The sequence below is a fragment of the Anastrepha ludens genome, chromosome X, assembly GCF_028408465.1.
Source record: "Anastrepha ludens isolate Willacy chromosome X, idAnaLude1.1, whole genome shotgun sequence".
Classification (NCBI taxonomy): domain Eukaryota; kingdom Metazoa; phylum Arthropoda; class Insecta; order Diptera; family Tephritidae; genus Anastrepha; species Anastrepha ludens.
The window spans coordinates 74067585-74139673 of NC_071503.1; the positions used below are offsets into that span (position 1 = coordinate 74067585).

The window sequence follows — 72089 nt, forward strand, 5'->3', positions numbered from 1 at the left end:
TCTCTCTCGCACAACAAATCCGACACCGAATTTGCGCTCCTTTACATGGCAGCTGTAGGAGGCGTCGCAAGGTCTTATGGTTTGCTTGCCTTGTCCCGTCCATCGCATCTCTTGAATGGTTAAACCATACTCCTTCACGACAACGCCATGGTCATGTTGCACAAGTCGTCAAAGCCGCACTCCAAGAGCTCGAAGCTCAAACCATATGAAGGGCGTTACTTTCGATAAAAAGGAGGTCTTTAAAAACATGCTCAACAACTTCTTTGACACCAGACCAGACGATTTTTGTCGGAACGGAATCAAGAAATTAGTCGAGAGGTGAGAAGAGGTTGTATACAACAACGGCGCACATATAATTGATTAACTTATTGATATAATCATTATTTTTGTTTAAATAAAAGTCTTCGGTAAAAACGCTATGAACTGATACCTCAACCTAGTACTTTATAAAAAATCCTACAAAAATAAAAAAATAGCCAAATCAAAATATTACAAAACCATCAAAAAGGCTAGATATATGAATTAATGTGTGAACATATGTACATACGTTTACCGTACGCTAGCTCTGTGGTTATATAAAGGCAAATCGACAACTAAATTGCTTCGTGTCGATTTCTTTTTGAGTATATGACAATTTGCTCTTCCTCTTCTTTTCTTCGGAGCGACCGCATCAATATGCCCGTTTGCCAAACATTGAGTGATTGTGACCCTATCTTACTAATTACCCATTTCTTCAACATTGAATTTTAGGCACATTGGGCTTTATCCGAGCGCTGAATGTATACACACGAACAAAATTATTCCCACAACCACACATTTTTCATTCGTTAAAAAATTACTGTAATTAAAAATGCTATTCTAGGGAAAATACAAAAATTTATTTTTTATTTGAACAACATATCATAAACTTAACAAAACTTTACTCCATGAATTAAAAATTAACAAAAATCACAGAATTCTTCATATTTTAAAGGGACAAAATTTTTTTCACTCAATTCAATTTCACAAATAAAATATTAAGTTCAAGGAAATTTTAATATTTAGTTGGCATTCCTTTTTGCCTGATGATTTTATTAAGTCTATTTGGCATAGAGTTGACTAATTTTTTAGTCACAATTGGACTCAAATTTCGCCATTCCTGTTGGAGTACCTCCTTTAGTTTGGTTTTGCTAGTTCTGTTAATTTTAGCGACACACCTACCGAGTTCTACCCACAAATGTTCGATGAGATTCATGTCTGGAGAATGTGGTGGTGTTGGAAGCATGTGAGGTACATGATGCATGATCCACATACGCACATTGGGGGCAATATGCTTGAGATCCTTATCTTGCTGAAAATAAAAGTGCAAATCATGCAGGCATTCTTGTAAAATATTTAGGTAAAGTTATTTATCCAAAATTCCGACAATAAATGCCTGCCGTTGACACGTTTCAAGGCCCTGCGAACTGTTTTCGGATAAACTTCTTTATTCATCTCTTCAAGAAGTTCTGCTACCACTTACGCCGAAGTAATATTTTGATTCTTTTTTATTATTCTTATTATATGGCGTTCATCACTGAGGGTGAATTTGCGAGGTGTTCCAGTATGAGGTCGGCTCTTAAGATTTGTTTCCCCTTTAAAACGTTTTATTATGTTATAAATAGTAAAACGACTTCGATTCACCGTTTTACCGATTTCTGCACATGATTTGTTCTCATTATGCATATCCAAAATTATTTTTCTTTCAGCTTCAGTTGTGTCTGCTTTTCTCCGACCCATGATGTATTAATATCGCGAAGGAAGACTTGAAATTACCAAATAAGTTGGGTTTCGAATGAACGTATTAATAACAGGACTTATTCGAAAGCATGGGTTTCTTTATTAGAAACATTAAAGCATTTAAAATTTAAAGTTCATACTTTGTGTGAATAAATTGGAGCCTTGAAAATATGAGGAATCGTATGATTTTCGTTAATATTTTACTTCTGGAGTAAAGTTTTCTTAAGTTTATATTAGATTTAAATAAGCAATAAGTCTGTCTATTTTTCTTACAATAACATTTTTAATGACATTAATTTTTTCTCAAGATACAGCTTTTTCAATGAAAGGTTAGGGGTTGTGTGAAAAACTTGTCCGTGTGTCCGAATTTTGAATTTTAGCATGTTACGTATATTCGGATTTCGATTTTTTTGTGGCGATATGTTGTTACTCATGTCTTTCACTCATGCCGACCAGTTCGGCCATTTTGAATGAATTGTTGACAGCTGCTTTGCTTGCACGTGTTTCGGCTCGTCTTCGATGTTTACCTATTCAAAAAGATGGATCAAAGAACCTGTATCTAATTTTGTGTGAAAAACGAAATTAAGTGCGTGTTGACTGTGTCATACGGAGAAGCTACTTTGGACCAAAGCAACGTTTATCGGTGGCACAAAATGTTCTCAGAAGGCCGAGAAGATGTGATTGACGAAAAGCGTACCGGACGCCCGAGCATTTCAACAACAGACGAAAAATTTGATGAAGTGAAGAAAATGGTATTGGCCAATCGTCGAATCACCGTTAGAGAAGTTGGTGAGGTACATAGGCATATCGATTGGCTCGTGCCATTCTATTTTTTTCAATGATTTGGGCATGAGACGGGTCGCCGCAAAATTCGTACCAAAACTGCTCATTTTCGACCAAAAGCAGCATCGCATGAACATGCTAATGAGATGTTGGACTCTGTCCGCGACGACCCAAATTTGCTCCAGATGGTCATAACTGGTGACGAATCGTGGGTTTATGGGTATGACGTGAAAACCAAAGCTCAATCATCTCAATGGAAGCTTCCGCACGAACCAAGACCGAAAAAAGCGCGCCAAATTCGGTCGAATGTAAAAGTTTTGCTTACCGTTTTTTCGATTGCAGGGCGTTGTGCATCATGAGTTCTTGCCACTGGGTAAAACGGTCAATAAGGAATAGTACCTGCAAGTTATGCGGAATTTGCGAAAATCACTCCGCCAGAAACGCCCGAATTTTAGGAAGAACAAAAACTGGCTCTTGCACCACGATAACGATCCTGCTCGCACACCGTTGCTTGTGAGCGACTGTTTGGCCAAAAACAACACACTAATGATGCCACAGCCACCGTATTTCCCAGATCTGGCCCCTGTGACTTTTTCTTATTCCCTCAACTGAAGAGGCCCATGAAAGGACGACGCTACGCTAGGATTGACGAGAGAAAGACGGCATCGAAGGAGGAGCTGAACAATGTAAAAAATAAAATTTTTTGAAGTGCTTCTAAGATTGGAAAAAACGTTGGCAAAAGTTCATAATATCTCATGAGGATTACTTTGAAGGGGACAAAACAGATATTAATGAATAAATATTTTTTGAAAAAACACAAAATTCGCGATCCTTTTTGAACACACTTCGTATATGCACGATAACATATGCAAATATTATAATTCGTTTGATCATAGAATTTTCAAATGCATTAAGATGTAAAATATGTAATATTTATTTTATAAATGTGGCATATAAACATTTAATAGGACTATGAATAAGTTCGTGCGGTTTTACAACAGATGGCGTAACTTGATTATTATTCCATCGATCCACATTTCCAAACATTCATTGGAGAGCTACTGTCGTAAGGCACAAACGTCAGTATAAGTTTTTTATTTGAAGCGTAAACAACAATATTTTTACCACACTTGAAAATGTCGAATTTCGTGCCAAATAATGTGTTTTTGCGGGGAATTCTTCTTCATTATTTTAATATGAAGAAAAAAGCAGCCGAAAGTCATCGTATCTTGGTGGAAGTTTATGGTGAGCATGCTCTATCTGAGCGAACGTGCCAGAAGTGGTTTGCACGCTTTAAAAGTGGTGATTTTGGCTTGGAAGACGAAGAACGCGAGGGTGCGCCGCCAAAGTTCATGGATACCGAATTGGAGGAATTGCTCGATCAAGATCCGGCTCAAACGCAAGAAGAGGTTGCAAAAACTTTGGGAGTTGATCAATCAACCATTTCCAAACGTTTAAAAGCCATGGGAATGATCCGAAAGGTAGGCCATTGGGTGCCGTATGAATTGAAGCCAAGAGACGTTGAACGCCGTTTTATGGCATGCGAACAACTGCTTCAACGGCACAAAAGAAAGGGTTTTTTGCATCGAATTGTGACTGGCGATGAAAAGTGGGTCCATTACGACAATCCAAAACGTCGGGCAACGTATGGATACCCTGGCCATGCTTCAACATCGACGTCGGCGCAGAATATTCATGGCCTGAAGGTTATGCTGTGTATCTGGTGGGACCAGCTGGGTGTTGTGTATTATGAGCTACTGAAACCGAATGAAACGATTACGGGGGATGTCTACCGACGACAATTGATGCGTTTGAGCCGAGCACTGCGAGAAAAACGGCCGCAATACGCCGATAGACACGACAAAGTTATTTTGCAACATGACAATGCTCGGCCACATGTTGCACAAGTGGTCAAAACATACTTAGAAACGCTCAAATGGGATGTCCTACCCCACCCGCCGTATAGTCCAGACCTTGCGCCATCCGATTACTATCTCTTCCGATCGATGCAACATGGCCTGGCTGACCAGCACTTCCGTAATTACGATGAAGTCAAAAAATGGATCGATTCGTGGATTGCGGCAAAACCGACCGAATTTTTCACAAAGGGAATCCGTGAATTGCCAGAAAGATGGGAAAAAGTAGTAGTAAGCGATGGACAATATTTTGAATATTAAATTTGTAACCATTTTACGTCAATAAAGTTTCAAATTTCGAAAAAAAACCGCACGATAAAAAATAAAATATAGCAGAGTAAAAAAAAAATCTGTAAAACACTTCATATAAAATAAAACTTAAATTAAAATAAATAAGAATAGCTGAATTAATAGTAACTCATTCTTTAAATTTAAAATATTGCCAAGGCATCAAAAATCTAAAAAACTAAGTTTATACTTATACATATGTTACATTTGTACATACATGTATACACACGTTCACATATATATGTATGTACGTACGTTTACCGGGGTCTTGCTCAGTGCTTAGGCAAAGACAAATCGACATCGCATTTGCATCGAGTCGATTTCTTTTTGTGTTTACGCGCAAAGACATCGTTTCTAGCCCTTGAACTTGTTGCAACGGTTCGCCCTTCCTCTTCTTTTCACCCCACCGACTGCATCAATATGCCCATTTGCCAAAAATTGAATGATTGTGACTATCTATTCCTTACTCAATGCTGCATCTACATTTTTTTTCTTCAATGGTTTTGATAAAGTCTCTCTAGCTTGCCTAGGCATTCACTTAATATTTTCCAGTGGCTTAAGTCGTATTTAAGTAATAGTGACGCCGTGTCATCTGAACCTTTCAGGGCAATGTCTGACATACTTCATGGCAGAATTATTGGTCTGCTCCTTTTCGATGTCATGTATTAAATCGAGGACAGACGATTTTGAATTTTCGGTGGACTTTTGGGCAATGCGTTCGATATGAGGCAATCACCCAGATCGGACTTTAAATACAAATGGCTGGAAAATCTCCCAACATATTGAACTAACTGACCTGAGTTTCTTCAAACATAAGAACATATACATACTTTTATGGGCTGCGCAAGGTAGTCAACGCTGCAAGAAACAATGCAAGGCTGGATAATTTCAGGGAAGTACGCCACAAATCATAGCTCCAGTGCACAAGTAAGTAGCACATTATGTGAACTCGAAGATAATGTCGCAAGCATTGTCGCTGCATTCTGAAACATTATTGGGTGAAATACCGTTAGAAGGCACCATCGTGTATACAAAATGAAGTGGCTAGTTTTCTTCGACTGCAGCAACTGCACCCTTAGCTCTCCATTTTCTAAATAGGACAAAGGTGGCAACTCCACTTTAGACTAAGTAGATAATTGTAGCATTGAATTGTAGTAACTAACCTTCTCTCTCAATTTACAAAAGCCACGCGTTATAAGTGCCTCATCGTACCAGCTCTTATAAATATATTGTAAGTATGCACATAATGGGTCGCCGTAGCCGAATGGGTTGGTGCGTGACTACCTTTTGGAATTCAGCTAGTACGTGGGATCGAATCTCGGTGAAATAGCAAAATGAAGTAAACATTTTTCTAATAGCGGTCGGCCCTCGGCAGGCAATGGCAAACCTCCTTCTGTATTTCTGCCATGAAAAAGCTCCTCATAAAAATATAAGGAGGAGGAACTCGGCCAAACACCTAAAAAGGGTGTACGCGCAAAGTATACAAGCCTTCAAACGATTAGGCCAGCCAATTACTGTAGTACGCAGAATTTCCATGGATATTGACGCTACTGCTCGAATCAAAGATTGTTTGAGACTTTCCAAATTACTATGAGATCTTCGAACATGTTTTCCATTTCTGGTCACAAAAAGTAGTCCAACGGACTTCCAGATGGCCAATATTCTGCGGCTATGAACAGAGAAATATTGTTTTTTAGCCACTGCTCGGTGGTTCTTGCTTTGTGGGCTGGAGTGGAATCTTGATCCAACGCTCCACATTGAAGTGAGTACTACTCAACTGCTTCACCGTGCCTTCTAAGACATCTTCCAAGACTTCTTCCTGTTACATTTTGCTGGTACATTTTGAAGAGATGTAACTACGTTACAAGACACTCCCCACCGAAACATTACGGAGATCGGATGGTGGCCACGCTAAACCCTTGGAACTACATATTTTGCGTTTTTAGAAGTTGTACCATAGTTTTTGCCACTGAAGAAGCTGCTTGCCTCTATCGAGTCTAATTTTTTTCAAGCGCGTTGTCAAAAGATGATCATGAACAATGTAAGGCTCATGTGCAGATTATCTCTAATTAGTCTTGACATGAATCTGGTCAATACTTTCATTTCCCTGGATTTGATTTTCTGCTTTCTAAGGGGATTTCCGCGAACTCTTTCTCGAACGGCTTTTATGGTTGCACTGGTCCAAAACACGCAAGAACGACAACTTCTTTTTCAGTCTGTAACTTCAGACATTTGGGAAAAACGATTGATCGTGCGGTAAACAAACATTCTCGAGATATTAAGTTTTTTCAGAAATCCGTAAGTCTCACTTGCACTTTTACCTTTTACTTTTATGAATGTAAAGCCATAACTGCAATGCGATTTTTCTAAGCTTCCCACTCTCTTGGTAACAAGCGAAATTTGCCGCAAAACTAGGTATAATTTATGGGTGGATGCATACTAACAAAAGCAAAACTAACAGTTATTTTTTCTGCGAATTTGTTCTTGCCGTATGCGTTGTAAAATTTGTCACAGAATTTCTGGCAATACTAAGTATAATTGGCGCTTACATCCTTTGTTTTGATGTTTGGTCGAGTTATTTGTGGTGTACGTCTTGGTGTTTTTCTACAAATGGAAAGACCTACAGTTTTATCCCGCCTCCGAACGCCAGATGGTTTTTCATGACGAGAGTTTTCAAGGCAGAAATACCCTCGGAGCTTTGCCACTGTCTGCGGAGACCCGACCAAGAACAAATTTTTGCGGCATATTGTATAACTTAAAGCTATGGATTATGACAACGAAACGGAGGCCTTGTTCTAGTCTTCGAGAGAAGATTTATGGACCCTTGTGCAAAGGATGTATACTGTGCGATATAGTACAGGAAATACAGGTCCAACAATTTTCTTGGCTAGGTGATGTACAAATGGCTAGGTCAAACGCTCCAGTTCTGAAAGTATTCGATGTGGTTACAGGTAGTGGTGCTAGAGGAAGATGTAGAGCAGTGGTCGCCAACCTTTTCAATGTGTTGAGCTACTTTCAAGATTTTGAAATAAACAGCGAGCTACTTGCACAAGCCAACATAAATTAAATAATACACAGTTATATTCGACATAAAACACATGTATTTATTTTACTAATTTACGTTCTATATAATAAACTTATGACTTATAGTGCTTATACTTATGCATAACTATATCCATGTTCACACCTATCAATCGTAACAAAACCTTTTGCAGTCATAATGGCAAATCACAAGCGACTTAAAAAAACAACAAAACAACAAACAACAGTAATAGTACATTATTATATAAATAAAATATGGGCAGATAAAAAGAGCATATTTAATGAGAAGGTTGACATTCTGACTCATCGATAATTTTTTTAATATTTGCAGTATAATTTGATACAGTCATTCGAATACAGTTATCCAAATGTGTATCTGTAAGCCGATTGCGGTATTTATTTTTAATAAATTTCATATTGGAAAAAGAAGATTCACACAAATAAGTTGAACTGAATAACGCTTTCACTTTCAACGCAACACGACATAAAACTGAATACTTATCTTTACTTACTAAAGTCCATATACATTTTGTATTTGAACCTAAAGATTTTAAAGTCAAGTCACTTTGAAAAGCAATCAGTTCCATTTCTGTCACAGCAATGTCTTCACCAAAGTTGTTCATAACACAAGTTGCAAACTGTTGTATATCAATGTCCATGAAGGGTGAAACAACAAATTGCGTCACTAAAGCAATCTTGCTGAAATCCTTGACGTCAGGAGACACCTCCTAGACTACGCTGACGAAATCCAGGACAAAACTGACCGTAACCTACTGGACCGGACAGTATTTAGACAGTCAATAAACGACATTCACCGGGAGACCGTTACCACCTTCTTGAACTCCCGTCCTGTGAATGCCGTAATCGGAGTCCAACCACCACCTATTGCAGACGAAGAGCTCCAGCTTCCCCGTGAGACTCGTGTAACACTGGCACAACTACGTTCTGGATACTGTAGCAGGTTAAACTCCTACATATCCAGAATCGACCTTGACATACCAAACACATGTCCGGCATGTGAAGGTACCCCGCACGACACTAACCACCTCTTCACATGCCCCCTTAAACCGACTCATCTAACCCCCCTCTCCCTCTGGACCCAACCTGTCGAAACAGCATGTTTCCTGGGCCTACCCCTAGATGAGCTAGACGAAAACGAAAGATGATATGCCTACACTGACAGGGCTACCTATGCTGTTAACAACAACAACAACAACAACAGGCCTTTAGCCGCCATTTTAATTAAAGTTACATATGAGAAACAAATATTTGCTAAGTGTTAGTGCAAGTGCTAGTATCTTAAATATATTTTAATAAGTCATTGTTTTTCAAGAAGTGACAATATACACATAATGTTTTCATCCGAGGGTGTTTTAAGCAGTTTTATGATATCAATGTGGTCATAGCTGACTGATGAATTGTGCAGGATCGGGCAGAGAAAAAGCAAATGATAGTGACGGTGTGGTCACAAAGAAGGCATTTGGAAGGACAATCATCTGACAGTTAGTGGACATGTATTATGATAGTGTGCCCAATTCTTAACTTGGTAAATGTCCTCATGGCACTTGTAGGTAGAGATGATGTGTAAGTAATTCGTTTTTTGTCTTCATTAATTTCTGTGTAATGGTGTTTGTATGTCTTCCAATCACTTGCATCTTCTTGGTGCCTTATATGTTTGACTAAGCTGAGAATGTCGGATTTGGTTTGAATGTCGTAAAGTAAAGTAGGTGTCCTTATAAAATTTGTTGCAGCATTTTTTGCATATTAGATTCCTTTTATTCCAGCGTGACCCATGTCTCTAATTGATTCAATTATTGGGTTGTGGTTGGAAGGAGACGTTATTGCTGAGATACATGATTTACTATTCGTGTATATTAGCTCCGAGTGTTCGAGAGAAAGATTCTGCATAAGATTTTTGGACCTTTGCACGTTGGCAACGGTGAATATCGCAGACGATAGAACGATGAGCTGTATGAGCTTTACGACGTCATAGATATAGCGCAGCGAATAAAGAACCAGCGGCTACGTTGGCTGGGTCATGTCGTTCGAATGGATACAAACACTCCGACTTTGAAAGTATTCGATGCAGTACCACTTGGTGGTAGCAGAAGAAGAGAGAGGCCTCCTTTGCGTTGGAAAGATCAGGTGTAGAAGGACTTGACTTCAGTTGGTGTGTCCAATTGGCGCCGGTCAGCACGAGAAAGAAACGATTGGTGCGCTTGGTTAAACTCGGCCAAAATTGCGTAAGCGGTTATCGCGCCAATTAAGAAGAAGTATATTAGAAATTTTCCTTTAGTTTTCCTTACGTAGTGGACTGCATTTAGAATTGCAGACGCTTCAGCGGTAAAGATAGAACACATTGTAGGAAGAAGAAAGTTACAGATTAATTCGCCAGTGTCCGTAACAACTGCGAACGAGGTAGATTCTGAAGACTTGGAGCCGTCCATGAACAGTAACTTCCTGCCATTACTTAGGTATTTGGATTTTAGTTCAGTAAAGGTTTGTTGAAAAACTTTGTTTGGTGTGTTTTGTTTAGATAACATCAACAGTTTGTTGGGAGAAAGTACGTCATTGATCTTCCAAGGTGGATGGCTTTTTATAGTCTTCAGCTTTATGTTGGGTCAAATATGGTTTTTTGTGGCAAAATCTAAGCACCTTATAATAGCTGAATGCATTCTTGGTATTTTCATTTCGCGTATGGCACGTGAAAGTTCTGCAAAGTAGTGGATTAGTGTTGTCGACCGCTTTCACAAAAAGTTGGCGCGTAAGCTCAATAATTCTATTTGGATTGCTGGGTAGTCCTGATTCAGCAAGAATGGTGTTGGTAGGTGAGGTTCGAAATGCCCTGAGACTCCGTCGTATCGCGCAATGGTATGGTGCATTCAACATTTTGATATTAGATTTTGAGCAGTTTCCGTATATGGTGAGCCCGTAGTGAATTTTCGAAAGAGACAGAGCTCTGACAGCGTTGATGAGTGTATTCGGATGAATATGTGATTGCTTAGATGAAATATATTTTACAATGTTTAGCCTCGTCATTAAAGGCTTCTCATGTATTTACAATGTGAGTTGAAGTTGTACTTAGAGTCAAAAATTAAACCTAGTATTTTTAACTGTGTTTCACATTTTATGTAAGTGTGGTTATATGTTAGATTTATCCCAGTGCATTTGCGTTTCCTGCAAATATGAAGGATATGGGCTTTTTTTTAATGAAAGTGAGGCACCAGACTCCAGCGACCATGCATCAATGTCGACAAGAATATTTGAAGATCGAGATTGAGCTAAAGGAACGTCGGAAACTTTCGAGTACATTAAAATATCATCTGCATAGATCTGGTGCTCGATTCCTTTACATTTTTCTTTTATTCGACTGATATCATCAAAGGCAATAATAAACAAAAGGGCGGAGAGAGAAAGAAAGCCGTTTAGTTTAATTTGTGAGAAAGTAGGTAACGAAACGTAGCACTTTGGGGCATCTGTCTGATCATTGTCTAGACTATACTTCACAGGATCATATCAAACTAAATTTCATGATGTAGTTGAAAATATTTGTGATTGCCTAATACGATATAAATATGTTGTTATATCTATAATAGATTTGTATTGCGTATTGAAAACGGTTAGAATATGTTAGTATATTTAGGATAGTTATTAAAAATCATTCCACTTTTTGGGAAAGCTGCAGCTGTTTTTATTTTAATACCGAAATAATAGTACATAAATGTGTATCTTCGTTCCTGGCCAATGTAAAGCAAATTTCTTTTTACAGCAGCATCACAAAAAAATTGCCAAAATAACGCCAAAGAAGCCAAGTACTGGAGGATATAAATACCCCGCGCCAATATCCATTCCCAACATAATTGGCACCGATTGCGGCCTAACAAACATACATCTTCATCACTTGGGCGCCCTGGTGTCAGCAGGATTCGAGGTGTCGGCAATAGTTGGAGAAAATATATTGAATACAGACCGCAGTCACACTAGCACTAGTGCCCGAACGAAGGGCAACAAAGATAATTTTGAAGTTATTGTTGCAGGGTTGGATACGAGTGGCGATGGTAGTTTTAGTGCCGTTTCTGAAACGTGGAACACCGACGGTAATTCAACAAAGAAGAGATTCTATCAAACAGCGCAATCATTCAGCGAGGAGCAAAAACAGCAACAACAATTGGAGCAACCCAACCAACTAAAGCAATTTTTAAGCAGGTCTCTTGTTGAACAGGCACATAGTAGAAACAGTACAATGCAATATTCTGCGGGTGAAAATCTCAATCGAGAACACAACGTAGCTTACGAATGTAATAATGAGTAAGTTCATATTGATAATTTGTATTATTTCCAGACATTTCCAGGCGGTGAGACGTTGTTTATACAGGGTGTCCGGTGGGAGAATTAGTTTTAAGTTTTTTCCTAACCGTTGTGCGTATGAGCGGAAAAGGGACCACGTTACATCGTTATCCGTGTCTCCGGGTGAACTACGTGCGTTCGCAATCGAAGCGTATTTCAAGGCCACTGATGGCTGCGTGACTGCTAATCCTTGATTTTGTTCACGTTACAATAGTCGATGTTTACGTGGTGCCCCAAGTGAGGATTTTATTCAATCATGGGTGCGAAGGTTCCGCGTCACAACTTCGGTGGCAAACAGCCCATGGTCGAGGCCCAGGCGGACATCCAGAACAAATGAATGCATTGAACTCGCCGCTGCAAGTTTGCACGATAATCAGCGTCAGTTCGGCTGCCCTGCGACTTCACAAAACTATTGTGAAAGAAATATTGAGGACTTGATTTTGGACTTTATCCCTTCAAAATTACCTTAACGATTACAATTTGCGTAAACATTTCTGCGAGATAATGTAAGTCATCAAAATTGCTGCTATTGGTTTTCTAAAGGACATAACCCACTATTAAAATATCAACAGCTACTTCACAGACCCAAATTGATTGTTTCAGTGTGCATTGTTAAGCAGTGGAATGTTGTTGTTGAGGTGGTAATCTTAATTGGCACCTAGCGCCGTTTTATTACCAATGTTTCCATGTGATGTCTTTTTTTCTTAGATCCATTTCGTGAGATCCAGATATAATAGCAAATTTTTATCTCTCTGTCTGCGATTTCATTAATTTGCTATAGGAAAGGTTTAAGGAAAGAGCGAAGTCTTGTTCTGGTTAAGCCCGGCCATTCGCATAAATCGTTGAAAATACTTTCTTTCACCCCCTCCGCCTGGCAGCTTCTGCAATTGGGATTGAAAAGAAGGTTAAGTCTGGCTGCATGAACCCCTACCTTCCAGTGACCTGTAAGAGTTGCAGTAGTACGTGAAATGTTTCACCGAGAGCATCCTAACAGGTAAATCGTGCTCTGGATGTTGTTCGACGGCCATGTTTTTCTTGTTGTACTACAATATAGTTAATTGCTTCCATCTTCTTTCGGCTAATGCATAGTAGTGTGACGCAAGGGATATTTTTATTGTGTTGAATGGGGTAGAAACTGCCACCCTCTCTGTTATGTCTAATGTCATATCTTTTCTTGCTAGCCCGTCTTCTTTCTCATTGTCCTCCATATTCCAGGGTCCGGGAACCCATATCAGAGTAATTTGAATGACCAGTCAGCTCTAGTTCCTCTCTATATTGTGAAACTAGTTTGGATGAAATGGAGTTCGAGTCTAAGGCCTTGATAGCTGCTTGACTGTCTGAAAAGATAGCTCTTCTTTCATCAATTTCTTTGTAGTTTTTCAGTGAATTGCAAGCTTCTTTGATTACTAATAGTTCTGCCTGGAGCATGCTGGCATAGTCAGGGAGGCGAATTGATTTGGATAAGCTGAGCGATCGCGAATAGAGACCAGCTCCCATACCAAAGTTCATCTTAGAACCTTCAGTGTAGATTTCGACATCAAATCTGCCCATCACTTTCCCTTTTCACCATTCTGCTCACGGTGGAGTTTCACCGCGCTGCATGTGGCGATTGGTTTTATGTATAAGTTTAATGGGAACAGATGTGTTAGCACTTAAGTGCTTCAGTAAACCTGGTGCTGAGCGGTCCTGTGGTCAAGATACATGCTGATCTTTGTATCTTGTTTAGCTTGGTTTGGTTGTATTTCTTTCCCATCGCGGGCCAGCACACTAGTGCCGCATATGTTACTATCGGCCTTATAACGTCTGTGTAGGACTAATTGGATATCTTTGATTGATTCCCCATTTTTTAACCCAACATTTTCTTACACGTGTAAAGTATTAGCTTTCTTCACATTACCCTTCTCCAGCTTTTTGGAATATGCCCTGGCATAGGACTTTTTTTGAAAAAGACCTCTAGCCATGGGATATCCCGTCCGGGCCTTTTGCTTTGTATGGCAAAGTTTTTCAGTGCCCACTGAATTCTATCTGTAGATGTGGTATCTATAATGTGGTTGATTATATTAGCGGTCAATTTGAACGATTGGGTGTTTTCGCTGTTAACATTGTTCGCAATATAGTTTGTGTTATCTGGGATGTGTGTGTTCATGGGATAATCTAATGTATCGAAGTAAGATTTTGTCCATTCCTCGTTGCCTTTCCTCAAGAAAGAAGGACAGAAGTGTTCCTTTGTTTGATTCAATGGAGCTACAAAAATCTTCCCAAGCATCTGTCTGAGTTTCTCTGATTGCTTTCTTGTATTTGTAGAGTTTAAAATACTTGTGTTTGGAGCAGATGTTGTTGTTATTTTCCTAAGTTGACTTAAATCTTCATTCCAACAGGTGGAATAAGTGGTTGTACCATACGTGACAGGACTAGGAGCTTCGAATCCTTTCTTCAGCGAAACTTCGAAAGCTTTAATTTTCTCATCTAAGTATTTACTTGTCGTTATAGTTTTATTGATGTGCTGAAGTTTAGACTGGGCTACTCAGCTGAATATGTGCCAGCTTATTCTTCTTGGGTTTCTATAAGTGGTCGGTGTCTCGAGCTTAAGATAGATATCGAAGAGAATTCAACTATGGTCTGAAAATAATTTCTTGTCGGATACCCTTCAGTTTCTGACTACTTAGGAGTTGTTGTTTGTACATAAGGTAATATCTAAGACCTCTTCCCAGCCTGGGAAGTTTTTCGGGCTCGGAAAAGGGGAGATTGGAGTAGTCCCCACGTTACATATATAATATTTAGATCTTAATATAAAATCTAACAGTGACTCGCCTGTATCGTGTGCATCCGAACTGCCCCAAAGCTCATGTGTTGCAGCTCATCAATAACCTGCTGAGTGATGATAGCAACTGAACCAATTCGTCTGGCGGCGCCGGTCTGACATGTGGCACGTACACTGACGCAAGGTATAATGCCGATTTCTGCAACTCCACCTTCACAACTGTCAAGTCAGGAGTACTAATATTGGAACATTGAAAGGCTTTTATGTGTTATTTGTTAATGACTATGCAATGTCTACTTTCAGTATTCATAGAGGTCGGTCTCGATCTGGTATCACTAGGGAACAAAAGGTCTATGCTTAATGCCAATTAGACTAACCTACCCTAACCTTAATAACTATTCATGATCCAGGCTGCTGTTTATTTTATTATAAAATAGGTTAATGTTGTTGTTGTTTTTGGACTCTTTAATATAAGTGCCTCTGACCCAGGTCTCCTGTATGAATACTATAAGCATCATTATTGTCAGTATCTGCAGCTTGGTCGAACTTTTCTAGCTTTTTCAGCTCTATGTTGTTGGCGATCACTTCAGGGTCGTCTTCGTTATTGTCATTGTTGTTATTTTTAAATATTTTGAGTTTGACCTTTCTCAGACCAAACCGCATTCTGTTGTAAGATTTTTGTAGCATTGGCAAGCACTCTTCCTTTACCTGGAACACAAATGACATTGCCGTCCATCTGCGGCTTTTCAGCTTGCACGTTTGCCCAATCGTTCATCGGCACCTCAGGGTTGTGTTACTTGAGGTATTTTAAAGTCCATCACCGGTAACCAAATGCGAGCACGATGAGGGTAAGGTATGTCTTTAGCTGGAATGAGCTTAAGCTTTAAGCCTTCCAGTGCTTCGCTGATCTCAGCAACGCACTTCTCGAGGTCAACCCTTGACCAGCCGTCATCGCACTTGACTACCCTAAAACCTCTAAGTATTCCTGCAGAATCGAAGGAAGGGAGGCCACTGCTCAACTACATGCTTGTCTAGCATTATCTTGGACAGTTTGGCCTCCACTTGCCCCCACTTCTGTAGGACTACTCTGCCGTTGTTCGTGTTTTCGTCAATAAGAGGATAATCTCCTCTAACCACCTCACTGAATGGTCGTTGTTTTGCCGATGCTTCGACGCTGTCGGACACCTTAGGTCTCTTCGATGCCTGCTCAATCATGTCATGTGATCTGTCACGTTTCGTTGCGTCGGTTTTTTTAAGTCATCTTTTTTGGGGTGTTTAGTTATAAAGTCTTCATATTCTTTCCCCACCTGTTGATATTTGATCTAGTCAGCCGCGTCGCGCTCATCGGCTGCTCGAGCGAGTTCATTTTTAGCTATTTTGCCTAGAATGAACCGTGTCTTCGTATAGCGAGACTTCATAATGAGACCCTCTTACTTGGATTTTTTCGCGATTTCTGAGTGCCGCCTGCTGACCTTTGTGTAGTTTTTGGTTGGGTTAGTTGTTGTTGTTTGTTTATTAAGGGAGTGCTAAAGCTGGAACTTCCCTTACTCTTTACTGACTCAGCCGTATTTTGGCTGGAGGCCAGCAGGTTGTTCTCTTCTGCGGACGGTATTGTGTCGCAGCGCAACACGAATTTGAGTTACTCTGTTTTTTTTTTCGGTTTTTGTGGACATATTCTGGTTCTTACGATTAAAAAGGGGAAATAATGGGGTCCTCCGCGGCAGCGGCCACAGTTACTCTCGAAGGCGGCTAAGTATTCGAGAGGAAAGCTTCCTTAGCGATGCACATGTTTTAATTCCCTGCACCATTCATCCTTTGGGAATTCGTTGCGTTTTGGTTTTCGGAATCTCTCCAAGAACCTATCCAACGTGGTTGAGCTTGAGACGGAATAGCTCCTTCGTTCATTGACCCTACTTAAGCCCTTTCACCGCGACAATATATACAACCGTCGAATAATTGAACCATATTTTTTTTAATCTTTGAGGTCAAGCAATTTCTGTGGATGGGGTCTCTTATCGCCGCATGCTGAATGATTTTCTGCCAACAAAGAGAGAACATCTTATTTCAATACACACACATACATAGTTTCAGCAAGATGGCGACACGCCGCACACGTCCAGAGAGACCATGGCAATTCGACGTAAATTCTATTCTAACAGCAGTTTGTGACATATCACGGCCACCCATTCCACCCGATCTTACCACTATGGACTTTTTCTGTAGGGGTACCTCAAAAGTAAGGTATATGAAACAAACCCATCTCATCAATAAAAGAAAATATCGTTCTCGTGGTAAATGGCATCACTTATCCAGCGAGGGACACGGAGTATATATATGTACATATATATAATACAGTTAGTAACATAAATAAGTATACAGGAGCCTGATTTATGGAACTGTTTGTCGCTAACGCTTTCCTTAATATGTAATCAAACTATGCTAATGTGTACTGGGATAATCTTTCATATGCGCCTTAATTTAGCTGTAAATTTTAGGTACCAGCCAAATTTATGTCACAAAAGTTAGTATACAGCAAACAATTGTTCAGTTAGCATAACATTTATTTTTACGCATTGATTTTTACGCATATTATGGAAGTACGTTTTGTATTAATTTTTGCGACATTTTTAGAAATGGCACCTAGAGGAAAAGAGCTTTCTGATGATTTAAAAAAACTGATTATAAAATATCACTAGGAACATAAGTCATTGCGAGAAATCGGTCGTTTGAGAGATAGGAATTTTGCTACAGTTCAAAAGATTGTGAATAAATATAAAAGTGCGGGAAGCACCACTAATAAAGAGCGTTGTGGGCGTCCGCCGCTCTTATGTCCCTGAGAAAAAAGCTTAGTCGTACGGAAAATCAGGACAAACCCCAAAATAAGTGCCCCAAATTGAAATCTCAAGTTGAAAATGAGCCTGGAAAACAAATTAGCAGCCAAACTATTCGCCGGGTTTTGCTTAGTGCTAGTTATCATGGGAGCAATGTTAGGAAAAAACCCTTCGTGAGTAGTGTCAAACGGAGTAAACGGATTTCATTCGCCAAAGATCATGAAAAATATGACCAAACGTTTTGTTTAAGTGAAATATCTGTGGATCTGATGGCCGTGGAAAAGTTTAGAGAAAAGTTAACGCGGAATTGGATCCAAACAATATGACCGGCACTGTGAAGCATGTAGTGGGCTCTGTGATGGTTTGGGGATGTATGGCTGCAAACAGGGTTGGGATCTTGGTATTTATCGAAAATATTATTGACCGATATCGTTATTTAAATTTTTGAAAAATAATTTAAAAGAAAGCGCTACGAAATTAGACCTTGGAGGAACGTTTATCTTCCAGCAGGATAATGACCCCAAGCACACATTAAACATTGTGCGAGAGTAGCTGTTATACAATGTGCGAAAACAGCTGAAAACACCGCCACAGTCCCCGGACACCAGCCCAATCGAACATTTATGGGAACATTTAAAGAGACAAATACGTAAACATCCGATTAAAAATAAGGAACAACTGAAAAACGTCCTTCAAGAGGAATGGAATAAAATACCACCAGCTGTAACTGAAAACTTGGTGAAATTAATGCCATCACGACTTAAAGCGATTGTAAAGTCTAATAGTTAAGTCAAATTAATAATATGATGATATTATAAATTTTAATATAAGAGAACGTTGGTTCGAATCTCGGTGTTGGCGTGTACACCTTTTTGGGTGTTTGGCCGAGCTCCTCCTCCTATTTGTGGTGTGCGTCCTGATGTTGTTCCGCAAATGGAGGGACCTACAGTTTCAAGCCGACTCCGAACGGCAGATATTTTTATGAGGAGCTTTTTCATGGCAGGAATACACTCGGAGGTTTGCCATTGCCTGGCGAGGGGCGACCGCTATTAGAAAAATGTTTTTCTTAATTTTGGTGTTTCACCGTTCTCTCTGTGAATTCCGAATGGTAATCACGCACCAACCTATTCGGCTACGGCGACCGCCGTATATATATATATAATTGGCGCGTACACCCTTTTTTGGGTGTTTGGCCGAGCTCCTCCTCGTATTTGTTGTTCCACAAATGGGATTATTTGTTATGGTCAAGGAAATAAACTCTTGTCATTAGTAATTCTTATTTAATTAGCTTTCAATTCCTAATTCTGCCACCGAATACTTTGTACAAACGGTACCCAATTAGCAAGGGAGCGACATATGCGGGCTATAAAAAAGGCTATGTCCTACAAAATCGAAGAATCTTGGTGTTCGTATTGTTGTTTAAGTCATTTGCTCTAAATCGATTACATAAAAAAATATTTATCTTTCAACTTTGGCAATCTGCATCTATTGCAACCTACAAGTATATATCTCTCAATATCCTTCCATTCTTAAACAACAAAAAATGTTATTTTATATCTCCATTCATATGTATTTATTATACCTAATGATATAAATTAACACGTGACAGCTTTGACTTCAGTGAAGGTTCCAGCAATGCAGCAGTCCCAGCAGTAAACGCAACAATATCAGTAACATAATATATACAAAGTTTAAGCAGCTAGTGCCATCTGATAGCACCAACATACAGCACAGGGAATCAGTATGCAACGACTGTGGATCAAGGTCAGGGAATTTAGGTTTCAGAAATGTCACAACAACTAGTTTCATTAACTTAAAACCGTAGCAAAGGGTTTTATTTGACATATTGATGAGGAACATTATTCGTACATGGCTTTAGGACAAAAATTACACAGTAAAATCGCCTTAAATAATCCAATTAGCTAGCTGACGTTGGGATACCATTGTTATCATTGTAAGCGATATTGGGAAGGCTTATCTTACAGTAATATACGCAAACATAATTTTCACCTTTTTATTCTTTCGTGAGGGCAAGTAATCAAAAAACCTTAGCTTAGCGCTGGATTACCAGCCCCTCGCAGCGGACTTTGAGTAAAACTATCTAGTTTCTATAAAAAAATTGTACCAAATATGAGGAAACTCTTTTTCTTACTTATATCTGAAAATTTCATGACCTCACTAATAACTAATTTAATATTTTAGATCGGCGGAAACACACTCTATTGATATTATGAAACCAATCAACATTTGCTTCGATGCACAGACTACTAACACAAATGACGTAAGTACAGACATACATACATATCTATTTACAACTAAAGTCGACTTATTGATGGGGTGTAATAAAATATTTAAACTATTAGTCCTATACACTTCTAGCTTAGGAATCCGTTTTAATAAGACTTAAATACAAAAAAATATTGACCTAAATACAAAACTTTAAAATTTTTATGAGATCAAACTATTCCTTTTGCCAAAAATCCATAGATATGGTTCATAAATTTGTACATCCAACTATTTTCCAGAATTGATACTACTACAAATATGTCGAATCAGACTTCTGTAAAATACTTGGAATACTTAATTAGGATATTTTCAGGACTTAAAATATAAAACTACTTTTTATATATTATATTTTGTATTTAACTACTTTTTAAGGTAACCAAATAAAAAAAAAAAATCTTTGCTTTTCATGGATATCTTTAATAAATGTTGTTTTTATTAAATACGACGCTCGGATATTTGAAAAAAATTTAGAGCCATTTCAGTGACGCAACCTCTTCAGCAAAACTTCAAAATTAGTTTTAAGTGAAAACAAAGCATGAATTGATATTGACGAGTGTACAAGGTACAAGGTTTTTCGAGCTGGCGACACAGATATAGCCGGTTCTACTTAACCGATTTCGATGAAATTGAAAATTTACTTGACATAGAATTGATGTCGTTATCATGTGATACGAACGTTCGGAAAAAAAATTTTAGTCTTTTTTTCAGACCGTTAAGTCAAAAAAGGCTGAAAAAACGGGGTTTCATCTTTGAACTTCCACCATTTTGTCAATTTTTTTTTAGTAAGTTAGAGAGATACTAAAGAACCGGTTTTCGAACAACTTCACGAAACGTGCCATTAAACGACACAACTACTGATATTGGTGTTGAAAGAACTTCGTGTGTCATTTTGGTAATTCTGAGGTCATTGCATCTGAGAAATCCTCCAAATTATTGTCATTCTAATATACGAGTATAATGAAGATTTCCTGCTTGGTTAAAATAAGCTTCAAAGAGGATTGTATTATACTTTGCATTAAATTATCGAAATTAGTTATTATGTGTTATATGTATAACAATAATATAATTTTTCATGTTAATAGGAGGCGGGCACGACGATGGCAGAACGTGATGTTGGTTCGACGTTTTTATTACCGCATACACACCTGTATAAATCAGATATGGTAAGAATGACTAATATTGTCAGTTCTAATTTTATAAAACACATATATATTGTACATACATACATATATAATAAATATAAAATATATATTGTAATATACAGCGTTGCCGGGAAAGTCGTCCTAGTCGTGTCCATATTCAACGCAGAGAATAAAATATGGATTTTCTAGTGAGTATGAACTTTTGAAATGTAAAATAAATAAAAGAAAAGTTTAAAGAAATTTATTTGTATATATGGAACAATTAAGGAAAAGCTTAATAGCATCTTTACTTTATACAATATGTTGTTACAAACGTATGTACTGAGGCAACCATGACCTACGTCACGACGCATCGTATTATCATATCTTCATACAATAATTCAAGGCTACATATCCAAATGACCGAATTCCTGCCTAACAAATGCAAAATTAATTCTCACCTACATGAGCATTTACATATATACATATATGTACGTATGTACAATTGATGCGCTAGGAGATGTACGTACATAGACATAAATTCTAAGTCTAGCGACTACAAAAACTAAATGCAGTCATAGGCGCAGTCGCAGCGGTCATGATTATTTTAGTCGTGACGATGGAATACAAGGTTGCGCCTTCTGACTTCACTGTATCGTTACTTGTTTGTGGAGCGGAAGAAATTATACACACAAACACTTTCTTGCCACGGGCCTTCGCATATAAGCCAACAAAAACTGCATTTGGAGGATTTATATTAGATTGATCTTTCACAATTTAACACACGGTACATAGTTTTCATTGGTTTGTAAAGTTTAAATCTCACAAATCACAATATTTGCAAGCCATTCACTGAATTTTCACAAACATGTAATTTCTCCTCCGCAAAAAATTGACGGTCGTAATGGAATCCTTCAAGCTTTGTCCTCTGTCGATAGAATGTAAACAACCCCTTTCCCTATAATCTTCATCAATCTTTTCTCTAGATGGGGTATGAAATACGTTTGTGCATAGTGTTTTACACCGAGAATCAGCCTGGGAACTACTAAAAAGTCGTTTCCGTCAACAGATTTGCACAATAGAGCGCCTTTCATCTTATACACTTCATGTGAAATGCTACTCAAAATTTTGCCAAACTGCTTTTACGAGTACAAACTGCTTTGCTTATTTTGTTATTGTGATTTTTGTAACTTTGTTGTAAGTTCTATCACTGTCATTACGCTCGCTCCTGGAAATCGACATTGTTTGTTTAAATGCACTGCAATCTGTATTAGTTTAATGCCCATCAAATAATGGCGAAATTTCTTTACCGCTAGGTGAGCCACTTTTACCTTAAAACGAAACTATTCTGTTTGGACTCTGTCGTCTTCTTACTTCAATAAAATACAGGATGCACTACCACCGTTTATGTCTTGTCGTAAAGTCGCACCGAACCGTCCATTGATGCGTCTGTGTGCAATTCGGTCTGAGCCTGTCTACAAATACATTTTTTTTAACTAAATTAATTGCATTTGTCTCTGCTCCGTTTATTTGAAAAAACTGTATCCATTCCAGAATTTCCTCGGCTGCCTTAATTTTCCCACCCTCTATGGTGTGTCCCAAAAAATCGATTCTCTTTTTGAGAAAAGTGCATTTTTTTCCAATTGATTTTTAAACCATAATTCGCAGTCGATAAGACTGTTTTCAGTTTAGATAAACATTCATTCGATGTGAGGCCAAACACGATTAAGTCGTCCATAAAAAGCTAATATTATATAATATATTATATGATGCTTGTATTGACTAAGTCTTGATAAACAATTGACGTAGAGTAAGTTCGGGTATTGTGGGATATTTGGGTAATGTGGACACCAGCTGTAACTTTCATAATAAATGCATTGATAAACATAGTGTGTGCTTGCTTGTATGGTTTGAAATTCACATTACAACGAATTTTGATTTGTATTCTTTGCTTGTAAGCAGTTCATGCAAATGTTTTGTGAAGTGCATTCGACCTGTTTTTTAGTGGTGTAAAATATTGAAATAATTTTTACAAAGTGATTATTTGTATAAAGTAAAAGTTCAGATAGTGGCCTAAAACTATTTTAAATAATACAAAACGGTAAGAAAGCTTTTTAAGTTACTTGTATAAATGTTTCAAATAATTTTTCTTATTAAGCCTTAATGCGGCTAATGTGGGCTAGTTAGGGTAGGGTATTATAGGTTAGTAGCCCAAATTACCCGCTCGTAATTGTGCATCAAAGAGATTTGATGTGCCGCGCTCCACACTACAAAGAATGGCAAGGAGTAATTCCTCTCCTAACAAACTAATAAAGACACTACTTGGACGTAATCCAGTACTAAATGAAGAAACTGAGAAAGATATCGTAAAGTATGCATTGGAAATGGAATCAAGATTTTGGGGCTTTACAAGACGCGATATTAGGTCCATTGCTTTTCAGTTGGCTGTAAAAGCCCATGTCCCAAATAAGTTTTCTGTCATAAAGCAAAGTGCTGGAAAAGACTGGCTCTATGGACTCCTTCGCGGGCACTAAAATGAGATTAGTTTTCGTGTTCCAAGGGGAACCTCTTTTAATAGAGCAATGGGCTTTACAAAAGAAAATGTGAAAGTGTTTTTCGATATACTTGAGCAATATGGAATGTGGATGAAACAGGGCTCTCAGTTATACAGAGTAAGCAACCTAAGGTCTTGTCCTACAAGGGGAAACGCCAGGTTGGTGCAATAACATCTGCTGAGGGTGGATCTTTGGTAACAGTTATTAGCTGGATGAGTGCGAGTGGCTGCTTTGTACCTCCATTTATCATATAATATTTCCACGGAAAAATCAAAATCCACAAGTTATGAAGAATGCTCCTCCTGGATCAGATTCTGCATGCCATATCCGGCTGGGTACAAACTGAAATATTAACAAAATGGTTTCAACATTTTTTGAAATTTACGAGGCCAACAAAGGACTAGCCGATTCTTTTTAAATTAGATGGTCACCATAGCCACACAAGGAATATTGAGCTCCTGGAGCTTGCTTGCCAAAACGGAGTGACTATAATTTCTCTTCCCCGCACTCAACACATACGCTCCACCCTTTAAGTTTTAAGTTCACCGGCATATATCCTTTCAATAGAAAAATATTTTCTGATTCTGATTTCATTGCTAGTGAATTATATGAACAAATACCACAAACAGAAAATACTTCAGCATCTACCAGCAATGAAGAACAGCTGCTAGCACAAATCGTGTCACACCTTGGCAAATATCTCCGAAGATAAGGAAACCTTCTACAAACCGTGGAAGAAAACATGGGAGAGCTATTGTTCTAGCACAGTCACCGTACAAAAACGAATTAAAAGAGAGTGCGACTGTTTCCAAAAAATCTGAGCATAAAGTTAAAAAATCACTTAAGGCGACAAATCTCGTGCGCAAATCGAATCATCAAAATAAATCCTCTACTGATTCGAAGGAGTCTCTTAACTTAAAAGAGAGTGCAACTACTTCCAAGAAATCTAAGCTTAAAGTTAAAAAGCCACCTAAAAATTCTGTGCGCAAGACGACTCATTAAGTCCAATCTTCTTCTGATTCGGAAAAATCCCTTAGCTTTGTAGACTCCGACGGGGAAGATCTTTTTCCCGATCTTCCACCAAATAAAGAAACAGAATGTAATTTCTGTGGATATCGAGCAGAAAATGACAGTGCCTACAATGCGATATGGTTTGGGCTCACAAAAAGTGTTTACCCAAGAAATATGTCATCTTTATTTGCAGCTCTTGTTCTGAATAGTTTTAAGGAAATATCTACAATACCTTTATTTATTTATTTATAACTGATTTTTATATATTTTTGAATTACTTTGTTTATTTACGATGAAATAAATATAGTATGAACTAATAAATTTGTACTTTACTTTACTTCTATAACGTTGTCTCTCGTACTCCAATACAGTGATCCACTTTACCCGAATACCCTGGCCCACATTACCCACCAGCTTTTTATTCGTCAACTTTTGGGGTGATCCCTGGTTTTCAATTCTGTAGGATGAAAACTTTGAATATACAGTTATTTTTGTAACAAATGATAAAGTTAATTCAACATGTCTTATGAAGAAAAATGACATGTTTTACTATTATTATTTTGGCCGAAAATAACATCGAAGAAAAATGGTGCACAATACCCGAACTTACTCTACATTATAAAAACAGCCGGGGAAAACGGAGTTGTTGAATTCGTACATGCCTTCATTTGTAACAAACGCCGTATGACGCATGCTGCCCTCCTCAATAGGTATATAAAAAACCCCATTTCTAAATTCAACACGGAAAAATAAACTGAATTTCGTATCTTTTCCAACACATCTTCTATAAGCAGGACTGGAAAGGCATCTTTCAGAACCATCGTGTTCAGCTTTCGAACATCAGTGCATGCTCAAGGCAAAGGGGAGCCTTCTGACGCCAGGCACCATTATAGTACAAAACAAATCAAGCAAAAGGAGGAGTAATTATATCCTTGTAGAATTTCTAGGGATAGTAATATTTTGATTTGTGACATTTAAACTAAATAAACGAATGTGAAAGCACGAAGTTTTAAAATACTTCCAATGTAGTTTATTTTGCTTTCGCCCACCCTTCCCTCTCAAAAACCAGTACTTTCCCTTAATTTTGTTGGTATATTCTCGGAGGATGACATCGCAGCGAATTCAGAAGACGCAAACTCTTATTCTGTCATTCTTGATGTACACTTGAAATAGTTTGTACCGTTCTTTTAATTCGTTAACTACAATCTACTTGCATAATCTGATGATGATGGTCGCACTATTGCGAGCTGCAACCATTATTTAACCTGCTTTCTGACAACGACGAAAGGCATTAAATTTTCAGATACTATTTTCATCGTAACTGGCTTTCTTCGTCAATACCTTCATAGCGTGGCTGTATGAATAGCCACTATTGTTCAAGACACACGTGAACTTTTTTATAAAGCCATACCCAAGTAGAGGTTAGTATTATATATTACTACTTGAACTGTTGCTATGTTTTGCATTCTTTCTTTCGTACCGCAATGTTAGTTCAGAAAATCTCCTCGTAATATACAAGGCAAACTTGTTGGATGGTTAAAGTGGTGACTCATACAGAATCCAACTAGCGCTTCCGAAAACATTTTCGCACATCCTCGTTACCAACTTGTTTAACAGTTATTTATATCATGACTATATCCAGTTTGTTCGGTTTAAGAATCTTATTAGGTTGTTGACATCTAAGCCAGACAGTTGTTCGAGACTCTCGAATAGCGGTTGGCACAGGGTTAACATTCTGTCCTTCCATAGGGCAGGACATTCACAGAGGAAGTAGAAGATTGTGTCCTTTTTCTCCGGTTGTTTAAATCTGTCACGGTATGTGTTGGGGGGGATGCCCATTTTGGCTGCGTGTTCTCCGACAGACCAAATGACAGTTATGACTGCCGTTAGTATCCAGGCATCCCGTGGTTTCATGTTTAACAATGTTGACGATTGTTTGAGATTGAAGGTGGGCTATAACGTCCTGCTAATTTTGCATTTCGTCTATATACAATCCGCGATTCGGAGGTATTTTAGGGAAATTGAACTCTTGACTGCACCTAGTGGTGTAAATACGGATTCTGTAAGAGCATCATTCATGATAGATCCCCCTCTTGCCAGTTCATCTGAGTTTTCGTTACCTTCAACGTTCCGATGTCCCGGGGCCTAGATTAAGGTAACTTTATGGTTTTCACTCAGGGTGGTAAAGCTATTCCTACTTTGTTCCATCAGTTAAGAGGTTGTTGTAGCCGAATCGAGTACCCGGATCGCATCTTGTCCGAAGAATAACGATATTGCCCTTAAAAGGGAAATCGGCTCCTACAAGCCCTCCCAATTGTCAGCACTTCCGCCTGAAAGACATTGCAAACATTAGGAAGACGTACAGTCTATGATACTTAGAGCTATTAGAAGCTATTAATGAGAATCCCTTACTCCATTCCTCCTTTACTGGCATATTTGTACTCGTTTCGGGTTTTCAGCCCATCCACTACATGCTATCTTTTTCATGTTTAAACTCAACTCGTGAAAACTTTCACAGACTTTGTTCATAAGACTATATAGTTTTTTGTGTAAGTCAGCACTACTAAATTCTTTATGGAATTCGCAAATTAGACTCTTTTAGCACTTCCTTATTACTGATCGACACCGGCTCTAGAAACAATTTAGCCATTTTTACCATCTCGCCCCGAGGTGATATTGTATATGTATTTTCGCCTTGATTTAAGCTTGTAGGATTCCACGTTTTGATCGAAGTTATCAAACCAATATTTAACATTTGACATTTCTGCATCATTTTTGTTTTGTTTAGTCAATTCTTTCTCCCAGTTCTTGTTTATTTTAAATCTCACAAACCACAATATTGCCAAGCCATTCCTTGAATTTTCACGGTAATGTAATTTCTTCTTCTTTTGTTTTTTTCGTTCGTCTATTTAGTATTAGGAAGCAGCCTGACGCCAGACTTGTCAAAATTACGAAAAATGAAGTAAAACAAATTAAAACAAAGCCTCCAAATGCAGTTATTTTGCGTTTTTATGCGGAAGATGCCGTGGCAAGAAAGTATATGTGTGGGCGTATAACTTCTTATGTTTGGTTGATTCTATTGCTTCTGCCTTGTCTTCCCATTCACAAACAAATCACTCCCTTTCCTTTTCTTTGTTTATACATGGACTCTTACGACCCAGCGAATTCGGAAGGCGCAATCATTGCGAATGGGTCTGGTGGTGATCGAGGACAAAACGAAGAACTTCCAGTCTTCGAATAAACAGTCGGCGCACTCGCGTATCGGCAACCACGTCACTGTTGACAATTATAATTTCGAGGTTGTAAAAGACTTCGTTTATTAAAGAACCACCATTAACACCGATAACAATGTCAGCCTTGAAATCCAACGTAGGATCTCTCTTGCCAACAAGTGCTACTTTGGACTAAGTAGGCAACTGAGCAGTAAAATCCTCTTTCGACGAACAAAACGAATACTCTACAAGGTTCTCATCCTGCCCGTCTTAACGTATGGCGCAGAAGCGTGGACAATGACAACATCCGATGAAGCGACACTTGGAGTGCTGGAGAGAAAGATTATGCCAAAGATTTTTGGAAGAATTTTTGCAGGCGATGACCTGCATGAGCTTTACGACGACATAGGCATAGCGCAGCGAATAAAGAACCAGCGGCTACGTTGGCTGGGTCATGTCGTCTGAATGAATACAAACGCTCCGAAGAGAGAGGCCTCCTTTGCGTTGGAAAGATCAGGTGGAGAAGGACTTGACTTCACTTCGTGTGTCCAACTGGCGTTGGTTAGTACGAGAAAGAAACGGCTGGCGCGCTTTGTTAAACTCGGCCAAAATCACGTAAACGGTTATCGCGCCACTTAAGAAGAAAAATCATTTCTCTGCCATTCTTGGTTCAGTCTGTTATTAACATCAGTGAGGAACGGTTCTTGCGGAGTATTTGAGTTCGTAGTTGCCTGATCTCCCATCGGGCACGAAAAAAACCAAAAAGGTAATGGAAAACACCTGGATCTATTACTCCAGGTGGAATCCACTCAAGTGGCAATCCTCCCGCTTCGGCGGCAGTGGCATGGATTCTGGAGGCCCCAACCATTACCCAAGTCTCTCAGCTCTATGAGCGAGAGCGCATCCTGGAGGAGACGGGGGTTGCTATCGCAATCTCCTCTCCTTCAGAGTCTGAGAAACGTTTCCCTGTTTCGGAAGGCCTGAGTTGTCAGGTCTCTTCGGTGGCCGTACGACCTCCCAAAGAAGCCGGAAAATCGAAGAGCGTGGCAAGGAGGGAGAGAAGAAAGCGGCGGGCAAGGCTCATGCGGGAGAAGTCCTCATGTGGCTCTGCCGGCCCTTCTGCGTCTGTGTCTTCCAAAAGACCTCGGTCAGCGGAAGTGACACCCACGGAAGCTACCGAATCCTCGGTGGGCACGGGCACTCCCAAGTTGTCTCGCTCTCGAGGTAAGCGGAGAAGGACGGTGGCTGAAAGCAGCACACCTCCCAGCCCTGCGGTGGCCGCCAATGGCCGAGCCACGACCCCCCAAGGTACGAGCGCGGTGAACCCTTGTCACCGCCCAGCAAGAATATTACGTTTCGCTTAAAATTCTCAAGGAATCCAGAGCAAATTCATAGGCATTGGCCAAAAGTTATGAAGGGTCAACAAAATTATTTCATATTTACTTATACAACTTTTTAGGTATTTACTATGAAGTAGTACATTATTATTCGGTGTATGCATTTTAATATTGTATTTAAGCGGAAAAGTTTGAATTGAATTTTGTGAATACAATTCACACAAGCTTCAGTGATTTCTTCAATATTAAATGTTCGGCATTTGCGGCTTCATCTGAAACTTGTATGTGCAGTAACATCCAAATAAGCCGCACTCTAGATTCAGAGTAAGTTTCTAACTTTGCAGCTACATATGTATGTACATATGTTGTTGTGCACTTTTTATCAATTGGAGAACTACATACGCAAAGTAACATACTAGTTAATTATTTACTTACTATCAGAGAACAAAAAAAGAAATGTTTCGAAATTTTCTATAGTATCTAATCACAACTTGCTACTGGTTTCTGCATCTTACTATGTATGCTTATACGAGATATATGTTCAAAAAATAAGAAAAATTTTAAAATTTCGCGCGCTACATACATTCGACTTTCGATTATTATTTTTTTATTTGGTACACTCTTCTCGAAGATATGTTCACGGTTTTAGCAATATATCATGTTAAGTTGTGAGAGGAGTAAATAAGACAAGTGTTTTGCGTGTTTGGCAATCAAAGAAGTTGCTTCAAATTTTGTGTGAAAAATGGAATTAAGTGCTCAAAAACTCTTGAAATATTGGCACTGGCATACGGAGTACTCTGAGTCAAAAAAATTTTTATAAGACCTTTTCACAAAAGGTCGAGAAGATGTGATTGATGACGGTCGCTCTGGACGCCCCAACACATCAACAACCGATGAAAATGTTGAGAAAGTGTAATCTTTTCGGAAATATTGCGCATAAAGCGTGTGGCAGAGAAGTTCAATCCAAAATTGCTAAATTTTGACCAAAAACGGTTAATTGAGCAAATGTCAAGGATTTGCTCACTTTTTTCTTCAATTACCATGGCATAGTGCATCAGGAGTTCTTAACACAAGGTTGTACGGTAAATACATAAGAAGTATTATCTTGAAGTTATGCGCCGTTTGTGCGAAGAAATACGAAAACGCCCGGAATCGTGGAAAAAAATGCATGGCATTTACATCATGGTAATACACCTACTCACTCATCTTTGCTTGTGAGAGATCATTTGCCAAAAACAACACCATTTGGCCCCCTGCGATTTTTTCCTGTTCCCAATATTGAAGAGACATGAAAGGACTGCGATTTGGGACGTTATAGGAGATAAAAACCAAACCGCCGAGAGAGCTCAAGGACATACCGAAAAGTGCATATCAGAACTGTACTGAAGATTGGAAAAAACGCTGGCAGAAGTGTATTATATCTGAAGGAGATAAAATATAAATTGATGAATAAATAAATATTTTTTGAGAAAAATGAAAACTCACCTTTTTTTTTTTAACACACCTCGTATAGGGAGCCTCGCTATGACAAAAAATTTCCCAAATATTTCTAAGTATTCTAATAATGACTATTTTCGAATAGTCGTTAATAATTTCTCCAAAATCTATTGGAGAATTACATACCGAAAGTAACAGCCCCACCGCTGCCGGGAATTTAGAAGACATGTTCACATACATATGTGGGTGCAACATACCTATATATACAGGAACGACCATTCGGCATGACAACAATTCACGATTTATCAAATATTAGCAAATACTATTTTTGTAAGAAGTATTCCAGTATTTCTTTATTTTTGATGGTGAGGTTGGGTTAAAAATGCCTTCGCACCATATACCAACCGTCGCTACTACATGTGTGATGATAATATCATCCACGAAAATTTCGACGGAATTCCAATTTTCTTCGCCTATCATCATTTTCTCGATTATTTCTTCAGGTGTAAATACACCAATAGCTCGTTGCAGACCTGCCTGCTCTTTGTTCCACCTTTCGCATTTAAAGAAGGCGTGCTCCGCATCATCATACTCAGTTTCTCATATATGCACTTTGGTAGGCTCACTTTTCCCATTCGCGACAAATACTTGCGAAAGGACGCATATCCGGACAAAAACTGTGTGAGGTAATAAACTGTTGAAATCATTTCTAATATTCAATGTGGTTAGTAACACTAAACGCTTGCCTGCAAGAAAAGCAACACTTTTGAAACGCATAGCCCTCGCACGAATGAAGGAAGGGGATAATATCCGTGAACATTTAAATGAGTTTTTCCACGCCGTGGCTAAGCTGAAAGAAATAAACGTTACTGTGTGTGACGATCTTCTGACAATTTTGCTTTTATATAGTTTGCCAGATTCCTTCGAGACTTTTCGTTGCGCCTTGATTTTTCTGAAGCGAAACCTATCAAACTTAACACCTGTCATGTTCGTATTGGTCACCTCAATGAAACCGATTTCAAACGTGCCAAAGGTATGGCATGAATTTTGACAGCAATGAAAAATTAGCGACTTGTGAGATTTGTGTTAGCCAAAAACAAATACAAGAGAGCTTTTATAAGCAAAGTGAGCAACGTACCACAGAACTGCTCGAAATTGTGCACAGTGATGTCTGTGGGCCCATGAGAACTTGCTCACACTCAGGGGCGAAATTTTTTGTGACATTTACGGACGATTTTTCTCCCTACAGTGAAGTATATTTCATAAAACGAAAGTCCGACGTACTGTCAATGTTTAAAATTTAAAAAAATTCTGCCGAAAAGTTCACAGGAAAGAAAATAAAGTTGCTCCAATCGGACAACGGTTTAGAATATATTAACGGTAACTTTCAAAAATATCTGGACGATTGTGGAATAAGGAGGCGGTTGAGTGCGCCTTATACACCACACCAAACGGCATCACAGATCGAAAAACTAGAACGCTTTTGGAAATGCTTAGATGCATGCTGGCGCAGGCGAATCTATCAGCGACATTTTGGGCAGATGCAATTAACACAGCGAACTATATCAGGAATAGGTGCCCAACTAAAATTACTAAAAGTGAGGTGCCGTTGAAACTTTGGCCGGGCAAAACGGCAAAACCCCCACAGTTGTTCATTTCAGACCGTTCGGTGCTGAGTGTCATGTTTTGATGAAAAGCAACCGAAGCGGTTAATTTGCCCACGATCTGAAGAGTGCATTTTAGTTGGATATTCAAATAAGGCTAAAGCTTATCGACTTCGGTCTCCCAAAAAGCAAACAATTCTGGTGAGCCGCGATGTCAAGTTCTTCGAAGAAATGTTTCACAAATCTGAAAACGAGGAACAAGATTTCGAATAGAATTGGAATTGAAAGGGGTTTGAAACGAAACTTATTGCGAAGAAATTGCTAAAAAATCAGCCAGTGAATGCGAAATTGAAGATGCATCTCCATCTTCGAAATCGAGATATGGCAGAAGTAGGTCAAGATTAATGAGAATTGGCTAAGGGGACAACCTCGAAAGATATATCAAAAGGCGGTCAGTAAACGAACAAGCGAATGACGCTGTGTCAGAATCGAGCTCTGATTTTGAAGATTGTGAATACGTGAATATGGCAACGTGTGAAAATCCAGTGACACTGGAAGAAACATTTGGCAGCGTCGAAGCAGCAGCATGGCAAGTAGCTGTTGAAAATGAGTACATCGCACAGATTTCGAATTAAACATGGGGCATTTAGAGCAACCTATCAAGCGAAAGATTATTGGCAATCGATTTGTTTTTCGAGCAAAAGACGGCAACAAGAAAAAGACTCGCCTCGTCGTTGCAAAAGGGTGCTCGCAACGTCCAGGGGAAGATTTAAACGTCACATATACATCAGTCACACGATTGACATCTATCAGAACAGCAGCTTCAGCAGCGGAAATGAATCTTCAGATACACCATATGGATGTCATTACCGGTTATTTGAATGGTGATCTAGATGAAAGCGTTTATATGCAAATACCAGAATATATGGAAGTGATCCTCAAAAAGGTCATCTCAGGTAAGATTCCGGACACAGCTAATCTCAAAGCTAGTAAAATTCGAGCTACAGCAGACAAATGGTCGGCAGCTTTATCCGAAAACAAGAACCCGGTATGCAAATTGCGAAAATCGCTTTATGGCTTAAGACAAATGGTTTTCAGTGGTTAATTGAAGTCAAACAGTCTTTCGACGCAAGCTTTGAGATGAAGGGCATAGATCCAGTAAAAACTTGTTTGGGTATAGAATTTCACCAAGATCTCAAAAATCATAGTGTGTTTCTAAATCAACGTGAGAATGCAGAACAAATTTTAAAACGTTTTAGTATGGAGGATTGCAAACCAGTTAAAAGTCCACTAGAATTCAACACTAAACTAGAAAAACCCGCTGTACATGATGAAACTGAAATGAAAAAATATCCACCTCAAAGTTTGATTGGTGCCTTATTATACTAGGCTGTTACTTCATTGGAAGGCAGCTAAGCGAGTTTTAAGGTACTTAAAAGGTACAATAAATTACGGCATTTTTATAAAGAATCAAATGCAAAATTTTAGGCTGTTACTTCATTGGAAGGCAGCTAAGCGTGATTTAATGTACTTAAAAGGTACAATAAATTACGACATTTTTATAAAGAATCAAATGCAAAATTTTATGCAATTGCTCGAATTGCGCGAATATGACGGATAGGCGATCGTTTTCTGGTTACGCCTTTATACTAGCTGGAGCAGCAATATCGTGGGAGCCACGCAAGCAGAGGACTGTTTCACTGTCGAGCACTGAATCCGAGTATATGGCTTTATGTGAAGCAACAAGAGAGGCTCTATACCTGCGTAATCGTACTAAACTATATGCCAACTGAAGATATGCCTGCAGATGTGCTCATAAAGGATATTCCAGTATTGACTCTTTTCGAATGATTGTCAGTGATTTCTTCAATCCTAGATATAGAATTTTGTCATCGTTGATAAAAATTGGCATATACTCGGCTCGTTTTATGAGTGGAAGTACTTTGCTCCTAGAAACTTATCAATGAATTTGTTTTTGTTGTATAATATTTGAAACGCCACGGCTGCTCCTATGAATGTATTTTGTTCTTGTAGCCGGAGGACTTAGAATTTTAGCTTTGGACAACAAATGCATCTAGAGGTATAAAGTGTACTGCTGTGCTGGGAGCACAGAAAAGAAACAGCTAGCTACATACACACATTGTGCCAACATATGTTATGTATTCATATATGTGCATATATAAACCCATCTCGTTTGATTCATTCAAATGAAAAACGCCGATGGAAAATAAGCAAAAAGAACAAGTGTGAATGTACAAGACAAAAAGTGAATCTGCTGTTATTTTAATTTCCCTGGCACCAAATCATGACTTTTACATTTCAAGGCAAACGCCATTTATTATTCTTTTGACTACGCTCGCTATGTTAACTCGCGTATGTTAACTTTTCAGCAGTCGTGTTGGAATTATATTGTAAAAATTTGTTAGCTGTGTTCTGTTAGCATTTGGCATTTAACTTGCCCATTTGTTACTGAATCTTCCCTATACATCAATGTACTCAGTTGAGACTAACTACGACGGAGGAGCCTTCGCAGTACTGGACGACAACTATGATGGACATATTAAATACAACAATATGTGTATGGATTGTAGAAAAGTATTTTTTTTTAATAAAGTTAGTTCTTATAAATCAAATAGTGCTTCCTGAATTTTCGTTGAAACTTATCAATACCGACACCTATCCTAAGTTTAAGCATATTCATAACAGGCATAATCCCTTATAGTACGAGTTGAATATATACTATTTTTATTATTAATTATTTTCATCTTTTTTGTTACAGCAAACACCCAATTAGTTCTGGCTTGCAGTCACTTTTTAAGGAAATTTATTTTTATTTACCCATTTATTTACATGCATTTATTAAAAGAAAAAAATGTAGTTTACATACTTATTATGTACAAGCTGGATTAAATCCAAAGTTTTCTGTGAAATCTATACATATCGCACTAGTTACGTTAAAGCGTAACAACTCGAAATCTGAACATTTTCAGTAGAGACGAGAAACTGTTTCCGTAAATATTAATAATATAGGTATTACAAGGGAAAAAATATGTAATTGCACGAAAATATCATTAAAAACAATATAACGGTTGTTTCATTCTTATTTGTTTAGTAGTTGCGCTTGACATTTACGAAATGGGATGCTATACGCTTGAACAAAATTGGGAAATATTGAAAACCTATTTCCAAAGTGGTGAGTCTTCTTCTTCTTCCGCGGTTACAGTAAATGGCGAGCGTTACCGTGACATGCTCAACAAGTTTTTGTTTGCAAAAATTAAAGAGGATGACATGGACGACATTTGGTTTCAACAGGACGGTGCAACTTGTCACACTGCCAAAGTTACACTCGAACTTTTGGCTACCGTTTTTGAATTCCGATATCAATTGGCCGCCTCGGAGCTGTGATTTAAGCCCGTTGGACTATTTTTGCCATTCATGAAATTGGAGCCCAAACAATCGAAAATGTGCTTACAAATTTGGTTGACCGAATGGCCTACTGTAAAGCCAGTCGTGTCAGTCATTTGAACAATATTATTTTTCATTCCTAAACGGCAATGTTCAATCTTCAAAATAAAAAAAAAGTTTGAAAAAATATTGATTAGTTTTTTTTTATAGCCGATTCAAAAAGCAAATTTTACATGGCCCACCCTATACTACATCTCTAGTTTTGCTAGATGTTTCTTTTAGTATTTCCCAAATTGTTAACAAGCTTTTTATCTGCATTTATGTATTCAGATATACGATACACTTTTTCTCATAAGAAAATTTAAAATGGCGTACTTAAGTCGTATATTTCAAAGCATCAAATAATTTGCAACTTTCTCAGAAATATAAATTTAAGGAATCAAAGACCATAAGTTTGTTAGCATATTTCTCAAACTACGTGCAAGAAGAGAACATACATATATATATAATATTAGTTTGGGGAAAAAGAAATCCATTATTTTCTCGGTAGATATCTCATAAAGTACCGATCAAACAAATGTTAAGTTTATTCTTAAGATGACATTCTACACTAAAAAAAATCGTTTGCTGTTTTTTGTTTGTTCCATTTAGTTGTGAGTTACAGGGTGTTAACAATGGAACTGAACAAAAAGAAAATTCAGTACATATTAAAGTTTCTCATTCATAAAGACAAGTCAGGCCACTGAAATTGTGAATGGTGTTTATGGTGCCGATACTGTAACAGCTATTTACGTCCAATTTTGATTTCGTCGATTCCGTTCAGGCATTTTTGATGTTAAACAAAATGTCGATAAAATCACAGAAGTCATCGAAGTTGATTGGCATGTTAGTAGTCGTAGTATGGCAAATAAGCATCGACCATAAAACAGTTTTAAAGCATTTGGCCAAAACTTTTACGCAGAAATAATGGATTTCTTTTTCTCCAAACTAATGTTTTAATGCAACTGTAAAGAATTAAATACAATTATATATTAGTACCAATATTAATGTGCCAAATGTTTGCATACCTATCTATCCGGAGTTCCAACCTAATATTATTTATGAATTCTCATAATGCTTTAACCGTCCAAGGAAGTTGTAAGGGAACTTATTTAAAAAGAAATGTTCCATGCTCCTCTTAGTACTTGTTTTCATCGAATCAGCAATCGTATGTATTTCAGTGAGCAGATATTTTTTCAATAAGCACATACAGACATCTGAAATAGGTTCGGACTATATGTCAAATTTTCTTAGCATAACTATTATGTTTGATTAAAAACTGTTTGATTCCCGAAAGTCGGAGTAAGTGCGATTTTAATACAAAAAATTTCCGCATCTCTTCCGCAAACATGGCACAGTTTAAAGCTGGTCAAAGGCAGAGTGGTCGCTGAAAGCCGAGCACAAGCAATAGCACAAAGCTAATACCGATTGCCGCTAATCAAGATCAGGTATCGCAGAGTAGATGCGAGAATCAGTGCTGAATGTGCGTGCTTTAATGTTGTAATTTCGTTTGTGTATGGCAAGTATAATTTAAAGAAATGGTTCCGTCAAATGAAGGATATTTTGTATCGAGCTCTATATTGAACATTTTTTTTAATGATGATATGATATGTATTTACATTCAGCTCGGCTTTCAGCGTCTACTCTGTGAGTGCCCTAACTTCGTTTTTCAGCCATTTCGGTTAATTTCGGTGATTTATCAACGTGTATGCCAGTAGCTCTGCAATTTCAAATTAAAGCTTAAAATGTGTATTAAATGAAATATGTCTGCTATACAGCAACTACTTAAGGGGTAACACCACTGTAGAAATTTCAAAAAATTGATTTTTTTTTTATAAGCTTAAAAAATTCTTTGAACCTTTTAAAATACAGAACAAAAAGTTTTATATGTTACCGAAGTTTATTTCATAAATATTTTAAGCTTTTTACCAAGCGTTAGTGACTGCTACCTAACGACTTCTCCAAATTTCCAAACTTTAAACGCGTTTTTCTCAAAACACGTTTTCTGAAATTGGCACGCAGCATAACTCAAACAATTTTAAATATTTTTAATCAGGTTTTTCACTACGTCTGTATAATAACCTTCTTAAGAGAAGAGCGTAGGGGATTTTCGATAGATTAATTTAAACGATTGTTATAATTATTTAAGTGCCGCTTTTTTCGTCCAAAATAGAGTGTTTTCCTTCAAATGCTTGCTAATTACACAAAAATAAATATTTTTTAAATCCCCTACGTGTTTCTCTAGCTATTCTTATCTAGATTAAGAAAAAAAATGTTTCTTTGTTCCAGATTAAAATTTGCACCCTCTGTGCTGCGTGCCGCGGAGCTCCTTCGAGAGAAACCACATTACGCAAATGTCTCCAATGCCGCCATTTTGTAAAATTTTTCGATCAAACTTTGTAGTTTTGTATTTTAGTATATAAGTAATAACTTCCCAAATCAGAGTGATTGTTTTCCCTTTCCTTCTATACAAAAAAATTCTTTAAAAATCGTGTTTATTTTACGCGTGTACAGTGGTGTTACCCCTTAAGTAAATAGTGTGTTTAGTGAGCAGCCTTATATAGCCAACAAGGCAGAGTGTATATCTCCTTGGTAGCTTCTGAGTAAGCAACATTACAACGGCAATGAGTGTAAGATATTGAAAGAGAACCGACTTCCGACTATTTCAGCTAGCTGAATACACACAAGCAAATGTAACTCTCAGTTGCAACACCAGAGTTCCGACTAAATAATTTTAATTTCGTAATACTAAAACTTTAAGAATAATTCTTAAATAATATAATATATATACTTAAAATAAACCAATTTTAAGTAATTTTTGAATGTAATATAATTAAGGAATTTTAACCAAATGTTTTTTCTTTCATATCAAAATTTCATAAAAATTTTACCACGAATCCATACCAGTTAATAATATTAAACGTATTAATGTCAGCATGTGTGGAATACGATATAATAAGAAATGTTTTGATTAATTTTTAGAAGATTTCATACACGAAATATGAAAAATCGTTTTCACCAAATACATACTACTACAAGTAGCCAAAAATAAGCCAGATAACAAACATGCGTCCTTTAACCTATATGCAAGGTATATGCTTAGCTTAAAATACCTAACCTAAACTATCTGATTGTTAAAAAAAAAAATAATAATAATAAAAGCTAATTGTTCAATTTTTTATATTCTTTACATATATATATGTATTTATATTATTATATTCAATATAATGTGGAAACTTTGAATTTTCTTATGGAATATGCAAGATTTTAGTAAGGCGAATGCCAATATTTTCGTATTATGCAATTTTTTTATAAAAAAGAAAAGTCAGTTTTTACCTGCAGAGTGATTAAAAGTAGCAGAACATATACTAATTAAGATATACTAAGGTGTAATTTATGATTTGAATGCACCAATTGTAATGAAGAAAAATTGTTATGACGTATCTTGAAAATTAGAACTCATATGAACCAAACAATAAAAATTAAATGAATATTGGATTTTGTACTCTAAAATAATGTTTAGGCTTGAAATTTACTGCTTAATATAAAAACACGAACTAGTAAAAATATTATATATGCTATATATGTACATGCATATGTTTATTATTAAAAATAACCTGAAGTTATAAAACAGGTCGAAACAAGTGGAAAGCTTGCGTCAGTGGTTGATTTTATCAAATATGAATATCGTATCTAAAGCCACTAAAGTTGTTATAAATCATTAAAAATATTTATTTGTACAAATTTATATTCAAATATAATATATTTCTGCTTGAATGAAATTATTATACGCCATACATTATTAATGTTATAAATTAAATGTGTTTATAGAAAATCAAAATAATTGTCTTAGTTTTAATAAAATGTGTGAAAAAGTCTGAAATCCTACCAAACATATTAATCCAAGCCTTATTCAGAATTTTTTTAAAGCAATTTTCTGAATAATTTAAGCAATATACTCGATTTTGACTAAATCGATTGTTTGAAAAATGAGGAGGACTGTCCTGCCTGGCATGGCACTATGCTTAGATACTTTGGCTCATCATTCTTGAATGATACTGATAACCTTAGCAATATAAGTGCCAGACACATTAATGGGTTTGCTCTTAAAACGAAATGTTTGAATGCAGGTATCAGGTAAACTGCTACTCTGGTATCGTAATGGATCGGCAGCGGTCCAAGTGAGTTGGTTTAAAGACTGACCGCTACTTACATCTATCTATTGCCTTTATATTTTCGATGAAATTAAGCTTAACTGAGGATTAAAATTTTTTTTATACCAAATACGATAATTCGGGCATCAAAATCTTTGATTTTGCCGGCTCAGAAAGAATTATGCGACGTAGCGAAGCAAGTAAAGTTGTAGAGCGCACAGAAAAATAACATGACTTGCTTAAAATGCTGAAGAGTTCGAATTTGTTGTTATGAGCAAAATGTATATGTGAACATATATGCACCATATATATATATATATATATATATATAATTGGAGCGTACACCCGTTTTGGGTGTTTGGCCGAGCTGCTCCTCCTATTTGTGGAGGGGCCTACAGTTTCAAGCCGACTCCGAACGGCAGTTATTTGTATGAGGAGCTTTTTCATGGCAGAAATACACTCGGAGGTTTGCCATTGCCTGCCGAGGGCGACCGCTATTAGAAAAATGTACACCATAGTACATGCAAAAAAAAACAGCTGCACTCTTGGTGTAGGTGTTGTCTGGGCGCCCAGACCCAATTAGTACAAAAGATGCCATTTTGATACACCATTTGTAGAACCACTGCTTTTTATTAGTCGACTAGTTTGACTATGACTGTTTCTATAGATTCTTCTTGATTGCAGCTTCTACATTTATTGTTGTACAGTCACCCCATCTTTCTGGCATGGTCTTCAAAAGGCCAGTGGCCGGTTATTGTTGACGTAATTCTGAAAATGTCTGCTCGTGGCTTTCTTAACAACTCGCCAGTTCAGTCGCTGAAATTAGGTCATGTTTGTTTAGTTATTTTAAAGGTATCCGTGTTAGTCCATCTGTCAAAGGCCTGCTTCTGAAAAAGCGAGAAGATCTCCCTTTTGCTCACGCCTTGGGGACATCCTATTTCTGCAACTTCGGACTCGGTATAAGATGCCCCGTGTCTTGCCAGTTCATCAGCTTTCTCATTTCCTTCTATGTTTCTATGGTCAGGTACCCAGATGAAAGTTATATCTGTCGCGCGACTAATGTGTTTTAAGTCTTTAGACTTAAATTAAAACACTAAAGTTAATTTTTTTTTCACAGTTTTATTTTTAACCAAATTCAACTAATGTGTTTTTAGTCCTTAGACTTAAATTAACCCACTCAAGTTAATTTTTTTTTCACAGTTTTATTTTTAAGCAAATTCAACCTTCTTGGTTGCTGCGAATCTACAGACTGACTTTTTACAATTTCCTTAATTCTAATAACACCTGTTTTGCGCTCACTTTATGCAGTACCTTATGCTTATTGAGAGCATAACTGCATTGAGCGAAAAACGTGTCGCTGTAATATTGCATACTAAGCAAATCTTTTGGTGGGAACCTTTATTTGTGAAATCTTAGTATCTTAGCATTTAAATAGTTTGGTGTATGATTGCAATTTCATTAAATGTAAGACAATACTGTCACAACTCAAAAAAGAGAAATAAATAGATAGGGTGGTGGAGTGATGGTACGTAACTCCTCCCCCCTTTGTCCAAAGATTCTCCTGGATCTTATGGTTTGTTATTTTTTAAGCCGTATTTCTCTTTAATGGCTTCCAGTTCCACATCCTCAGATTTTTTTTCAATTTTATTGATAATCTTAAATTTATTATTATTTTTTCTTAAATACAATATCACAATAATTATAACAATGCTTACAAAAAAGAAAGTGCTTATTGCATAAGAAACATTTCTATGATATTTTAATTCTTTTATTTCTTTAATATTATCAACATTTTCCAATACAATTTTTTTGAAGTTAATTTCTTTTTCAAACGTGTTATTTTCGTTGTTTACTGGAATGTAATATTTCTCTTTTACAATTTCTATTTTATTTTGAAGAACGTACTCTTTTATTGTTATTTTACAGTTGTATACAGATATTAAATAATTTTTGTTAAGTGTGATTTTTCGGTCGTCACAATTTTGTAAAACAGTTTCATTTATTGCATTCTTAACAATTAAAGTTTCATCGTCCATAGCTAGGATCTCGAATTTGTTGTTATACTTTAACATACACAGATACATACATGATAATATACACAGTTTTGAGTTTTTTTCAAATTTTTCAAATCTGTCTCTTCTTCATAAGAATATACGTTATTTGCTATTTCGACAACATGTTCAATATCAGTATTTATTTCCATGAACTCTTTGTTGGGTATTGGCACTATAGCTTTTACATAGGTTTTAATAAAATTTGTTGGTATTTTAATGGCAATAATTAACTTAGATTTATCGTATTTCATTATACCTAATTTTAGTAATTTTAGCTTATAAAAATCAATATTGTAACGTTCTATTTCATTGGCCGTCAATATACTAGGGTGTAAAATCTTATGCCTAGCTGCTGATATGTTATCTTGAATTTGATTAAGCCTATTTTCCAAGTACCTGATTTTTTGCATTTGGTCTAAGTATAGCAAATATCTTACAATTTCGCTGTTCCGGGTTTTAATTTCGTTAAAAGCTGCATGGATTCTTTTTCTGTCTTCTTCTATACTATTTTTTAGTAGGTTTAAAGTGTCATTAAAGTGTAGGTTTATCTGCATTTGTTTATTAACTGTTTCAATAACGTTGTGATTATTTTCGTCCGTAACTTTTAAATGCTGTAAAATTTCTTGACGGTCATCGTCGTCCATTGTGCCAAATAGCCATTTATGAGTTGTCCCGACAATATTTAAAAGTCCTCTTTTTTGTTTAAAATTCACTGGCGAAGGTGTAATTGATTTTACTTTGTCTTTAAGTATTTCTATTTCTTTGAGTAATAAATCCTTATGGAGAATATCTAAATTTTTAATATTGGATTCTATTTGTGAAATTATTATATTTATTTCGGTTAAATCTATTAAATGTATTACGGTAATTGTTTCATTTATTACTTCCATTTCTCTTAATTTAATTTGAGTGTAACCTGTTTCTTCCAATATTTTGTTGACTTGCAATGTCCCTTGAGCCCCTGTTACCAATATCGCTATCACCAGTACGAATGTTGCCACCTGAAAATTTGTTTGGCCTTTTAATATTGGATGTATGAATATTTTGCAATTTCCTTTTTATAAATTTGGGTTCTTCTTTATGCCTCAAACTTTTGTAATTTTTTATAAATCCTTCCAGTCGATTCTCTGAATAGTTTTCCCGTTTTTGGTTTTGTTTATAAATTGTGGTTAACTTTGATCTTTCAATTCGATTTTTTATTAATTTGTGATCAACTTTGTAATTTTGAACTTCTTGTGGAGTAGTTTTTATTGTACTATGGAAAGAATTGTTATAAAATTTTATGGCCTTCTGCATTTGAGTTATAACTGGGAGTTTTTCCTCTAGGTTTAATATTCGAATGCGTTCTGTTAGAGTGTTATTAAGTCTCTCAATATCAGCATTTCCTGTATGACTATTTGGTTTAGTTACGTGAAACTCAATTCCTTCCCTAGTTAAAAAATCTCTAACATTTTTGGAATTAAACTCATTGTCAAACACAAACTTTTCAATGGAACCCTTAATTGATAAAAATTCGTTTATTTTGCCAATAATAGTTTGATTATTCCTATCGGGTAGGTAAAAAGCCACAGCATGTTTTGAAAATTTGTCAAGAAAAATTATAAAAGAGTGTTTACTATTAACATAAGTATCGACATGAACAATTTTATTAGTAGAAGTAGGAGTCTCGGTTAAATGGAATTTATTTTTAATTGGATTTCTATCATATTTTCCTCCAGAGCATATGTCACAGTTATTTATAATTTCATGTATTTTTATTTTTAATTGAGGATGATAAACCTTGTGCTTCATGCCCTCGTAAGTTACTAATATTCCAGAATGCCCAGTTTCGTACTTATGAAACAGAGATATTTGCTTTCTTAACTCGCTTTCATCCTGGATGTCCTGTGCTAAAAAGCTACATCTTACAAATGATAACCGTTCACTACTTAAGAAATTGTTAATTAAAATTTGCTGTAATTTGTTGAATTCATGGTCATTAATTTGGGAAAATATTGCCACTTTTCCTTTATCAAAATTTCTTCGGACTATATTAGTTACATTATCAGAGTCAATATCTTGTTTATCGATAAAGATTCTTTTGTTTTTGAAAATTTCCATGACCTCAACTTCCTTGTTATTTACTAAAATGAGTTGATTTTTGAACCTATTTACTATGGTATCTAAAATAGAAATATGATCATTGCAATTCTCTGCCTGAGAATGTACGGTTTCAAGGGAATGGTTGGAATGAACTTCTAGAGATATATCAGTTTGATTTGCTGCTTCTTCAGCATTTAGATTTTTTATTATAAAAGTTTCGTTAAGAGTGATTCCTAAATCATCAGAATCTAACGCGTTTATTTCACACTTTTCGCAATTAATGCGGCTGAGAAAGTCTGCTAATTTATTCTCTTTGTCAGCAATGTAATCAATTTTTGCGTCGTATTCCCCTAATTGAACTAGCCATCTCTGTAATATAGGGCTTATATCTTTACCCGAGTTTTTGACTTGCAACCACTTTAGTGGTTCATGATCGGTTTGGAGATCAAATTCTCATCCAAAAAGATAAGGTCTATAGTATTTGACTCCCCACACTATTGCCAATAGCTCTTTTTCAATAGTGGAATAATTTTTTTCGTGATTATTTAGCGTTCGCGATGCGAATGAAACAGGATGACCATCTTGGGTCAAAACCGCACCAATAGCAAAATTGCTGGCATCAGTGATAAGCTTAAAGCGCTTATTAAAATTTGGATATTTTAAAATAGGCGGAGTTGTTATTATATCTTTTAGTTTTTCAAAAGCTATAATATAATTTGGGTCTCTTATGTTGATTTTAACATTTTTCTTTAAATATGCGATCATGGGGTAAGCTACTTTAGAATAGTCTTTTATAAATTTTCGGTAGAAACCTGTTATTCCTAAAAATGATTTAATCTGCTTTTGTGTTGTCGGAAGCTTCAATTTTTGAATTACTTCGACCTTAGCTGGATTTGGCTTAACACCTTTAGGTGTAAGTATATGACCTAAAAATTCGGTTTCCTTCTTTAAGAAGCTACATTTATCAATTTGAATTTTAAGTCCTGCTGTTTTCAAAGTTTGAAATATTTTTGTAATATTTTGTATATGCTCTGATAAAGAAGTACTGAATATTAAGATGTCGTCTAAATAGACAACACAAATTTTATTTATATACTGACGAAGGACTGAATTCATAAGTCGCTGGAAAGTCGAAGGGGCATTTTTAAGCCCAAATGGCATTCTTATGAATTCGTAATGGCCAAAAGGTGTAGAAAAGGCAGTTTTTTTTCTGTCATTTTCATCTACAACAATTTGATGAAAACCTTTGGCAAGATCAATAGAAGAGAAGTATTGAGCTTTGCCCAATTTATCAAGAATTCCCTCCATATTGGGAATTGGAAATTTATCATTAACAGTAATTTCATTTAGCTTCCGATAATCTACAACAATTCGCCATTTTTGGATGCCAGAATTGTAGATCTTCTTTGGCACTACCCATAAAGGACTATTATAAGGTGAATTGCTTTCCTTAATTATGTTTTGCTCTAACATTTCTTTGATTTGTTTCTTTATTTCTTCTTCGTGAATTTGGGGGTACCTATAAATTTTTGAATATACAGCTCTATCAGTTGATGTAATTATTTCATGTTTAATTTCATGGGTTGCAGAAAGCTTATCACCCTCTTTATAAAATAAATCCTTGAAACTGTGCAGTAACTTCGTTATCAATTGGGTTTCTTCCGAATTTAGATGTCTCAGATTCAATTTTTCTAGGTCGCTGTGTTCAAGTGAGCAAATTTCTACACTATTGTATGGATTGTAATTTCTAAACGGTATATGTTTATCTAGTATAGTAATAAATTTATTCTCTACATCAATCTTAGCTTTAAGGGCGATGAGAAAATTTTGACCTATTATTGCTGAATAAATTTTGCTATGGAAATCAATAACCTTCCAAGAGAAGGTACCTGAGATATTAAATTCTCTAGGTATTGGGGTAACTATATTAATTTGTGTGTCACTTGATTTATTCCGTTTATGGTTCTGTAAAAAAGGGGTGAATTGAGTTGTTGAGTGGGAAAAGTATTCCCAAGGACATTAGGTTTAATTATGCTTGTTTCTGATCCGGTGTCTATGAGACATCTAATTTTACAATTTCCAATTGTTACTAATATTATGGGTAATTTTGTGGAGAAGCCGTCATATACAAATTTACGTCCTCCTCTTCTTTTAAATTACCGATATCCATTGGCTCTGGTTCTTGTTGATACGCATTAGTTTAACGTTGTTGCCTACCATGATAAAATTTTCTAGTTTGAGAAGAATTTGGTTGATTGTACTGAAATAATTTACTGGAATTTAATTGCTGTGTTGAATTTCTGCTGTAATTTTCAACTGGAAAATTATTGATTAATCTGTATTGTGACCTGTGGTAAGGGTCTGAATTCTGCCAGTTGAAATTTCGGGTTTGAATGCCACTATTCGGTTTAAAGTTGCCATTTTGGAAGTTATTATTTGGCTTAGATTTTTGCCAATTTGTGTTTTGAAAACAATTATTAGTATTCCCATTATTGCTATGAAAACTATTACTTGGCTTTAATGATTGCCAATTGTTGTTTGTTTTTCGTTCACTTTGTATATTAACTCTATGGTTAAATGCAATGGCCCTTGTGTCATCTAATAGTTTCAATTTGGTATATTTTGTAATTATCTCATTCAAAGTCGCATTTTCACTTAAATGAGCCCTAATTGGTCCGTCAATTTTTTCTAATAATATGTCTACCAGGTCCCTGTCTACATTTTCTGGTCGGTAGATACCAGGTTTTAATGGGTCAGACAAGTATATATCATTAATATGAAATTTGGAATTTTCAAAAATATTAAATAGTTCTCTTAAATTTCTTACTTTTATTGTTCGGCACAAGTTGAAGACTTCTCCGTAGGTCGTCTTTGGGCTGCATTCTTGTTGAATTTTCCCCTTCATTTCCTCCCACGAAGCGCCGCTTTCTAGTTCTCTTACACGCCGGCCAGCATTACCATGAATCTTCTCATCGGCCACAATTCTCAAACAAAACTGAATAAGGCTCAGATTTGTTCCGCATAACGTAAGATTTGATTCTACAGCATTGATAAAGGCCCTTGCGTTTTGATTTTCTGAAAGGGGCTTCAAGCGTCGAAATTGGTCGATGACATCCTTGGCGGTCATATTAAAATTAAACTCCTGTTGTTGGTGTTGTGTTTGTTGTTGTTGCTGTTGTGTTTGCTGTTGTTGCTGTTGTGTTAAGCGTTGCTGCTGCAGTTGTAACTCCGCTTCTTGTCTGCGGATGATCTCCAGTAGTTCTTCCACGTCGTGTTGGTTCGCCATTATTAGACCTCTGTTTCGGTCAAAAATTTCACTTCGTTGCATTCACTTCCTTCCTTGTTCTTTACATATTCCTTCGGGAATATCTCCAATGACTGCGCCACTAATGTGTTTTAAGTCTTTAGACTTAAATTAAAACACTAAAGTTAATTTTTTTTCACAGTTTTATTTTTAACCAAATTCAACTAATGTGTTTTTAGTCCTTAGACTTAAATTAAAACACTAAAGTTAATTTTTTTTTCACAGTTTTATTTTTAAGCAAATTCAACCTTCTTGGTTGCTGCGAATCTACAGACTGACTCTTTACAATTTCCTTAATTCTAATAACACCTGTTTTGCGCTCACTTTATGCAGTACCTTATGCTTATTGAGAGCATAACTGCATTGAGCGAAAAACGTGTCGCTGTAATATTGCATACTAAGCAAATCTTTTGGTGGGAACCTTTATTTGTGAAATCTTAGTATCTTAGCATTTAAATAGTTTGGTGTATGATTGCAATTTCATTAAATGTAAGACAATACTGTCACAACTCAAAAAAGAGAAATAAATAGATAGGGTGGTGGAGTGATGGTACGTAACTCGCGCGCTAAAGTATTAAGTTCTTATTTGCATCGCCTGACACTATGATCTTCTTTAAATTCAGACAGAAGGTAAGCCTAGGGCTTGTATCCTCGTTAGGAATACTATTAATGCCTTTTTGATTTCTCATTTCAGCTGACCAGACGTGGCAGCGGTCCGTGTAGAAGCATCTAGTGGCCGCTGCTATTATTTGGTCTCTGCATACAAAGCCAATGAAAATGCAGCACCTCCTGAGGAAGTGGGGCGTTTGATGGATTCATCTTCACTTAATAAACAGTACATGTTCATCGGGTGCGACGCCAATGCGAGACATATCATTTGGGGAAGCAGCAATTGAAATGTTCGAGGTGAGTCCCTTTTGGATTTCATTATTAGCCGTAATCTCCTTATTTGGAACAAGGGCAACACCCCCACTTTTGTATTTCCAGCATCGGACACATTAAGCGGTTGTGAGGAGGTTCTTGATATCACTCTTTCAACAATATCGCCTGCCATTAGGGTTGATAGTTAGAAGGTTTCTCACAAAAAAAATTCCTTTTCGGATCACTGGTTGATCATTTTCGAAATCAATTTCGCATGGGACACCATATCTCCCCACAGGAACTCTAAAAGGACCAACTGGTTCTGTTCAACAGTGTTTTCAATAATAGATTGAACGGGGGAACTTTTTCCTACTTATCCACTGATTAACTGGACAAGCAGGTGAAACATTTAGAGCGGCCTTCTCAGACGGCTTTCAAAGTGGCTCGTCTAGTATCTTTAAGCAAGAAGGGCTTTCCTTCCTGGTGGAGCAAGGCGCTCATCAACTTCAAAAAAAGGTTAGGAGGGTTTTTAATGAGTGCTATCAAACTTAAAATTTTCAAACTTACCATGTAATTTTGAATGAATACAAAAAAACCATTAAATATGCGAAACGCAACTCCTGGAAGGAGTACTGCGAATCCATGGAATCCGTGAAGGATTCTGGCGGGCTAACCAAGATCCTTCCGAGAGACCACTTCTGCAGAACTCTTCTAAAAAGGGAAGATGGGGAGTGAGCGGCTCCTGTCCTGCAAGAAATCTACTTGGCGTGTATCGCTCCTAATCACGTCCACGCTAACTGCAAGAAAACTAAGGCTGTTTTCATACCGAAGGCAGGGAGGAGGGGCCACGACTCAGCCGGGGACTTTAGGCCTAAAAGCCTCATTTATCCTAAAAGTGTTTGAAAGATTGATTGATTATCATATCCGAGAGCTCATCCAATCTAAATTATCTCCAGCGCAGCATGCTTCCCTGAAAGGGAAATCCACGGAATCAGCCTAACACGAGGTCGTAGGGACTGTGGAAAAATATCTGGAAGGCAAAAAATTCACTTTGGCGGCCTTCTTACATATAGAGGATGCTTTTAATAACATCAAGGCGGAGTCAATTGTCACTGCGTTAAATAGACCAGAGTTGGAAAGACCTCTTTGTGTCTGGATCTCGTCCCTGCTTGGCTGCGGGGAAGTTAATGCGGTGGCAAGAGAGGCTAAAGTCACTAGAATCGTTCACAGGGGCACGCCGCAGGGTGGTATCCTTTCGCCCTTACTTTGGCTAGTTGCTATCGACGAAGTTCTCATAATGCTATATAAGGTTGGAGTTAAGGTAATAGCATACGCAGATGACTTGGTCCTGATGGTATCGGGAGCGATTCCCTCAGTCATGGCTGAGATTTTGGAAAGGTCACTGGCTGTACTCAGTCACTGGGCTACCACTTGCGGCCTCCGAGTCAACTCTGAAAAAAGGGCTTGGTGCTATTTATCAGCCAACATAAAATTCCACCCTTTCGACTTCCCAAATTAAACAACTACGTTCTCCCGCTCTCATCGGAAGTTAGGTATCTTGGAGTGATTGTAGTATGATTATAAGTCGGATATGCCTTAACATTAATATTCGTAAACATTTATTGTTTTGTTTTGGTTTTTTAATTTATTGTCCACTTATGCATTCACTTTGCTGTGCCGTTTAAATAGTATCATATTTCTTAAAAGGTTCATTACACTTGAAACTAAATGCAAACATAGCTAACGTAATTATTTTATGTGGGGCGCGTGAATGCTAGAATCATATTACATAAGTAAACACCGAAAAATTGTTATAGACTTGCATTGACTAAAATTCCTATAAAAACGCTTGTACGTAGTATGTAAGAGACAAGAAATGAAACAATTGCTTTACAAGCTGGATGCCCAGCTTGAAGTAATAAATAAAAAAATGAAATAAAAATTACTTAAAAATCATTCCATTACATGGCGATCCTGCCAGCTTGGTGCTAAGATTTTTTTGCACAAGTGGCGGAAAGCTCAAATGCTTATTCCAAAGTCCAGCTTGGTGCTAAGATTTTTTTGCACAAGTGGCGGAAAGCACAATACTAATAACAATGTCCTGGTATTGATCAGCCAATAAGATCTACCAGTTGCGTGAAGTTCCTGGTCTGGCCAATAGACCAGAAGATAGATGACCACAGAAGGGCCGAAAGCTATCTCCATTGAGGAGTATAGGAGAAGAAGTCAACACTCAGCCACCACCACCTTGGAACAAGGCTTGGAATTTGGGAACGCATCTCAAAATTGGAATTCCTGCTGCAACAGCGTAAGCAGATTAAATACAAAACAAAAAACTGTGCGTGCTTCACGCAGACAGTATAGGCTGACAAGCGTTAACCGCTCGCAGAAAAAAAAAAATATATATAAATATAAATCCAATGTAAAAACAAAATTTTTCAAAATGTTTATACACACATTGTCGTTTAAAAAAAAAAAAAAAAAAAAAAAAAATAAATAAATAAATATAAATCCAATGTAAAAACAAAATTTATAAATTATATATCCTTACATTATAAATTATTACATTACATAAATTATTTGATTTACGGTATAAGGCCCCCAATAGCTAATTTTTCAGAAATGGGAAAAACTTTATCGAAAGTTGATAAACCCAATGCCAATGTAGTAAACGAAGTAGTCGTTAATACTGGCTTAAATTTAATCGAAATTTGTTTATTTATAATCACGGTAATAACCTTATTAATATTAGCATTAAAATTATATGCTATGCATAATAAAAAATTGAAGAAAAGATAATCACGTTGCGGACGCTTTGTCTCGCATTATAATCAATGACTTAAAAGGAATAAATGAAAAGAATCAAAATATATACAAAATAGTGACTAGATCAATGTCGAAAAATAACAGCAGTCCAACTACACAGCAGCACATTAAAACATATGATAAGCCCAAAATATATGTCCCAATTAATAACACTGACGTCAGAAAATACAACAAATTAAAGATTACACCCACACGATGTTACATCAAACGAGGAAAATCTATAATGGCATATATAAAAATTGATGACTTATTTGTTAATGGGAAAATTGACTTAGGACAATTCTTCTCTAGGCTCGACGAAGTGGCCGACAAATATGGCATTAATAATTTACAAGTGGCACCTAGCGAGAAAATTTTCGAATTTGTCTCGATTAATGATTTTAAAAATAAGGGCGATATGATATTAAATAAAGTAAAAGTAGCGCTACTGAATGTGGTGACCCACATTAATGATGCTAAAACTGTAATGGACATTCTAAAAAGACACCACGATAACCCTATAGAAGGCGGTCATTGCGGAATTTTCAGAACACTCATGAAAATTAAAAGACATTACTTCTGGAATAAAATGTCAAAAGATGTTGCTAAGTACGTAAAAACTTGCGAAAAATGCCAAAAAACCAAAATAACAAAGCATTTAAAAAGCCCAATGACTATAACACCAACACCTACAGGTACATTTGATATAGTTTTTGTAGACATAGTAGGCCCACTACCTACAACAATTAATGGCAATACTTATGCAGTCACAATAATATGCGACATGACAAAATATTTAGTCACGATACCCATCCAAGACAAAAATGCCAAGACAGTTGCGAAAGCAATATTTGAAAAGTTTATTCTTATCTACGGTCCAATGAAGACGTTCATTTCGGACATGGGTACAGAATACAAAAATTCAATACTAACAGAGCTATGTGAATTGCTAAAAATAGAGAAACTTAATTCAACTGCCTACCACCACCAAACAGTAGGAGTAATAGAAAGATCACATAAAACTTTCAATCAATACGTAAGATCTTACATATCGATTGACAAACACGACTGGGATGCGTGGCTACAATACTTCACATACTGTTTTAACACCACTCCAGTCAGTAACACCACTTCTACAGTACATGACTATTGTGCGTATGAATTAGTTTTTGGAAAAACACCAATCATGTTTCAGCAGTTCACAAATGTAGACCAAATTACTCCATTATATAACATAGATAACTACGCTAGAGAAGTAAGATTTAGGCTAGAAGTAGCACATAAAAGAGCTCGCTATATGATAGATATAGCTAAAATTAAGCAAAAAACATTTTATGATAAAAATAGTTTAGATTACAATTTTAGCATAGGCAATTTAGTTTTACTTAGGAATGAAGTGGCCCATAAACTGGAACCCCAATATTGCGGGCCTTATACCATTAAATCAATAGATAATAAAAGTAATGTTACTATAGTCGATAAGTTATCTTTAAAAGAACAAATAGTTCATAAAAATAGGCTTAAGATTTATCAACAATAAGTAGTTTTAAAGACCGGTCTAAACTTAGAAAATTAATACAATATATACATATATATAAAATTAAGATTACTCTTATGTACATATTTTTATTTTAACAATTCAATGTAAAGGAATGTTCATACACAAAAAAGTTTTATGAGCATTCTTCTGAAGAAGGGAGGTGTAGTATGATTATAAGTCGGATATGCCTTAACATTAATATTCATAAACATTTATTGTTTTGTTTTGGTTTTTTAATTTATTGTCCACTTATGCATTCACTTTGCTGTGCCGTTTAAATAGTATCATATTTCTTAAAAGGTTCATTACACTTGAAACTAAATGCAAACATAGCTAACGTAATTCTTTTATGTGCGGCGCGTGAATGCTAGAATCATATTACATAAGTAAACACCGAAAAATTGTTATTGACTTGCATTGACTAAAATTCCTATAAAAACGCTTGTACGTAGTATGTAAGAGACAAGATATGAAACAATTGCTTTACAAGCTGGATGCCCAGCTTGAAGTAATAAATAAATAAATGAAATAAAAATTACTTAAAAATCATTTCATTACATGATACTTGACTCCAAACTTGAAAATCGGGTACAACACAGAGCTTTTGCTAATTTTAACGTAAGGATACCTGGTTTGGTAGGAAACTTTTCGGAATGGCTATAATATCACAAAACTGGGAAGGGTGAAAAGCACTGCAGGCATTGGCATCACCGGAGCATGTAAGACTTGCCCCAGTACTGCCCTGAATGTCGTTTTGCACACACTTCCGATCGACTTTTACGTTATTTCTTGCATTCTTGACCGCACCTAGTGGAGTGAATACTGGTACTGCAAGAGCGCTATTCATGATAGATCCCCCTCTTGCCAGTTCATCAGCTTTTTCGTTACCTTCTATGTTCCGGTGTCCCGGGACCCAAATTAAGGTTACTCTATGGTTTTCACTCAAGTTGGTGAGGCTATTCCTACTCTGCTCCACCACTTTAGAGGTTGTTATAGTCGCGCCCAGCGCCTGGATTGCAGCTTGGCTATCCGAAAGAATAGCGATATTGCCCTTATAAGAGAAATCTGCGATTAGCAACTTACAGGCTTCCCCAATTGCTAGTGCTTCCGCTTGGAAGACGCTGCTGGTATTAGGGAGACGCACAGATTTTTCAATTCCGAGTCTATAAGAATATATACCAGCTCCAACACCACAATCCATTTTACTGCCATCTGCATAGAACGTGGTATCGAATTTGTTTAGAGAGAATCCCTTATTCCATTCTTTTTTAGATGGAAAGAGTGTGGCAAAATTCCTATTGAACGTTACCATCGGGACGATGTAGTCAGTCCTCACCGAGGTTAACTGAGTTTGTCGCGATAATAGACTAGCGTGACCATAAGTTTTTTCTTTCCAGCGACCCGCTTCATTTAACCTAAAAGCACTCATGGTTGCCGTCTTCTTTATATGTAGGTCTATTGGAATAACGTGTGTCAGTGCATTGAGAGCCTCTCTAGGTCATGATCTGATTGAACCGACCGTTATTGCACAGGCTGATCTTTGTATTCTGCCGAGTAATTTGGTATTGTACTCTCTCCCTAGAGCTTTTCACCAAACTACCGAACCATACGATAAAATGGATCGTATAACCGCCTTATACAGCCATAATGTATGCTTAGGTTGAAGACCCCATCTTCTTCCAAGCATACGTTTGCAGGCATATAAAGCAATTTCTGCTTTCCTTACACGTTCTTCGACGTTTAACTTCCAGCTAAGTTTGGAGTCCAAAATTACCCCTAAATACTTTGCACTGGTTGATAAAGACAGAGTTTGTCGGTTGATATTTGGTAGGGTAAAAGTTGGTACCTTGTATCTGGTGGTAAAAAGCATAAGTTCTGTTTTACGCGGGTTTAAACTTAGCACACATCCTGTGGCCCAAGAGTTAAGCTCGCCTAACGCCCTTTGGATGATCCCACTGATCGTATTTGGACACAGTCCTGACACCATTACCACCACATCATCAGCGTACGCCACCACTTTTACCCCACCTCCGTCAAGTTTTATTAAGATGTTGCTAATCACACATAGCCAAAGAAGTGGAGATAATACTCCCCCTTGTGGAGTGCCCCCGTGGACCTTCTTGGTTATGTTGATATTACCCATATTAGCTTTGACGATCCTGGTTTCTAGCATGGAGATGACCTGTGACTGATGCAACTGTCCACCTCCAGGTCTATCAACACCCGTTGGATGGCATCTGTGCTAACATTGTTAAAGGCGCCTTCGATATCCAAGAATGCCGCCATGGTATAATGTTTGCTCTCTAGAGAGCCCTCTATTATTCCGATTACCTCGTGAAGCGCTGTCTCCGTAGATTTGCCTTTAAGGTATGCGTGTTGTGCAGTTGATATACCAGAGCTCTCCAAAGAGCATCTGAGGTGCGTATCCAAAAGTCTTTCAAAAGTTTTTAACAGGAAAGACGAAAGACTGATTGGCATGAAGTCCTTCGCGGATTCATGTCCTCTTCTACCTACTTTTGGTATGAAGACGACCTTGACTAGTTTCCAGCTATCTGGAATATGGCCTAAGTTTAAACACGCTTTAAAAATTTCCTCTAGCCATGGTAGGATACAGTCCAAGGTTTCCTGTAACATCTTTGGAATGATCCCATCTGGCCCCGGAGATTTAAAGGGTGAGAAAGATTTGATTGCCCATGCAACTTTTTCTTTGGTAATAATTTCATTTGCAAGATGCTGTGGATTTTATTGGCTCCGCCTAATATTTCCCCTCTCACTTTCGTAAGCGCTGCATCCCGGAAAATGCGTGTTTAGCAGAAGCTCTAGCAATTCTTCTGCTGTAGCAGTCCAAGTTCCATCAGGTTTCTTGACCCAAGAAGCCATTGAGTGGTCTTTGGAAAGAACATGGCTGAGCCTAGCAGAATCCCTGGTGGATTCGATTGACGAACAAAATTCCCTCCAGCTCTCTTTTTTGGCGACCCTGATTGCCTTCTTGTACTGTCTCCGACTTTCTCTGTACAATTCCCAATTTCCCGTCGAGTAGCTGAGGTTAAACGTTGATCTAGATTTTTCCCTTAGTTTTAAGAGCTCACTGCTCCACCAAGGAGGGTGAGTTTTTTTGCTAAATTTTATGGGGCAGGACGTTTTGTAGGCCCTACTAAATGCCTTTTCCAGTGTTATGACCCTACTCTCAAGGTTTTCCCTGAGAGTGTTTTGAGGGATAGGAGTCTGTCCTATCCTCCTGTTTACTACATTTTTGAACCTCTTCCAGTTGGTTCTTAAAGGATTTCGATCTACCTTAAGATCCAAATCGTACAGGATCCAACTATGATCAGAAAAGGACTTTTTATTGGATACCCTCCAATTATCTACCCTTACTGAGCTATTTTCAGACAGTAGAGTAACATCAACCACTTCCTCCCATCCTCTGAAGTACTCCGTACTAGCAAAAGGTGAAAGTGGGAGTGTTACCCCTGTTACTTACCGATAAGTTAGTATTAATAATAAAATTATATAAAGACTCACCTCGGTGGTTTGTCTCAGAGCTTCCCGACAACGCATGCCTCGCGCTGGCATCGCATCCGAGCAGCAGGTTCTTGTTTCTGGCTTCACTCACAAGCCGACGAGCCTCTTCGGATGGTGCTGGCCGATCATGTGCCATGTAGATGGAAGCCAATATGATGCCGACACCGTCAGCGGCTTCTACCTCCACAGCCGTCACATCCTGTGAACAATATGATGGGATTAAAAATATGTTCAAATGTTTCTTAACTACAATACAAGGTCTGGTGTTACCTTCAGTCCGTTTGTAGAAAAGGTTGTGGTTGTTCCCAGTATGGGTGTTCTCCGATATTTGGAGAAGGAAGGACACACTGTTCTTTTGCGGAGCATCCGCTTTGATGATGCTCCAGTCATCCATCGGAACAGTGCGGTTGTGTGCCTGCAGGTATGGAATAAGTTCCGGACCACCTCCATTGAATCAAATCCTGGCACATGACCCTCCGGGTTTGCCATGACGTGATCGACGACAATGCGGGACAACCGTGCCTCGATTTCGGACCACTTATCCGATGCAGGTTTACCGCGGTTAGATATTTCGTCAACCAACGCTATTTGCAGGTGATCCCGTGCCACCTCATTAAATGAGCGTTTGGTTGGTTTTGGTATTGAAGCTGTGTGGACCGACACTTTGTGCTTCTTCGTTGGTTTGTCGCTTTCGTCCTGCGAACGATTGCGTTTCACGGCTTCTGCCTTCTGGGTGGCCTGGAACGCCAGGTACTCATCGACCACCTTTTGGCACCTTGCCTTATCGGCCGCGTCCTTTGGATGAGTTTTCCCTTCAGCCTCATTTTTTTTTATTCTTTCGAGAATAGTCAGAGACCTCTGGTAAAGCTTATACCTGGACGGGCCTTTTTTAGCGTTTTGGCGCTTTTGCCCCTTGGCATCAGCGGATGTGGATGGTTGATTTAGGGTTGATGGCGTGCTGTGGCCAGCTTTGCCATCAACCGTCTCTTGGCTGGAGGCCAAGAGTTCGTCCTCTGAGGAAGTTCCTAACTTCCTCAGTTCGTTAGTGTCGGTCCGTGTTGTCCATTTGTCCATCTGTTGTGTCAATGGGTGCGTCCGTATATCCGTTCATTTTGGGTTTGTGTCCGTCGGTTGGTCCATCTTCTTTGTAGCGTTATCCGAAGTTTTTGTTGTTTGTTCGTACTGTTTCGTACGGTCACCTGCCCTTCCAGAAGGCTGCACATGTCGCCATGTGCGGTGACCAATGAGGATTTAGGGGAAATAAACGGTCCGCCATGGCAGCGCCCCATAACATGGTAAAGCCATCGTTACAACCTGAGGCGGCCTGGTGTCAGGAGGGCTCCGTTAAAAGACAGCCTAGTTTTATCCCCCGGCTGGCAAACCCACCCAATAGGCACGGGTCGCGTCACACCTTGGGTTGAGGGAGTTTTTTTAACGAAGTTTACGTCTTCGACCTGTGTGGTTCGCGGGAGACCTACTCTCCTACCTTCCATATCTGGGAGGCGTTCCCCTATCCACCACCTGGGGACGCGCCCTATAGGGATAACAGGTTCCCCCAAGGGGTTAAAGGGGAACTGCACAAATTATTTCTCAGGAAAGCGCAGAAAAGATGAAGCTCTATTCCTTCATGTGCTATTTCGAAAAACCTTGGTACAATAGACGGAGGATTCAGAGTGTCCTTTCAACTCCTCGTCATTCAATTTCCAAACTCGTAGCTGTGTTTACTGATCACTGGACGATCGGCACACACGCGGAAAACTTAGGGTTACCAGGCCACTGTTGAGCACTTTCTCTGTTAATGTCCGGGTCTGGCAGCTACACGATTAAGATCACTGGGTGCTCCTTTCTTCGACAGCCTGGGGCAGTGCGCCAACCTAAGTCCCATCAATCTTCTCCACTATATGAACAGCCCTGGTTGGCTGTAGATATAGGTATGCCTGTTGGAAGTCTCTTAATGGTAGTCCCTGTTGCTAGAATCAGGACGTCATCAGCGTACGCGAGTACCTTCACTCCCTCCCTCTGGAGTTCCTCTGCTTACAGATTGGGTAACTGATGCATCTCCGTTTGATGGTAGAATAACTCTGTTCTGAAGCATACCGGATCCAGTTACTAACAAACTGATTATGGTTTTTACTGATATGTTGTTAAAGTCCTCTTCTATGTATAGAAAAGCTGACATAGTAAATTGTTTCTGATGTAATGATTTCTCAATCTGCCCAATAACTTCTTGGAGGGCTATTTCCGTAGATTTACCTTTCAGGCGTGCTGCGTTTTCGACAGTTGGCCCCCATTTGCAACAGACCTTATAAGTATATCTGCGACTCTTTCTAACGCTTTAAGGAGGAAGGAAGTGAGACTAATCGGTCTAAAATCCTTCGCTACTGCATGTGTATTCTGACCCGCCTTTGGTATGAAGACTACCTTAACTCTTCTATTCTCCCAGCTATCTGGGATATAAGTTAAGTGAATACATGCTTTAAAGATACTTAAGATCCAGATTTGCATGTGCTCCAAGAGCTGAATTAAAAATGCAATCCTTTCTTTGTTTACTATTAAGTCTATTTCGTGTTCTGGAGGTTTTTGGACATTCCGGTTTCTTGGCATTTCGAAGGAATTACCCACTGGAAAGTGGCATTTAACTAACGGTTCCAGTGATTCTTGTGCCGAACTTATCCACTCTCCAGCTTCGCTTGGACAGTCGTGCACTTAGAAGACATAGTCACATACATACGTAAAAAGTGATCAATTTAGAGATTTTGGATTTTAATATAAATAAATAAAACAGGGAAAATTCAAATTGATTGAGCAATCTTTATTATTTTTGTACAGAACTATTCATGACATTTAATTTTTAAAGATAGTCCATTTCAAATGTTGGCCGCAACTGCGCCGTAATTCGGTCATCCGTAAACATTAATTTTGAATGACTCGCTGGAGGACTTCGGTCGGTATATCGTGAATAACTTTATTAATGTTGGCCTCCAATACCTCAACCACAAATAAAGGTCCAAAGGTGTGATATCACATGATCGTGGTGTCCAACCCACTAGTCTGAGGTGAGAGATAAATTGCTCACCGGAACGACGGCGCAATAAATCCATTGTTTCATGGGCTGTATGACAAGTAGCGCCGTCTTCGATTTCCGGTATGGAAAAGTCGTTTATCATTGTGCGATAGTGTTCGCCATTCACTATTACATTGGCGCCACTATTACAAATATGGGTCGATGATTCCTCCAGCCCATAAATCGCCGCAAACGGTTGTTTTCAATGGATGTAATGGCTGTTCTTGAATGGCTTCGGGTTGCTCTTCAGCCGAATACGACAATTTTGCTTATTGACGTAGCCATTAAGCCAAAAATGGGCCTCATCGCTGAAGCGCGCTATGAACACTTTTCACAGACCGACGATTTTCGTAATACAATTGTACGTTTTGTAAACGTCATTAAGGCGTAAGTCTTTCCATGTTGAAATGTCAACGAATACTGAAAAAAACCCCTATTGGAAATATGTAGTACCTCCAAACTGACCACCCTTTATATGGGTGCAGATATATTTAAGCAAATGCGGGCACTTTTCATGACAAAAATTCACGTTTATAAAATATTTGTGTATTAGTCCAGAAAAATAGGTTTATGACTGCTCAGGTACGTGAGGGAAGATATAGTGTGGTTCGTTTTATGACTGAACGAACTTTATTTTAAGAGATATGCGCCTGCGCTTATAAAAGAAATAGCTTTGTTGTAGTAAAAAACATATTAGAATGCTGGGCGGTAAAATAGTCATCACGCTGGGTATGCTGCTGCTTCTGCGCTTATGAAGGTATTTTATTTTTATAAGTCCATATATTCCAAATATTGACTGGTGCAAATTTCACTTAATAAAGGGCATGCATTTTTTATTATTTTTATAAATTATCTACTTTTATCAATCAAAGTATTAGCAGAGCATCAAATATGCTGAGGAGTAAATTTATGCTTTCCGTCATAGACGGATACTCAACGCGAAAGGTTGTGCGTACAGTGTTTGTGGTGATCTATTTCGTGATTTATGTTGTGCATTATTTTTTCCTAGCGTATTCTGCGTTACCATACACACATACTAGTCGCGAACAGGGTGTTGCTTCAGTGTTCAAGTTCCGGGAGTTTGTTGAAGGTAAGCCAACTCTTAGTGGTGTTGATGCCTCTTGGTATACCACCAAAGTTAGACCATATTACCCGAATCCTATGAGATGCAAAAATTGTTAGATTCGCGGGCAAACACCAAAACTGCGCCCTCACCCCGCCTCAAATCGATCACGACTTATGCTGAAAACAGTGAACGACGTAAACGCAGTCCTCTGTCAGCTGTTACGATCAAACTAATGAGAACCCCATGTAAATGAAAAATTACTGCCCTCCGTATCGTTTAAGAGCTATAGAAAAGTTTTTCAAAAAAACACACGTAAAATTCAGAAAAATTCATGATTTTTTTTTAAATCGATAGTACAGTCCATATAATTTAATGTTTGAAGATTATTTCATGCAAATGTTGACCGCGACTGCGCTTCAAATGATCCATCCGCTTAGTCCAATTTTGGCATACTCTTTCCAATGTTTCGGCCGGTATCTCACATATAAATGCTTTAATGTTGTCTTCCAATACCAATTGAAGCAGGCTTGTTTGAATAGGGATGAGCTTTAACATAGTCCCACAAAAAATAACACAGGTCTGCAAAAAAATGGGGTCGGAATGTTCTATAAAAGTGTAGTGTCATTTCCGAAGTAATTTTTTGCGTAGAATCCGAATCCGGGGTTTAAATTGCTCTATCACGTCAGGATTTTGAGATATCCTAACCTAAAAGTGCAAAAAACGCTGTTTTTGCCCATTTTTGAGGTTATGTAGCTACGAAGATTTTGCTCTTCATAAAAAAGTAGACTTGGTATTTTAAATTATGACTCTTCCTCTTTGAAATCCCGTTGAGTTTGCTTAAATATCTTTATTTGTCACTGAGATATCGCATTTTGAAGTTTTCATGTTTGTGAATTTTTCGATATTCGAAAATCCATTGAGATACAATGAGACGTAATACGGTCGATTACATAGTCGCAAAAAAAAAAATAGCCAATTAGACCTACATATCCCTATGTATTTTTGGTCGCTGAATCCGAATCCGAGGTCAAAAAAATGGAAAACCCACCCCAACCCCTAAAATACCACCCTTACCAAACCGCAAGCAGGCTCACCTTCTGACCCGTGGAACAGCGAATTAAATTGCATATTTTTCTTTAAATGAATATAATTTTTCTTGAAAATTAGTCTCACACCTTTAGTCAACTACTGTAACGACTTCCAAACCCACCTAAGGGGTAAAAATTTCGAAAATCTACCCAAACGTTATTTACCCTTAAAAACCCTTAATGGTTTATGTTATGCTAACGATTGTCCCTGTACTTATATTACTTCTACTATATTATCTCTTTTACTTAACTGTATCCACAAATCCCGAAGCACAAATCCTTTACCTAGAAGTCCTAAATCCACAAATAGAAAATCCTGTATCATGTAAGATTTTTGAAAAATCGTAACTAAGAAATGTAAAAAAATGTTTTCAACCAAATGAAGTTTATAGTACATCGAAATGTAGTTAGTTGAATTGAAAAATTTTGTTGATCTCGATGCAGAGCTTAAAGTAGAACTTATTTTTTCAGTTAGCATACATTTTTCATACATTTTTATATTTTTTCCTCATTTAACCTAAATGTAACTCTAAAATTGATTTATAACTGTAATTTTACGGGATCGTCTAGCCTACGATTGACTTTAAATTAATAAAACTTATGACCTCTGCAACATGTTAGTTTAATCGTAGGGTGCATTAATCTACCATAAGGTTGCAATATCAGCTATTGCGATTCACAAATTCGATAACCTGTTAAGCTTTAGCCCGCAAATTAAAAAAAATACAAACTTGTAAGCTAGATTCTTAAAATCATATATTACTTAATCTTGATTCAGGTCATGTGCGAGGTTGCAATGTAAATCTTGTAACTCAATAACTTCAAAGATAAATTTGATACTACTAAAATTTTTGCATTTGCACTAATCAATCGTTCTCACGATTACTTCTCTGCTGGAGATTTTTTCAGCGATTTTTTCTCCTGAATGTTTAAATGATCCTAATAAATTTTGCTACATTTGTGGCCGCTTTACTTTTGATAAGCAAAAGATCGATATCAATGAAAATATTAAGAAACATTACAAGAATTACTTTGATATACCAATTTCTCATCAAGATAAGCCTTGGGCTCCACATGTTGCTTGTGGGTCATGCGTTGCAGCATTGAAATGTTGGAATAACGCTACGAGTAAGATCGTATCAATGCCTTTTAAAACATCTATGATTTGGCGTGAAGCTTTCAGTCATGATGACTGTTATTTCTGCTTGACTAAGACTTTCGGTTTCAACAGTAAAAATGCTCATAAAATAGAATACCCAAATGTAACAAGTGTAAGAAAAACAATTCCTTATGATTCTCATGATAGACCTCCAAATCCTCCTCTTTTAAGGCAAAATGTTGAAGATGATACAGTCATTGACGAGACTAATTCAAATGATGATGACTTTTATGACTCCACACCTACACTTTTTAATCAAGCTGCACTGAATGATTTGGTTAGGGATTTAGGTTTACCTAAAGATAAATCCGAGCTATTAGGTTCACGGTATAGACATCGGGAAAAATCATTAGTAGAATTTTTTTCTAAAGGAGGCGATTACGTTTATTGCAGTAATATTTGTGGTTTAATGGAAAACTTAGGTATAACTTATAATCTCATCTTTCAGTTGAAAAGGTTTGTCATATCCCTCAATTGTGGCAAATATTTAAAGCTAATAATATAATGTGACGGAAATTATTTCCAAATGCTAGAAACTCCAATTTGGGAGGAAAACAAAAATAAAGAAAAATCTATTCTGAGAGCACTTTTCTAAACTTCTAAACTAATCCTGAAAACTGGAGGTTATTTATTGACTCATTTAAGACGAGTTTAAAAGCAGTTTTGCTGCATAACACAAATAAATATGCTTCCATACCTATTGCTCACTCTGTGTACTTGAAAGAGACATATGAAAATGTTAAGACTATTCTTAATGCAATTGATTACAAACAGCATAATTGGAAAATCTGTGGAGATTTAAAAATTATATCTATGCTCCTTGGACAACAGTAAGGTTACACAAAACATCCATGCTTTGTATGTTTATGGGATAGTAGAGATAAAAATCAACATTACGTTAAGAAAGATTGGCCGCTTCGTAAATCTCTTAAAACTGGAGATCCTAACGTTCTTCATAACCCATTAGTTGATAGCAAAAAAATCTTACTACTTCCTCTTAAATTAGGAACTTATGAAGCAATTTGTAAAGGCTCTTAACAAAGATGGTGCATGCTTTAAGAACCTCGCAGAAAAGTTCTCCAATATAACTGATGCGAAGATAAAAGAAGGTATATTTGTTGGACCACAAATACGCCAACTAATGAAAGAAACGGACTTTGAAAATGTGATGACACCCGTTGAGAAGAATGCTTGGATCAGCTTCAAAAAGGTTGTCAAAGGATTTTTAGGTAATAATAAAGAAAGTGATTATGAGAAATTAGTCAATGACATGCTTTTAAACTTCAAAGAGCTAGGTTCCAATATGAGCGTTAAATTGCACTATTTACATTCCCACGTACATTGGTTTCCAGAAAATTTAGGTGATGAAAGCGAAGAATAAGGAGAGCGTTTTCATCAGGATGCAAAAGAAATGGAACGACGTTATCAGGGAAAGTGGTCTCCATCTATGTTGGCAGACTACTGTTGGTCTCTTCAACGTGATGAGCCACATGTCCAACATAAAAGACGATCCAAAACGAGAACATTACAAGAAAGAAAAAAGGGTTCCATAAGGATGAGAGTAGTGAGAGGCAAGGGGACTCACGTTAAACTAGCACCCCATCGTGAGAGGCAAGGGGACTCACGCTAATGAAGCACCCCAAAGGTAACAGAAACCTACTACGTCCATGTCGTTGTTACTGGATAATGCTAAGTGTAGGTTAGAGAAACAAAAATGTACATGTCAGAATGAAAATTTTATTTTTTATTTTATTATTTTTTTCTAATTTTTGACTATCATGATATAAATGGAAATAATTTAGCTTTATAAGTCTTATTATAACAAAAAAAAAACAGATAAAGCAAGAAATCGTGGATTATATTTTAGCCAAACTAATATTGGTTTTATCCTAAAAACCATCCCTACTAAACCACAAGCAAAATAATCACTTAATCCTGGAGACTGAGTTTAGCCTACTTGTGATTTAGTAGGAGTGTGTTCTAGGGGTTAGAGGATGGTAGGTGGGGATTAGGTGGGTTTGGGAGTCGTTGGAGTAGTCGACTAATGGTGTGTGACTAATTGTCAAGGAAACTTATATTAATTTCAAGAAAAATATGCAATTTAATTCGCTGTTCCACGGGTCAGAAGGTGAGCCTGCTCGCGGTTTGGTAAGGGTGGTTGGTAATGGTGTAGGGGTTGGGATGGGTTTTCCATTTTTTTGACTTCGGATTCGGATTCAGCGACCAAAAATACATAGGGACATGTAGGTCTAATTGACTATTTTTTTTGTGCGACTATGTAATCGACCGTACCACGTCTCATGTTATCTTAATGGATTTTCGAATATCGAAAAATTCACAAACATGGAAACTTCAAAATGCGATATCTCAGTGACAAATAAAGATATTTAAGCAAACTCAACGGGATTTCAAAGAGGAAGACTTATACTTTAAAATACCTTGTTTACCTTTTTATGAAGAGCAAAATCTGCGTAGCTACATAACCTCAAAAATGGGAAAAAAACAGCGTTTTTTGCACTTTTAGGTTAGGATATCTCAAAATCCTGACGTGATAGACCAATTTAAACCCCGGATTCGGATTCCACGTAAAAAATTACTTCGAAAATGGCCCTACACTTTCTTAGAACAAAACGTTGTTGACCTGTGTAATCTAAAGGCGTTATATTACACGATCTGGGTGGACAATTGACAGGTCCTGAACGTGAAATAAAATGTTCACCAACCCGCCTCTCAACAAGTCCATTGTTACGCGTGTTGCGTGGCATGTGGCACCGTCTTGGTGAAACCACATGTCATGCAAGTCAAGCTCTTGCAGTTTGGCCAAAAAATGTTGGATATCATTTCACGGTAGCGCTCAACATTCACAGTTACGTTACGATTCGCAGCATCTTTGAAGAAGTATGGTCCAATGATACCTCCATCCCATAAACCGCACCAAGCTGTGACCTCTTCTGGATACATTGGTAGCTCTTGCAATTCTTCTGGCTGACAATTCTGCTTATTTACGTACCCATTGATCCAAAAATTAGCTTCGTCGCTGAACACAATTTTTCGATAAATAAGTGGACCTTCGGCCAACTTTCCAAGAGCAAATTCACCAAAAGTTCTGCTTTACGGCAGGTCGTTCGGCTTTAATTCTTGCACCAGCTGTATTTTGAAAGGCTTCACACCTAAATCTTTTCGCAAAATTTTCCCCGTCGTTGAGTAACAGAGGCGTCGAATCGATAATTAATGGTCATCATTAACACTGGCCGATACAGCTGCGATATTTTCTTCAGTTCGCACTCTACGTAAGCGTGTTGGTGGTTTGATGTCCAATAATGTAAATTTGGTTCTCAATTTAGTCACAAAGCTCGAAAAGCCACTTCAGTGGGTCGATTAAACTGGACATAAAATGGAAGAAGCGCGCGATAAACTTTCTTAACAGAACACGTATTTTTATTATGAAATTCAATGATTTGCAAGCGTTGTTCGTTTGAAAGAGGATTCATGGTTAAATTATAGACAAAACTGAAAATGTTTGACAGTGAAACAAAACACGAAACGTGCGTCAGCTGTTTAAACCAACTGTTGAAAAAGATAATAGCTAAAAAATCACTCATTAGTATCGTAGATTTTATTGCAGGATTTTTGATTTTTTGTGTTTGGTTGTATCAACACAATGTTACTATTGATATTTTTGCTTACACACTTTTTCACACATCCGCGTTATCAGTTACAATTTTTCATTGTTTAATAAACCAAAGCCAAAAACCAAGAAATGCCAATAGTTCATTTATCTATAATGAAGTTATTTTAATAAAAAATATAATTTTTCTAAGTTTATTTTGTAAATGATTTCGAAATGTACTGCTGGCAACACTGTGTGGTGACAGAGCAATCAGCTGACAGGGTTCTACGGGAATTTTGAAAAATCCTGGAATAAAATCTACGATACTACAATACGGAAGGAAGTAATTTTTCATTTACATGGGGTTCTCATTAGTTTGATCGTAACAGCTGGCAAGGAACTGCCTTTACCTCGGTCACTGTTTCCAGCATTAAGTTTACACAGATGAAACAAATAATAATCATAAAAACCGACAAAAAATACTCTATGCGCGAAACCTTCAAATTATACCGTACTCCCCTGTCTAAAACTTTAATTCCACCACTTTTTCTAATGCCACAAAAATATTACCAATTCGCCACAACAATAAACAATTAGCTTTTCTAAATAGAAATATCAATGAAACAAATCGCGCACCAAACAACTCATATGAAGATCACAAGATGACTCTCACCCATAATAACACCGGTTTACCCAGCATAAATATTAGTGTTTTATTATTAATACTTTATTAACCAGAAAGAATGAGCCATGTTTTATATACAAAAGTTTTAGATGCTTTTTCCAACAACTCAATATTGAATAATTCAAAGAAGATTTTACGCGTAACGACTTCTTACTTTGTCGGCTACTTTACAACTTTCTTCAACTTCTTCGGCGACTCGACGACTTCGTTGGGATAACTATTATACTTCACGACAAATAATGTTGTCACTTTTTACACTCGGCCATCCTAATCATTATGATATAATCTGTGTGTTTTTTAAGTACTTCCACGGCTTTATGTTGTCTGCGCTTGTAGATGTTTGTAGCGGCCCCTCGAAATCTGCTGTCTTTTCGAAGTCGTATCTGCCATTTTACTTCAATTGTACAATTTTATAATGGTTCTATAAATTTATTGCTCAGTTTCTTGCCTTCCAGGAATTGCGTCTGTCTAATCGCAACCAAATCAAATTTTTGGTACCCAGTATGATGTCTGCGCTTTTTATCAAAGTTCTTCTTATATTCAGTTTGTGTCTTTTGGACGGCTTCTTTCGCTTATATCCTAATCTTTTTCCAAACATCTGTAAATATACGTATTATAGTTAAAATTTCTTCTTCAATCGCTCTTATCACGTCCGGCTGTTTCTCCATTCACATTTCTACTCCAAAGAATACTTCGAACGGTGTGTATGTAGTCGACGAATGGACGTGTGCGTTCATTGCATTCTGCACCTGCCCTAAGTACTTGTACCACTTGCTTGGTTCCGTTGCTGACACTTTGATAAAAAAAAAAAAAGAGGATAGCTTGATTTGTCCATTGCCTCTTGGAACGCCAGTGGTTGTCTCGACATGTTAAACATTTACCGCAAAATTCTTTAAATAGTTTTGAAGTGTATTCTGGACCCTTGCCGCTTATAATCCTTTGTGGGCTGATGAAAACTTAGACTAATTTTGCGAGTCGAAATTAATTTTAGACAAGAATTCATAGAGCATACAAGTGCTTTGGTATATTGATATATATGTATGTACATATATGAATAAAAACATATGTATGTATATTATGTTAGTTATGTTTGTGCAAAAGTTGAATTGCATCTTCAATTCTTATAGTTTAACATTTTTTTTTTTTTATGGAGGTGGCAAAAAGCATTGAAAGCCGAAAAGTGTGAGACTTGTCTTTCGTCACACCCACTAAAAACCCACCCCAGCTCCGTTTCCCTCCCGCGGGACGACCGTTAGGTAATACTTCGCGGAAAATGTGCGCTGGTGTTCAGCACGTCGCAGCTTGGTAATTACTTACCATTAAGTATTAATTATAGGGGGAGAGCGGCCTATTGCCTCTACTTTAAAATCTGCGCTGCTGTTCAGCGTGACGCAGTTTGGTGATTCCTAATACCGTTAAGTGTTATTAGGTATTACTTCTTGGGAGGGGGTGTGGCCTATTGCTTCTACGTAAAAATCTGCGCTGTTGTTCAGTGCGACGCAGCCCGGTAATTACTATTCTTGCCATGTTACTGACAGCGGACCAGTGTTCTTCTGAGTAAAGCATGATATCTACTAGGTTACTAACCATTATTGGCTTCCCAACCCTATCACTCAAATCTACTCTTTCCAGCTCAAATCGAGGGCAGACAAAGAAAACATGTTCTGCATCTTCAACTAGACTGTCGCAAAAAGTGCAGTACGGGTCGTCTTCGTGCTTAAATCTATGCAGGTAAGCCTTAAAGCATCCATGCCCACTAAGTACTTGGGTCAGGTAGAAATCTATCTGTCCATGATTTCGATTTATCCATCTTGTGATATTTGGAATCAATCGATATGTCCATCGTCCGTTCATGGAGTTCCTCCATTCCTCCTGCCAAGTACGGATGCTTCGCTCCCGTTCAGTCCATCGGTTAGTCAGCTGTGCTGGATCCGCACGATGTTTTTTTATTTCGGCGAATTCAAGTGCAGTCAGCTTAACTGGTAGCATACCCGCGAGGACTAAACAGCATCCTCCGATACTGTGCGGAATGCACAGCGCACCCTGAGGGCACATAACCGGTATACCGATTTAATGCCTTTCATGTATGTGCTGCAGTTTGTTGCTTCGACCCAGGCTGGTACCGCATATAGCAAGATAGATGATACCACACGGCTAAGCAACTTCCGAGAAGCCTGCTTAGGTCCTCTCGTATTCATCATAATAAGTGTCAATGCAGTTACAGCCTTCGCTGCTTTATCGCTGGCGTATGTTAGGTGCTGTTTAAAGCTTAACCTGAGGTCAATCATTAGCCCAAGATATTTGATGTACAGCTTAGACTCCAGTGCGTGGTCTCCTACTCTGAGATTTGCTGTTTCAGCTATTTTTCTGCTACTGATGAGAACTGCCTCTGTTTTATTGTTTGCAAGGCTTAAACCACTATTGCGCAGCCAATCTTTTGTGATTTCGACTGCTTGGTTGCAAATCGCTTCAGCCTCGTTAAAGAATTTAGCAACGACTACGATTGCAATGCCATCAGGAAACCCTATTATTTTGTATCCTGGAGGTAGTTGGAGACGCAAGACTCCATCGTACATTATATTCCAGAGGAGTGGGCCCAACAATGACCCCTGTGGTACTCCTCCGGTTACTCTGTACCTTTTCATTCCTTCGTCGGTTTTGTTAGGGAAGTAGCTTCCAACCATTTTCCGAATGTAAACTGGGACTCAGAAATTCTCTAGCGCATTAAGGAGTTTGCCCTAGTTTGCTGTATTAAATGCATTTTTTACAACTAACGTTGTGACTAGGCAATACTCTTTATCTCCGTAGAGCCAGCTATAACCTTCGATCGCTTTGTGAGCGATGCGCTTAACCGCTATAACAGTATCTGTGGTAGAGCGTGTTTTACGGAAGCCATATTGGTGCGGCGATAACCCTCCGGCACTATCGATGGCAGATTCCAGGCGATTCACAATTAGCCTCTCTAATATTTTCCCTGCCGTGTCCAGTAAGCATAGTGGACGGTAGCCTGAGGGATCTTCCGCCGACTTAGACCCTTTTGGTATTAGCACTAGCTTTTGCAGTTTCCACTCTTTCGGGAATGTGCATTCTTCTAAGCCGGAGTTGTAAACATCCAAAAAGACTTCTGTATGCTTTTGGATTGCCAACTTAAGAGCTTCATTCGGGATCGCATTGGGCCCGGGTGCCTTATTGCCTTTGATCTGTTTGCAAATGTGCAAAATTTCGTCAGCGTTGGCCAGGCAACGATTTCCATCGTCTTCCATACAGCTGGCAGCGTTGGCTGCGATGCCTTGCTGTTGGGGGAACAATGTTTTGACCACGTTGCGCAGAATAACTGGGCACGTCGTTCGCAGCGGTTTGAAGGCTTTTGTTTTTTCATCACCAGCTGGTATGCAAATCCCCATGGATTGCTGTCAGCATCCTCGCATAGTTTTTGAAAGCACTGGCGTTTGCTGCTCTTAATTGCATTCTTTAGCGTTTTCCTTTTTTGTTTGAATAGGAGTCTGTTCCTTTCAAAGCTGGTCGTTCCTCTCGACCGCTGATATGTTCTCCTTGCCTTGTTTTACTCATAGCTGCATCACAGGCTTTAGTGAGTTGCCTCATGACTTGGTTAGTTTTTTCAGCCGCATTTCCAGTGGGTGTAAGATATGCCATCATTACCTCGAAAACTTCCGGGTCCAAAGTTCCAACCCGGTATCTGACCTCGTGCGAGTTAGATGACTTCGGCTTATCATGTTTGCATATAACGCAAAGTATTGCGAAGTGTTCACTTCCACGAGGCTAGAGCTAAGAAATGTCAGGTCAATTATTGACCCTTTCCCTGCTCTTTGGAATGTTTGCTGGTTCCCAGAATTCATAAGCGCTATGTCAAGCATATCGAACGCTTCTAAGAGGGCTTTTCCTCTAGGGGTGGTTCGGGGGCATCCCCAGTTCACTGCCCAAGCGTTAAAATCACCAGCTACCATGACCGGACTATGGCTTCAGCTAGGGTTAAAATAGGTGGAAGAGCACAAACAAACAGCTTGCTAACACGGGCTATGTACGACCACGTGATGCGTTTATATTCGTCATTCGTGACCTATTCATTCCACAGTTCCATATAGATAATTTGCCTGTGTCGGATACCCAATCGTTCCCATTTCCGTATTTATAGGGTTCGCTGAATATTGCAATGTCTATTTTGTGCTCTCGTACAGACTGTTCGAGCAGACTTTGAGCCTTGGCGATCTCTGGTGTAACTTTTAGTGTCGCCGTTTGCGTCCCACCATAAGCTTTTCGCAAGTTAGCAACTGCAGACAAAGGCACATTTAGTTCCTTGAACTGGCTAGTTATAGCTTCATGAGCTTCGTCTTTCGTCGCGATATCGTCGAGGTCGTGAATTTCGATTTGGCGTAGTTCAGTTAGGGTCCTTACTTCAACTACATTTCCTAAGACAGCTTTAACTGCTTCGTTGATCTTCAGAGTGTTTGGATCAGATGATCGCTCAAGCACCAGTAGCAAGTCACCATTTGCAGTTTTCTTAACACCATATATTTTCGAGTTAAGCTCCTGTAAACATAGCTCTGTTTTCACACGTTTCAGAATGTCACCGTATGAGGCATTGACATCGCTTTTAACAATGGTCGCGTCTTTACGGGGCGGTCACTGTCGCTTGCGATTTCCTCTCGTGTTTGCTTCGTCTGTTTGTTTCCCGTCTATTTTTGGAGTTTTATTGTTGGTTTCTTTGCGCTTTTTCTTATTTGTTACCGTGTTCCATCCTTCGGAGCTGGTTTGCTCTTTTGTTGATACCGGCGTTGCCTTCAGTATTCCATCGAGGTCGCTTTTGCTCTTTTTTGCCGGGCTTTTCCGTGTAGCGACTGTGTCTATACATCTCTTTGGCGTACCATCCGTGACGCGCTTTATAAGAGGCGATGTTTGCGTGCATTCATTTTTTGCTTCGAGGACCACACTTTTTAACCCTTTTAACATCCTTATTCTAGAAGTCAGAATCGACCTTTCTACCTTCTTATGAAGCTCAGAAATGCTCGAAACCAGATCACGCATTGGCTGGTTAATATTACGCTTTGGGAGTTCCATCATCTCCGTTAGCTCTTTAATTTTAGCACTGATGCTGCGGCTGATATTTATATTTATACTAGCAAACCCGGCCCGCTTCGCTGGGCACACTAAAATAGAATACATATGGTTTAGAACAGAAAAGATATGGTTTTCATATTATTTATTTCTTTATTCTTTATTCAAGCGCTTTGGCATAAACAATATTTTTTGTTTTTCTATTTGTTTTTGAGTAAATATATAATGTTGTTGACTTCCCAGCACGTGAACAGCCAACGTATAGTTGACCATGGGTGAATGCTGGTTC

The 72089-nt window shown here is 37.8% G+C and overlaps 2 protein-coding genes across 2 annotated transcripts; one reads left to right on the forward strand and one right to left on the reverse strand.

Moving 5' to 3' along the window:
- The first annotated feature begins 11508 nt into the window (after nt 1–11508).
- Nucleotides 11509–35820, forward strand: LOC128870212 (uncharacterized). Its single transcript, XM_054112808.1, has 5 exons — nt 11509–12095; nt 19929–20007; nt 21095–21175; nt 21277–21342; nt 35069–35820. Exons 1-4 carry the CDS (start codon nt 11509–11511, stop codon nt 21325–21327), a joined length of 798 nt encoding a protein of 265 aa, XP_053968783.1. The 3' UTR covers nt 21328–21342; nt 35069–35820.
- Nucleotides 35821–50987: 15167 nt separating this feature from the next.
- On the reverse strand, nt 50988–57129 carry LOC128870213 (uncharacterized). Its single transcript, XM_054112809.1, has 2 exons — nt 56500–57129; nt 50988–51026 (listed from the first exon to the last, which is right to left on the reverse strand). Exons 1-2 carry the CDS (start codon nt 57127–57129, stop codon nt 50988–50990), a joined length of 669 nt encoding a protein of 222 aa, XP_053968784.1.
- Nucleotides 57130–72089: the final 14960 nt, after the last annotated feature.

Excerpts from the sequence above, each read along its gene's own strand:
- LOC128870212 (XM_054112808.1), top strand. The coding sequence starts at position 11,509 with ATGTGTATCTTCGTTCCTGGCCAATGTAAAGCAAATTTCTTTTTACAG. Across the intron at positions 12,096-19,928 it reads GCTTACGAATGTAATAATGA|ATCGGCGGAAACACACTCTA; the intron begins GTAAGTTCATAT and ends TTAATATTTTAG. Across the intron at positions 21,176-21,276 it reads ACCTGTATAAATCAGATATG|CGTTGCCGGGAAAGTCGTCC; the intron begins GTAAGAATGACT and ends TGTAATATACAG.
- LOC128870213 (XM_054112809.1), bottom strand. The coding sequence starts at position 57,129 with ATGGACAAATGGACAACACGGACCGACACTAACGAACTGAGGAAGTTA. Across the intron at positions 51,027-56,499 it reads CAGGATTTGATTCAATGGAG|TCATTGATTATAATGCGAGA; the intron begins GTGGTCCGGAAC and ends ATTCCTTTTAAG.